Source organism: Desmodus rotundus, chromosome 2 (assembly GCF_022682495.2).
Source record: "Desmodus rotundus isolate HL8 chromosome 2, HLdesRot8A.1, whole genome shotgun sequence".
Classification (NCBI taxonomy): Eukaryota; Metazoa; Chordata; class Mammalia; order Chiroptera; family Phyllostomidae; genus Desmodus; species Desmodus rotundus.
Genome location: NC_071388.1, coordinates 57,771,874 through 57,832,821, shown reverse-complemented (window position 1 = coordinate 57,832,821; position 60,948 = coordinate 57,771,874). Strand labels below are relative to the sequence as shown.

At 40.6% G+C, this 60,948-nt stretch overlaps 1 protein-coding gene and 1 pseudogene across 1 annotated transcript; both read right to left on the bottom strand.

Annotated features, from left to right (window-relative positions):
- Positions 1-1,802: 1,802 nt before the first annotated feature.
- On the bottom strand, positions 1,803-30,243 carry LOC112301024 (transmembrane 4 L6 family member 4). The gene is made up of 5 exons (XM_024556366.4): positions 29,871-30,243; positions 29,039-29,128; positions 13,178-13,314; positions 4,957-5,146; positions 1,803-2,473 (listed from the first exon to the last, which is right to left on the bottom strand). Exons 1-5 carry the CDS (start codon positions 30,042-30,044, stop codon positions 2,456-2,458), a joined length of 609 nt encoding a protein of 202 aa, XP_024412134.2. The 5' UTR covers positions 30,045-30,243; the 3' UTR covers positions 1,803-2,455.
- Positions 30,244-45,897: 15,654 nt separating this feature from the next.
- LOC112300928 (U6 snRNA-associated Sm-like protein LSm5 pseudogene) lies at positions 45,898-46,083 on the bottom strand (annotated as a pseudogene).
- Between the last annotated feature and the right edge of the window lie 14,865 nt (positions 46,084-60,948).

Sequence of the window (60,948 nt, the reverse complement as noted above, 5' to 3'; positions counted from 1 at the left end):
GAGAAATGCAGTTAGTTACCTACGTGGCAGTTCCCATAAGATTGTCAGCTAATTCCTCTAAAGAAACTTTGCTGAGTAGAAAGAATTGGCAAGAAATAGTCCAAGTCATGAAAAGCAGGGACCTACAGCCAAGATTGCTCTACCCAGCAAAGCTCTCTCTTAGAATTGAAGGGCTAATAAAGAGCTACCCAGACCAAAAAAAAAAAAAAAAACCCTAAAAAAAACTAAAGAAGTTCATCATCCCATACCATTATTATATGAAATACTAAGGGGACTTATTAAGAAAAAGAAGATCAAAACTATGAACAATAAAATGGCAATAAATACATACCTATCAACAATTAAATATAAAAGATAAACTAAGCAATCAAGCACAACAGAGACAGAATCATGGTTGTGGAGAGTATTTTGATGGTTGCAAAACCCCATCAGATAGGATGGGGTTTTGAGGAAATGCGTGAATAGGTGAGAGGATTAAGAAGTACAAGTAAGTAGTCACAAAATAGCCATGGGGATGTAAAGTACAGCATAAGAAATGGAATAGCCAAAGAACTTATATGAATGACCCATGGACATGAACAATGGTGTAGGGATTGCCTGAGGGGGTAGAGGTTGCTCATTGGGGGAGGCAATGGGGGAAAAATTGGGACAACTATTACAGCATAATCAATAAAATATAATTTGAAAGGAAAAAATAATATCTGAATCAATGAAAATTCCTAAATAAGGAATTGATTCCTCTTACCCACATTCTTATTTCTTTATCGAAGAACTTAGGTCAGTGAATCAGTCCTAATGGTCTGATGTCTCTGAACTCTGGCACATGATTACCTTTGTTACCCTTTAGGATTTGGCATACACTACTCTATGTTAGTATGAATCATTAGCGTGTGAGTTCCCAGTGGGCTCTGACTCCCTTTCATTCTTGGTGCCTGCCAGTCTGTGGTCTATCAATGGTTGCTCAAAGTGGCTGGTTTTAGCATTCCCTGGTAAGCTTTAAAAGCTAAATAACAGACAAAAGATAGACTTCCATGCCTCATGCCTCAATGTTCAGATGCATTAGGTCTATGCTGGGGCTCAGGAATCAGTTTTAGAACATTTCCCGGGTGATTCTGATGATCAGGCATGTTTGAGAACCAGTGGTCTTCATGTGTACACGACTGCCTTTCTTCCTTCTTCCTGTTAAGTGCCAGATTTGATTTGTGATCTCAGAGTTCTCATGGTAGCGAGGGCAAAATCAAAAGATGTGTAACTCCTCCTGTCTTCAGCAGCAGTCCCCCAGGGGCCAGCACTCGGTGGAGATTGGGAATTGCCTTCTTAATGACTATGAGAAGCCTAGCTGTCAGTGTGTCTAACTTACATAGTGGGGCCCATCAGCTTGGCAGGTGCAGAGGTGAGACTTGCTGGCTTGAAACTCCCTCTGGGGTTCTCCTTATTGTACCTGAGTCATGTGGCCAATCCCACAGGCCTCTTTGTTTCACCCTTGGGGGACGTCAAAATTTCCTGGAAGGCTGATTGCCTATTAGTACTCCTTTTACAGATGGGGAAACAAACGGAGACTGAGAAAGTAACTTCCCAGGTTCCCTAGCTGGTATGCGGTGCAGCTGGGGTTTGAGGTTTGAACTTAATCACAATGGATTTAACTCCCTATTAGTGCCTGACTCATAAAACCAAAGTTAATGTCATAATATGACATTATGACATAGAATTATACTTATTACCTTAATCCACGGCCATAGGCTGACAAGTTATTACCAAAATCAACCATAACAACGTTGGTTTATGTTTGATGAAAGGCAGCATTTGTAGAGAGGTAAAAAGTAGCTTTTATTCATTCAACCTTTTGCCCCTCTTTCACAAAACATACACTACCTTTATTATATTACCACTGAATCATGATTTCAATTTAATATACATAAGGAAATCCTTATTCAAAAGAGTAGCCATAATTAATTCAAACATGTTAGCCAAAAATAAAAAAGTTATTTATGACACACCAGTCATTCTTTTTTCCCATAAACCTTGACAACAAAAATTGGTCTCAGTTTCTGATTTTTCATAGGCATCTTTCCTCTGAATTATAGAAAACTTTCAGAGACATAAACACCCGTTTATACAAAGAAGCAGTGTGGCAGTACATGTGACATCCATTTTTCATTCTTAAAGAAAAATTGTGAGAAACAAGCTTTTTACCTGCTCTTCAATTCTAAAAGGAAGCTAATTTGAAAGATGTATAAATCTAACTTAAGTGGACAACCTGCTTTTTTATTTGAAACTAACATAAAACTCCAAGGTGAGCTAAGCTGGTTGGAGAGGAGAAGGAATAACTGTGCCCTCCCTGAGCTTTGACAGTTGGGACACAGATAGAAACTGACAACCCCAAGCAGAGAAGGTTAAGTTTAATCTTTCCACGTGTCTTTCCATGTGCCATCGAGTTAGAGGTCATTGGAGTGGTTTAAACTGGTCCATCTCCCTAGAAGGTAAAAAATTAATTAATTATGACATATTTTTTTGTTTACTTTTTCCATCCTTCTTCCCTTCCCTTATTGGTTACTTCTGGAATGTTTTTTGTACTATTCAGACTTTTTTTCAGAGCTTTAATCTGTGTCTTAACTACATTTTGGTTGTAGGAATTTAAGCTTCAATTTATTTTGCATTATTTATTATTAAATATAATTTCTGTAAGAGGCGCAGATAGCTCAAGTGATGTCTCCAAAGCCTCAGCTAAGTAGAGGAGCCAGGATTTGAACCTGGGGAGGTTTAACCCAGAGACTGTGTTCTTTTTCTGGAAGTTATGCTGCCTTAGTGCTTTTCATGCTCCTAGTAAACAACAATCAGTACAAAGCACTGAGCCTTCTAACTGTTCAAATGAATGTATGTTAATCACTCTATGTTAGACACTCAGCCGCAACCCTTAGGAAGTTGGTTTAACAATAACATTTTATAAAGAAACAGATGAGGGCAACTGACTTGGCCAAGACCGCACAGCTGACATTCACCCCATAGTTTGAAATTAAAGCACATTTTTGTCTATTACCTCATTCAAGGATTGTGCCAGGCTCAGGAGCCTCTCCATAAATATTTTTCTGCCTGAATGAATGAATGCTGATCTGCCCACTCTGTACAGAAGTTCAGCAAAGGTGGTTGGGGTAACTATGACTCTGAGAAGTTAGGCAGCTTGCTAGGGTAACTCAGCTATTAAAAAACCGCTGAGAGCCCACATCTTTCCACAGTGTCCTCCTGGGTGAGGAATGCTGACCTGCTTTATGAGAGGCAAGCTGTCAACAAAAAAGGAATCATCGCCAGACTGAGTTTTAAAAAATGCAGCTCTAATGTGCACTGAAATATTTAGTAGTGAAGTTTCAGGATATCTGCACATTACTTTCCAATGGTTAAAAAAGAGAGGGTGAGCAAATATGAACAACTTGTATATCTAGGTGAAAACTTACAGGTGTTCATTGTACTGTTCTTTTAAATTTTACACAGATTTGAAGTTTTCCAAATAAAAAATTGAGGAAGGAAGGAAGGAAGGAAGGAAGGGAGGGAGGGAGGGAGGGAGGGAGGAGGGAGGGAGGGAGGGAAGGAAGGAAGAAGGAGGAAAGAAGGAAGGGAATTCCATCAGGGTTCATTCACCATTCACTGTCTTTTGACTATCATGTGATTTATTAATTAAAATTGTTCAAATATGGTATCTGAATATATGACACTCACTGAAAAGAATCAATGTACTAACATTTACAGGTATGTTTTTAAATTTTTAGATAATCCTCAGATTTAGTAAACTACTATTTTATATTCAAAGAGCAGTTTTATTTGCAATAAACCTTGCAATGAAAATTTTCTACCCAACTAAAAAGTGTAACTGTCTTCTGTGAAAGCAAAACAAAGAAATAACATCAGTGTTTGAAATGAATTGGCTGATTTAGAAAGCAAGAATTCGTTTAGGAGGAATCATAATCATCAAATGCTCAACATTCTTACTGCATCCTAAAAATAATTTTGATGAATAATTGGTAATTTTTTTCTCTCTCCAATTGTGTTTATTGACCAAAAAATTTAAATACAATGCAATAGAATTGAAAATATATAGCAATAAAGCCAATAGTCAGTAAAATTTATTTGTAAGACATGCATTTTACAGTGGAATTTTGGAACTTTTTGTTTACTTTTTTTATATTTTATTTTACTCTTTACTTAATTTTTTTTAGAGAAATAGAAGAAGAGAGAGAGAGGGAGAGAGAAATACTGATTTGCCTCTCCACTTAAGCATTCATTGGTTGATTCTTATATGTGCCCTGAGTGGAGATCAAAACTGCAACCTTGATGTATCAGGATGATGCTTTAACCAACTGAGCTACTTGGCCAGGGCTACTTTTTTATATTTTAAAATATATAATTGTTAAACCTTATTTGAATAATATAAAGTGGAAAGAAAGAAAAAATGAAAGTCTTCTTACTCACAAACAACTATCATTTAATATTTTAGTTGGAGAAAATAAATACCCCGAAGTGTGTTTCATGTATTACTTGATAACTTTAACCCACTGTGTAGCTCTAGTCAGGAAATAGTGAGAACATTTTGGGCCAGACAATGATGTGTTACTGTTGACAATATGTGCATATGACAAATGCTCACTCCTTGGGGATTTTCACGTGACATTTTATAAATTTCCATATGTACATGCAGTCCTTTGCCTCCAGGACTATGGACAACTGGGTGAGAGACTAAAACTTTGCTCAACTTCAGCCTGGATTTGTTAACGTGCACAGAGAGAATTTCTGGGTTCCAGGAACACAGTCTCAGTTTCCCTGGGCTGACAGAGGGGGCTGCCTGGACTCTTCAGCCTGGCTCTGGTTTTCTGTAGCTGCCACCTCTGCACCATGTCATTCCACTAGCACTGCAGGCCAGCCTTGTCTTCCTCACCCTGAGAAGCAAGGACCAAGACCTCAGCTTACCCCACAGCAGCCACAACACTGGCAGTCTCCACACAGGGTCCCCAGGAGACCGTTGACCACCTGGATGACGCAGAGAACCATCTGGACCACTGCTATGGCCAGCAGGATGGAGAAGAGGGTCAGATTCCAGGGAATCACATTCTCAGGCCCCTGGCACTTGCTCCATAAGGATTTGTCACTGAGGTAATCCCTGTCAGGAGCACGGGGAGGAAAGGAGACATCTGTAAAACATAGGCGATACTCTAGACTACAAAGTAACCATAATAATTTTTTTGGTAATACTTTCCATCCAAAAATATAAGCTAAATAAGAAAAAATTCCCATAGCAACACTTTTTAAAAACAATACCTAACATTTTTATAGACTATATAATATGTGTTAGACCCTGTTCCAAACATTTTACATATATTCACTCTTTTATGGCTTATAGAAATCTTATGGTTCTTGGCCCTGGACAGGTAGTTCAGTTGATTAGAACGTTGTCTCAATACACCAAGGTTGTGGGTTTGATCCCCATTCAGGACACATAGAAGAATCAACCAATGAATGCGTAAATAAATGGAACAACAAATCTCTCTCTCTCTCTCTCCAGTAAAAAGAAGAAAGAAAGAAACCTTATGGATCGTTTCTTCTCTTTCACAAATAAAGACATGGAGGCACAGAGCCGTTAAGTGTCTTGCCCCTAGGTCACGTAGCTACAAGTTACAGAGTGATTCTTGTGAGCTGACCAGGAGAATGGGTGAATTCAATACCTAATTGGGAGATGGGAAAATGAAGACACAAATGTTACTGGGCTTTATCCTGCCTGTTGTCATATGGGACCACTTGGACTTTTGACAAAATTCTGGCACATCTACTGGTTATCTGAAGCCATGTAAAGTACAATTGTGTCATATGGTTAAAGGGAAGAGCTTGATTTTTTTAAAGACCTAACTCTAGCCAAATTTTTAATTTGACTCAAATATTTTTTTTACATGTGGGAATTCCACATACAAAAATGTTTAATTACTAAGAAGCACTAAATAATCCGCTACCTTAATACATATTTTACAAAAACTTTGAAATAGGAGCATTGCAATATATTCACAAATTCTGGGTAGTAGGAGTCCACTGCATATAAAGGGCATCATGCTGTGAAGGAGAAATGTGCACTGTGCTGTCTTCAACAAAAAGCACAGGAAAGTGGGTCAATTCTTTGGGTTATCATTATTCCTTGTCACATTCTTAGAGCCACATATTGGTCGCCTGTTTCATTATGCCCCCTCTATCCTCTCAAGGCCTCAATGGGAAGATCTCTCTACATGTGGCTACTACATCAACACCCACCTGATTGTTTTTAGATCTTCTTGATGACTCCTGTTTCTGATAAATTCTTTAGTAACCAGTACACACTTATTTAAATATGCTCTGTGTTAAAATTTGGAAAATCTTTGCAATGATGAAAGATGCCCTGGCATTTAACAGAATCAAAGGAACAAAGAAACGAGCATTTGCCCTTGATTTAAAAATAAAAGACTGTTTATAGCATTGATTTACCTTTCCACAAGAGCACAGGTTCCAGCTGCGCACTAGCTGTGTGACTTACCTGTAAAATGGGAATGACATCCTCTATGAAATCCAAGAGTTACCGTGAGGATTAAATGAGTTCACACTAGGAAAGTGGCCAGGACAGTGCCTAGCATACAGTAAGTGCTCAATAGATGCTAGAATTGTTATAATTCCACTTAATCTGAGCTGTCTGGTCTAAAGGACAGAACCTGGTATTTTGGATTCCCATGGGTGTGGATTTGAGTGCAAGCTTTGTTCTTACTAGCTGTGAATGCAAGTTACTTACCCTCCCCATCCCTTTCCCTGGACAGTATTAATTTCTTCATCTATGGAATAGGCTGAAAAGAACCTCTCAATTGTGAGAATTCACTGAGATGATACCCCTTATGAATTGCTGTGCAAGACCTATTTTCAGTAGTTGTTATGTTTTAAACACTCTTCTTTCTGTTCTGCATTTTTCCTTGTAGTCCTATCTATCTATACCGTTTTTAAACTTGACAATGACAAGGAGTTATATAGAGAGACAATATTTTCCAGGCACATCTGGTAAAGAAATGACCCTGAGTGAAGTGATTGGCAGTGCTGAGTTCTTTCCCTCCTCTGAAGAGTGTGCAGTGCTGGGATGACAGCACCTCCTGGTGGTGAGATTAGTAAAATTCTCAGGGGGGGAACTTCGAAGCATGGATTGAGTTTGGAGCCTGGAACAATCCTCAGTCCCACTCCTGCTGCTGCCTCAGCCCTCCTCACAAACCACTATGGATGGCCGTTCCAGGCCCTTCTTCCCTCCCGTAACTCTCAGGTGCTGAACCTCTTTGAGATCCTGGCGATGACTGCTGTGTCCAACCTCCAAGCCCAGGTGAGAGTAGCTCTCATATTTCATGGATGTGGGGACTAATACTTTCCACATTCTGTGAAGTAAGGGGAGCTGAGCAGTTTACAGCCAGTTGACTGAGCCAGAGTTTTAAAGCCTCCTGCTCTTGTGCAGGGCATTTCCACCTGAGCTGCAGTAGTCCCACCAGCATTGGAAGAGAGTGCTGTGCATTTCATGCAACTCACTTCCTGCAGCTGAAGGAAAGATCAGGGGAGCCTGACTGCTCAGCCTGGCCCCTCTGCCTGGCTACTCCAGGTGCCATCTCCTCCTCCAGGACAGACTCCTGATGCTCCTCCTACCCTCAGCTGCCTTTGGTGCCCTTTCTGTGCTTCCCAGCACTCTGTGTCACCATCTGGCTATTTGGGCAGGACCATGTCCCCTGTTTTTGCCCCCAGTTCCAGCACAGGCAGTTTCATTAAATAACAGCAGTTTTCAGGGACCATGACCTGCCCCTGTTCCAGGCAATAGGATAACTGTTTTACATCACCTTCCTCAGCCTAACCAAGAGGTGCTGCTCCCCTTGGACAATACCTGGCAGAGAATCACCTTCAGTAAATAGTTACTGAGTGAATGAACATACACCCATGTGGAGATTAAGAAGTTGAGGCTGGAAATGGAAGTGCCTGGGTTCGACCTTAGGTCTGTCTGAGCCCAAAGCCAATGCTCCTAACTATTTCACAAATCCCTCTATTTAAGTAATTATGTTTGCTTAGCATATTTAAAATATGACTTATTGATGAAATAATATAAATACATCTATACTTGTGTGCCAATCAAGTTTCACTTATACTATGATAAAGAGATTATTCTCTTTGAGTCTTCATGTGAGTGCTTGACAATATTCAAATTAAACCACAAAATTATTATAGGAGCACACATTTTAGAAAGCTCTAATATATAACAAGAAATTCCATTTGTAGCAATGGGTGTATTCACAAAAAATGGATAATAACGCTGAAAGTTTAGCAAGCACTACATGGCAGTAATTGTGCTGAGTGCTTTACATACCTCCTATTATTTCATTCTCGCCTGAAGCTGTGAAGTAGATCTTTCTGTTACCCCCTTCACAGAGAAAGAGCTGAGACATGAATTCATGGCCCAGAGTCACATCGTTGGCATGTGCTGAGGTATAACAGGAGCCTAAGTCTAGTCAGGCCAAGGGCAAAGACAGTTCTTAACATCTGTATGTTTTTCCTGCTTCATGCAAGCTGGAAACAGGTGATGTAGTCCCATCTCACCTTTCTGATGTGGGTGTGTCTTTTGGCTCTAGGGCATGTGTTCATGAGCAGCTTATGAGGTTCCTTGCTCATAAGTAATCTTTGAAGTGCAAATGCAAATGGTGTTGCCTGAAAATCTAGGACAACCATTTAATTGAATTCAGTTCTGTGATTTGGTGGGAGAAAGCTCTCCTCCCCACTTCCTCGGGGAGCAAGGAGGGCTGCAGTCTGACCAGGGAGTGCTGTGCTTGACCATGTCCCTTCTCCTCCCCCTACTGCTGAATTTCCTTGGCCTTTCCTCCAGTTTTCCCTCCCACAGCTGTCCCCATGCCCAGTGCAAGCTGCTTCCTTTTCAGCAGCTCAGGGTCAAGGTAGAGGTGGCCAATTGTCTCAGAAAGAAAGATCTTGGATGGGAGCAGATCTTACTTCAAAGGAAGCCCAGAGGACATATATCAAAATATCTGTTTCTTTTTCCTTCTTTAGGATGCCTTTTTGGTATGGTTCTCATGACAGAAAATGTTAACTGTCTTTGCTCCTTTAACATGGTCGCCAATAAATGCTTCTGAGAAATACAGGGTGAAATTCTGCCTCACTGAAGAGTGGTGTTCCTGAGCCCCAAGCTGGAAATCTGAGCCACCTTGATCCCCTCCCCCTCACACCAAATCCTGATGGTTCCATCTCAGAGTCTCTGGAATCTGAGCCCCAGTTCCACTGTCTTGCAGATGCTCACGATCTCATCTGGATTGTCGGTCCAACGGCCAGTGACGGAGTCCTTCTGTTCATTCTCCAGTCGCCACCAGCGTAGTCATCCTGAAACCCCCAAGTGCTATGTCCTGCCTGAAGTCCTCTGATGTTCCCTGATGTCCTGAAGGTCCAGCCTGCCTCTTGGTCACCCCCTTCTTGGGGTGCTTCCTTCTCTTCGTCTCCCCCACATTCGCCCTGAAGTTCCAGCCATTCTCTGAGCACGTGGGGACTTTTCTCAGTTGCTTCAGGGCTTGTTCTTGTCTCTGAAATGCACGTCTCCTCCCTCCTGGATGGCACACTTCTCTTCTTCTGAAAACCAGCCCAGGTTGCTGCCTTAAGGAGTTTTTCTTGCACTCTTCCATTCCATCCCTTTCTGCATTGGGAAGCTTTGGCCTGTGTTGTCGCCTCGTACTCGTCGAGGTAGGGAGCATGTCTGTCTTCCTTTGCTCTATATTGGGACAAGGTTCAGACCAAAGTAGGGTATTGCCAACTGTTTTTATTTTGTTTGTTTATTAATTCCCCTTCTACTAATTACTAGCTGGGGAGCCCTCAGCAAATTAACCTCTTGAACTTTATTTTTCTACTTCAGGGATAAGAATTATTCTCAGATTCATATTTATTAGGAAGATTAATTGAGATAATTCATGTAAAATACTTAGCCCTGAATCATTAACAGGAAGAGGAGGAGGAGGAGGAAGAGGAAGAGGAGGGAGAAGCAGCTGCCATTGCTGCTATTTGGTGATGAGGAAAGAGTGGCAACTGTTTTGAGTCCCTTTATTTGGGCTCGTACAGTAACTACTCTTTTCTACTTCCAAAGCAGCTAGGTATGTGTGTTAGGGTTGCAGCTCTGGTGACAACTGCTGTGATGCTCATATACTGGGATCCGATGGATAAGGAAATTCCATGGTCTAGTAAAACAGACTGGAGCTTTGCTGGTGGAATCTATATAAAAAAACAGATTGTGGTCAAGATAACGCACTGTGCCTTGACTGGCTCAGTTGGCTGGGCGTCATCCTGCAAAGCTAAAGGTCACTGGTTTGATTTCCCATCAGGGCACATGCCTAGGTTGCGGGTTTGGTCTCCAATTGGGGCACATACAAGAGGCAACTGATATATGTTTCTTTCACACATCGATGTTTCTGTCCCTCTGTTCTCCTTCCCTTCCCCTCTCTCTAAAAATAAATAAATAAGTAAGTAAATAGGTAAATAAATAATTTAAAAAAATAGATAAAGCATTGTGACTTGGAGTCAGAAAACTTCGATTCAAGCTCCAGTCATTATGAACCAGTATTGTTTTGGGTGAATCACTTGTCAACTCTCTGGGCCTCAGCTATCCCCTCTGAAGGACAGTTAAAATCTCACAAGCTTTTTTGAGAGGATCAAATGAAACCTTGTGGGTGAAAGCCCTTCGCTTACTGAAATGCAAATGGGCCTCTACAGTCCAAGGGGAGGTTTGGAGCTGGCAGTGAGAGATTCAGTCAAAAAGGAATGTGAGCTCTTGTCTCAGATAGACATAGAAGACATCGGAACACTGAGAAAGTATTTTAGGTGGCAGAGGATGCGGTGAGAAGCAATCTGCCTGGACCCGCCCTCCTGAAAGACTTTCTTTACCAATCGGTCCATGTCTCTCTCCTTGAGCAGAGAGTGGACTTGCACCTTATGTGAGATTAAATTCTAAAGTCAGGGCACAAGGGAAAAAGACCATGAATAGTCAGAACCACTCTTACCCTATAAATCACCTGGCAAGTATAGTGTATATGGTTTTGTAATACAACCCTATATAGCAATTTTTGATCATATGATAGTTTGAAGCCACCGTGTGGATGTTTAGGTATTTGAACATCCCTCAGAGCCTTATCAGAGCCATACAATGAACAGAGATGGTAGAGAATTCTCAAAATTCTTGCTTGTAAAATTTACTTCATTTTTTAAAAATTATTAAAAGTCTCTAATCTGATACCTATTAATGAATGGGTTGGTTCCCATGGGGAGTAGATAAAATAACACATATGGTAGTGCCTATCACAGAATAATGTGCAATATATAGTTGTGATGAGACTGAAAACTTGCTTTGCCAGAAAGACAAACACAAAGTACTTTGAAAGTTGGTTTCCTGTCCTTCCTCCAAGCTGGCACTTGCTGGGCTGGCCCACAGATCAGCTGTCACTCTCACGAGCTAGGCCATCGGTTCCATCACATCACAAGCAGGTGTGAGTGTGTCAGGGGACATGTGTGGCCCTGTGTCAGACGCAGGAGAATGTTGTACTGCCTGGTGTGTAGCTCGGCATCTGTTCTGTTTCCTTTCTTCCTCCTTTATTTTGGACACATATTTACTCTAATTGATTTTAAGTTCTTAAAGGATAGTATTATTCATGTAACCAATAAATAAAAATTTATATTTAATGCTGCATTGATGCCTATCACCGGTACCCTATTCTATAATTAAATGAAAGTACAAGGCTTCCTGTGGCAGTGGGGCCCCAACAGTCCTCTGTGAAATGAGAAGGCTCTTCATAGTAAATTTAGGTAGCCCTGCCTGTGTTATGAAGATAGTGAAGGACTTGTATTCCTGTTTAACTGTAGAGAAGGGTGGGGATGCTATTTTATGTGGAACTTGTGAACACATCAAGACCTCAGATCATAACAGAACCACTACCACCACATCCCCCATCAGAATCCCATCCTCAGGTTCTTTAGCCTCTCACTGTAAGTTAATAATATGGATTCCAGTTAATAAATGGATGTTCTATAGATTTTCTAGAAATGAACCCATCTTCCACGTGCAGGAGGACCGACCCACTGTCTTTCCTGACCCTCCATGTGCGTCAGTGACCTGCTGGAGGGGCTGCCACTGTGAACAGAGCAGGAAGGCCCCGCCCTCGTGGAGGTCAGAGGCCACCCAGCAGCATCCGACAGACTGTCTGTGTCGATGGAGCTGACCTATGTCTGTGATATTCAGTGCAGTCACTGCCAGCCCTGTGCGGCCACTGAGGACTGGGAAGATATTAATGTGATTGAAGATTTAAAAACTTTGTTTTGTTGAAATGAATTTAAGTGTAAATAGCTACATAAGGCTGCTGGCGACTATACTGGACAGTGCAGTGAAGAGGCAGAGAACGTGTAACCTCAAATGGCTAAGCCTGGACGTCCTGCCTCTGCCTCCAACTAGTGGACTGACTCTGAGCAAGTCAAACTTATTAGCCTGTCTTGGCAGGAAGTAAATTACCTTTTGGGGTTGTTACAGATATTAAATTATAAATTTGTTTTAAAAAGAAAACAAGAAAGTTCTGTATAAACTATAAAGTACCTCGAAAATATGAAGTTATTTTAATGAGTTCTATTAACATAAAATCTCATTGAGAATCTATAATGTTTCCAATGTCATTTGCTCTATATTTCCACTTAAAAATTGTTTTATAGACTATTTGGGATATTAGTGAAAGCTTTGAGCCCTGTTAGTGAGTAGACATTCTTGATTTCTATTATAAAATTTGCAATGGAACCCAATACTCTGTTTATCAGTATTATTAGTTGTCTCGTGTGTCTGCTAATAAATTTTGGATGTCAGTGAGGACACCACAAATCCCCTTCCCTCAGACCAGCTGAGGGGCCCTCTTTCATCATCACTCCTGGTCTCTGTCAGGACAGCACTTAAAGGTGAGATTAGAGGTGAGGTCTTGTGCAACTTCACTCTAGTCCACCAATCCAGCTCTGCCTGAAAGAGCAACATGCCTGAGACTTGTAAACTAAGATGACAGGATATATGCAGTCTCTGTCCTTAGGCCATTTATCTGACTGTGCCCCTTGTGGTGACAAGTGGGCATTGCAGTGCATACGTTACCCGTTCTGGAAGGGGTAGTCCCATGAGGCACTGCCCAGGTGACACTTAGGGCCCTTGTTGATGGAGATAGCTGAGACGACAAATGAGTACCCAGCACCCAAGAATCCAATCACAGCAAATATTGTGGAGGTGAACATCTGAAAGAGGAGAGAAACAGCCAGGTTCTTAAGGTGGTCCATATGTTGGTCTCAATACACGTAACCAGCCTGTTTGGGGGCATGGCCATTACAGGCAGAAGGCAGTGTTTACAGGAAATGGGAACTCTGGGGTCTCCTAGAATGAAATTTGGTATCTCCTGTACCCTTCTTTAGCTCATGCCCATATCTTTTTCATTTATTGATTGATGACTGAAGTGCTAATTATGATTTGATGCCTCTGAACTGAGGTTTTCAATCTTGTTAAGAATAGAATCTCCTTTACAGGTAATATTGAAGACCAGTCTATTATAGAATCAAAGAATTTTACAGCTGAAAGTAATTGTAAAAGTTTTCTGTTCTATCATCTGACTGAGTCTAAGTTACTCTATCATCTTATGTAGCAAGCAAGTTATGTTTATGAGAAAGAGTAGAAGTCTCAAAATTCTCCTCATTGGTTGTAGTTACATTCCCTGAGGTCAAAAAGATTGAGTTCCACCTCTCATCCATGTGATAGCAGCCTTTAAAATATTTGGACACTTTATATCTTAAATAAGGATAGTTTATATTTTATATCTGTCTACTTCTTCTGTCCTCTGAAAGTTTTCTCTTTGTTGGATTAAACAAGCCCAACAATTTCAGTTCTTTTAAATGTTTTTTTATGACAGAGATTACTTAGTAAAAAAAAAGATTGTACTAGCAGCTTTTTTAAAAAAATAATAAAATAAAATAATTATGCAATAAAGCAGAAAAATAAAATCCTGGAGCCTATCCAAGTGAGCTGTCTCTAACAGATGAAAAAAAAATTAGGCTCAAGGAAACTCATCCTGAACTTCCAGTCAAGATGGTGGCGGAGGCAGACATGGCTTGCCTCCTCACACAACCATATCAAAATTACAACTAAACTATAGAAAAACCAACACTCAGAACCATCAGAAATTGAGTTAAATGGAAGTCTAACAACTATGGAATTAAAGAAACTACACCCATCAGACTGGTAAGAGGGGAGGAGATGCGGAACAATCTGGTACCATACCCATATGTGGTGGATAAAAATTCAGAAGGGATATCTCAAGAGTGAGGAGTCCCAGCCCCAACCCAGGCCCCTCAGTCCAGGGTTGCAGTGTCAGGAAGATAAGTCCTCATAACTTCTGGCTGCAAAACTGGCAGGGTTTGAGTCGGTGGAAGAACTTCTGGAGTCCTAGGCAGTGCCCCTTAAAGAACCCACAATGGACTTACTAGACTCACTCCCCTGGAGCTACAGCACTGGGGTAGCAACATGAAAGTCACCAGTGGCATACAGGGAGGAACCAAAGTGTATGACATCAAGGCAGAGCTGAGGGACAGCTTTCTCCCAGACAGAAAGGTGGGAAGAGGCCATTATCCTTTTTCTGAATGAGCCCTCCCTCCTGAAAGCCACAGAGCCAGCAGGCAGGCACTGTATCTGAGACTCCATTAACCTGGCTAACACTGTTTGCCCCACCCTGGAGAGCTCTGGAGGCTTTGTCCCACCCAAATTATGGGCCTATCCAAACTGTTAACAGTGGCTTTTCTGAATGAATGAATGATTGGTCTTGGCTCAGGTTTTGCAAGTGTCTAATTCCTCCCAAACAAGCAACAGCTGACCTCAGTGAGCCCCCAGTCCCTGTACCTCTTGCTAAGTGGCCCCAGATCTGGTACTAGCAGCAGTCAGCCGACATTGACAGCTTGGTTTCCCTTGAGAATCTCCAAACCCAGTACGAGTAGCAGCCATCCCAGATTGCTTTTAGCTCATACATGGTAGCTCTGGGCAGAACACAGGTGGGAGCTGAATTTGGCCTGCACCGCCCAGGCAACCCCAGACTCTGCACACCCAGTAAACAGCTACAGACCACGTTGGAGTGCTAACACCTGCCCCTGCACAGCTGATCCTCCACAGAGGTGGGGGTTGGTGGTCAGTGGTCACAGACAGTGCTTGCAGCTGACTGACCTAAGTAAATCTCTCCCATTGACCTGCCAACAGTAGTTCAACCAAGGTGAACTACAAGAGGAGGGTGTATTCACAGCCCATACAAAGGGCTCACCTCAGGTATCCAGATTGGCTGTTAAGGGATGCTGTGCCAGTGGACCTTACAGGAGACCTGCTACATTAGGCCATGCTACCAAGACAGGGAATCATAGCAGCTCTACCTAATACATAGAAACAAATGCAGCCAAAATATATAGACAAAGAAACTTGGCTCAAATGAAAGAACAAATCACAACTCCAGAAAAAAAACTAAACAAAATGGAGATAAGCAATCTATCAGATGCAGACTTCAAAACACTGGTTATAAGGATGCTCGAGGAACTTAGTGAGCACCTCAATGGCATAAAAAAGAGCTAGTCAGAAACTAAGGATACACTAATTGAGATAAAGAACAATTTACAGGGAAACCAGAGTAGAGTGGATGAAGCCAAGAATCAAATCAATGATTTGGAACATAAGGAACCAGAAACAACCAATCAGAACAATAAGAAAAAAAAAGAATAAAAAAATGAGGATAGTATAAGCAGCCTCTGGGACAACTTCAAGTGGTCCAACATTCACAGCATAAGTGTGTCAGAAGAGAAAGAACAAGAAATTGGAAATCTAATTGAAAAAACAATGAAAGAAAACTTCCCTAATTTAGTGAAGTTAATAAGCATGCAAGTAGGAAGCACAGAGAGTCCCAAACAAGATGGATGCAAAGAGGCCCACTTTAAGACACATCGTAATTACTCAGGCCTCCTATGACTGGGGAGAGGCTGTGGCCTGGTGAGGACTCATTCTCTCCCTCACTGGAAAAAAGAAAGGTCATTTGGGGGAACTTCTGGCTAAGTTGAAGGCATAGGTAAATATACTTTGCTTCCTTGCACAACCAGAAGAAGGACAAAAACAAATTAAAAAAAAAAACAAAAACAGAACTGCCAGAAAATAGAACTGTGTGGAAGTCTGACAACCAAGGGGTTAAAGAAGAAAATTTCATCCACACTGGTAGGAGGGGTAGAGATGGGCAGCTGGGGTGGAGAGGACACATGGCAAGGAGATGGACTGGGCAGGCAAGGCGATGGCTGGTGGACTGGGTGGTCCCACATTCACATGTGGATAAGTCAGGAGGAACAATTAGGGAGTGAGACAGACCACACAACCCAGGGTTTCTTCGTGGGAAACTGAAGCCTCAAAACCATTGTCTGTAAAAACCTGTGGGGGTTGTGGCAGCAAGAGAAACTCCCAGCCTCACAGGAGAGTTTGTTGGGGAGACTCATGGAGTCCTAGAACATACACAAACCCATTCACCTGGGAATCAGCACCAGAAAGGTCCAATAGCTTGTGGGTAGCAGGGGAAGTGACTAAAAGTGGGATGAGAGCCGAGCAAGCAGCGTTGTTCCCTCTCTGACCCCTCCCCCACAGACAGTGCCAGTATGAAGCAAAGTGGGTTGCCCCACTCTGACAAATAACTAAGGCTCCACCCCTTACAATGTAACAGGTGCACCAAGACAAAAAAAATATATGGCCCAAATGAAAGCACAGATCAAAACTCCAGGAAAAGAACTAAGGGAGGAGGAGATACCCAACCTATCAGATGCAAAGTTCAAAAAACTGGTAATTAGGATGTTCACAGAAATGATTGAGTACAGCCGTAAAATAAAGGAAGATATGAAGTCTATGCAAAGTGAAATAAAGAAAAATATACAGGGAACCAACAGTGAAGGGAAGGAAACTGGGACTCAAATCAATGATTTGGAACAGAAGGAAGACATAAACATTCAACCAGAAAAGAATGAAGAAACAAGAATTCAAAAAAATGAGAAGAGGCTTAGGTACATCCGGGACAACTTTAAACATATCAACATCTGAATCATAGGGGTGCCAGAAGGAGAAGAGGAAGAACAAGAAATGGAAAACTTATTTGAACAAATAATGAAAGAGAACTTCCCTAATCTTGCAAAGGAAATAGACTTCCAGGAAGTCCAGGAAGCTCAGAGAGCCCCAAAGAAACTGGACCAAAGGAGGAACACACCAAGACACATCATAATTAAATTACCCAAGATTAAAGATAAGGAGAGAATCTTAAAAGCAGAAAGAGAAAAGGAGAGAGTTACCTACAAAGGAGTTCCCATAAGACTGTCAGCTGATTTCTCAAAAGAAACCTTGCAGTCAAGAAGGGACTGGAAAGAAGTATTCCAAGTCATGAAAGGCAAGGACCTACAACCTAGATTACTCTATCCAGCAAAGCTATCATTTAGAATGGAAGGGCAGACAAAGTGCTTCCTAGATAAGGTCAAGTTAAAGGAGTTCATCATCACCAACCATTATTATATGAAATGTTAAAGGGACTTACTTAAGAAAAAGAAGATCAAAGCTACAAACAACAAAATAGCAAAAATACATATCTATCAACAATTGAATCTAAAAGTAGAAACTAAGCGAACAAGAAGAACAGAGATAGAATCATGGATACAGAGAGCATTTTGATGGTTTGCTGATGGGAGGGGTCTGTGAGGGAACGGGTACAGAGGTGAGCAGATTAAGAAGAACAAATAGGTAGTTACAGAATAGCCATTGGTATGTAAAGTATAGGAGATGGAATAGCTAAAGAACTTATACGCATGAGCCATGGTCATGAACAATGATGTGGGGATAGTCTGAGGGAGTGGGAGGTCCTGGGTGGAGGGGGGCAAAGGGAGAAAATTGGGACAACTGTAATGGCAAAATCCATATAGTATATTTTAAAAAAAGAAAAAAATTAGGCCCATGGACGCAATGTCTATTCTAAACAGCAATAGGAGAATAGCATGGAAAAATAATAATTTTGGAAATAAAGGTGGAAAATGATCACTTCTTTTACTTTGGTGACATGAAGGTAGTTCAAAGTGAAAAAGTTTATTTTTCTTAAAACTAATATTAATTTTTGATTTACAGTTGTACTATATTATATTAGTTTCAGGTGTACAACATAATGATTGATCATTTATATAAGTACTGAGTGATCACCCCAATAAATATTGTACCCATCTAACAACATACATAGTTGTTACAATATTATGATTATATTCTCTATGTTGTACTTTACAAGCCCATGACTATTCTGTAACTACCAATTTGTACCTCTTAATCCCTTCCCCCTTTTCACTCACAGCTTCAACTACTCTCCCATCTGGCAACCATCAGCTTGTTTTCTGTATCTGAGTTTGTTTCTGTTTTCTTTTGCTCATTTATTTTGTTTTTTAGATTCCACATATAAGTGAAATCATAGGTATGTGTCTTTCTCTAACTGACTTACTTAGCGTAATACCCTCTAGGTCCATCCATGCTGTCACAAATGGTAAGATTTCATTCTATTTATGGCCATGAAATATTCCATTGTATATATAGTACCACTTCTTCCTTATTCATTTGTCTATTGGTGGACACTTTTAGGTTGTCTCCATATCTTAGTTATTATAAACAACACTACAATAAACATAGGGGCACATATATATTTTTGAGTTAGTGTTTTGGGTTTCTTTGAATAAATATCCAGAAGTGGAATTGCTGGCTCCTTCTTTGCCTTTTGTTACAGCCTTTGTTTTAAGTCTGTTTTGTCTGGTACAAGTATTGCTACCCCAGCTTTTTTTGGTTTCCACTTTTATGAATATTTTTTCCATCCCTCTTCTTTCCCTCAGTCTGTGTGTGTGTTTTGATCTGAGAGAATATCTTGTTGGAGACATATGCATTGGCCTTATTTTCCTATCCATTTAGCCACCTTATGTCATTTGATTGGAGTATTTATTCCATTTGCACTTAAAATAATTGTTGATAGATATGTAGTTATTGCCATCTTATTATACATATTTTTGATCTTTCTTTTATTCTTTTAAAAGTAGTTCCTTTAAGATTCCTTGTAATATGGTTTGTGGAGATGAACTCCTTTAGCTGTTTCTTGTCTGCAAAGCTCTTTATCTGTCATTTGATTCTAAATGATAGCTTTACTGGGTAAAGTAATCTTGGTTGTAGATTATTGCTTCTAATTACTTTAATTTTTTTCTGCCAATCCCTCTCGCCTGCAAAGTTTCTATTGAGAAATCAGCTGACTGTCTTATGGAGCTCCCTTGTAGATAACTAACTGCTTTTCTTTTGCTGCTATTAAGATTCTCTTTTGGCTTTTTAATTATGATGTGTCTTGGTATAGGCCTCTTTGAGTTCATCTTTTCTGAGACTCTGCACTTCCTGGGATTATATGTCTATTTTCTCTCCAGGTTAAGGCAGTTTTTTGTTATTATTTCTTCAAATAGGTTTTCAATTTGTTATTTTTTTCCTTTTCCTTGTTACCTGTATGATACTGATGTTGGTATGCTTCATGTTGTCCCAAAGGTCCCTTAACTATCCTCATATTTTTGCATTTCTTCTCTTTTTGCTGCTGTTTTCTGCTTCCTTATTTTTCGATTGCAGATTTTATCTTGTGCTTCATCTAACTTGTTGATTTTTTCTAGTGTATTCTTAATTTCAATTATTTTTATTCATTATTTCTGACTGGTTCTTTTTTATTAATCTTTTTAAAAAAGATTTTATTTACTTATTTTTAGAGAGAGGGGAAGGGAGAGAAAAAGAGAGGGAGAGAAACATCAATGTGTAGTTGCCTCTCGAACGCCTCCCACTGGGGACCTGGCCTGCAACCCAGGCATGTGTCCTGACTGGAAATCGAACTGGCGACCCTTTGCTTCACTGGCTGGCACTCATACACTGAGCCACACCAACCAGGGCTTTTTATTATTATTATTAATCTTTTTTCATTTTTAAATATATTTATTGATTATGCTATTACAGTTGTTCCATTTCCCCCCCTTCACTCCACTCCATCCTGCCCACCACCTCCCTCCCCACCTATAGTTCATGTCCATGGGTCATACTTATAAGTTCTTTGGCTTCTACATTTCCTATACTATTCTTACCCTCCCCCTGTCTATTTTCTACCTACCATTTATGCTACTTATTCTCTGTACCTTTCCCCCCTCTCTCTCCCTCCCACTCCCATATTGATAACCCTTCATGTGATCTCCATTTATGTGGTTCTGTTCCTGTTCTAGTTGTTATTATTAATCTTTAAGATAAATTTTATAAATAGAATTCTTAATAATAAATCATCCTTACATTTCTGAAATAAACTCCATTTGGTAATGATGCATCACTCTTTTAATATTCTGCTGGGTTTAGTTTACTAATATTTTACATTCATGTGCTGTAAATGATGTCTTGGTCAACAACAGGCCTGCATATATGGTGATGATTCCATAGGATTATAATAGAGCTGAAAATTTTCTGTCACCCAGTGATGCCATAGCCTCACAACCTCTAGTGCAACACGTTCCTCATGTGTTTGTGCGGATGCTGGTGTAAACAAACATTCTGCATTGCCAATGGTATAAAAGTGTACCCTACATACAGTTATGTAGGGTACGTAATACCTGATAATAAATAACTATGTTACTAGTTTATGTATTTACTGCACTGTAATTCTTATCCTTATTTTTGGCTCTATTTTATGTTTTCTGTCTCCATTTTCAGGTTTCCTATCCGTTTGTTGAAGTTCTTGCTGAGATCATTGAACATTCTTATAACCAGTGTTTTAAATTCTGCATCTGGTAGATTGCTTGTCTCCATTTTGTTTAGCTCCTTTCCTGGAGTTTTGTTCGGCTCTTTCATTTGAGACATTTTTGTTTTTTCCTCACTTTGGCTGCCTCCCTGTGTATGTTTCTATGTATTAGGTAGAGCTTCTACTTTTGCCATTCTTGGTGGAATGGCTGGCCTTATGTAGTAGATGTCCTAGGAGGTCCAGCGTCTTTCTCCTCATCTGAGCTGTGTGCTTCAGGGTTGTCCCTTGTGTGGTTTGTGTGTACCCTCTTACTGCAGTTGAGCATTGATTGCTGTTGGAATACCGTTAGGAGGGATTGAGCCTCAGGAAGATAGGTTGTGAGGACTGGCTGTGACTACAGGGAAGGAGCCATATGCAGGTGCTGACCCGAAAGCAAGATTTGCTTTGGCTGGGTTCTGGTGCCTGCTCATTTTGCCCATTGTGTCTCTTGTAGAAGTGGTTGGGTGCTACTTTGCTGTGGTCATGAAGCTGGCCACCATGTGTGTTGGTGACTCTCAGGAGGGGCTCTTGTTCAAGCCAAGCGCTTGTTCACGTGTTGCCTGTGCCCTGCCACTTGGTATGAGCTACAAAGGGATCTGTACATGGTTTCCACTTGCAAAGCACAAAGGTTTTAAAGTCAGCATATCCAGACTCAAATCTCAGGATTGTCACTTTTTTCTGTGTGATAACTGCATAATGTATGTTTCCTCAGAATCTTAGTTTTTCTATCTATGAAATGGGCATGATAAAGCTTACCTAAAGGGATGTTGAGAAAATTAGATGTGATAACCTAAGTTAAATGTCAGGTACTGGTACTTCCCTTTCCCCTACCTGTATTACTAACAATCTTATTGCAATGTATATTTGGGAAATAGGGTTTGGGAGAGAGGACCAGATTGTGCCTGGGCAATTGAAATCTATGTGACAATGGAGTTTCACTTTTGCTCCTATTTGAAATAAAATGAGGGAAAACTTCTTTTTGCTTACTTGATTTGATTTCTAATTATTAGTCAGGAATTATTAAACTACTGATTGAAAGTGTTAGTGTATCTAAAATTGCTGTAATGAAAAAGAAAGATTGCATTTAAAGGAAAGCACTTGGAAGTCCAAGGAGACCTGGTTTCCACCCCTCCCAGCATCACCCAGGCTCCAACCTTTCTGGCTTCAGTTTCCTGTGTTAAACTTAAGAACGTGGTGGAAAGTTCCAGAAGGTCCTTTCAGTTAAAGCAACCCAAGATTTCAACATCTATTGTTAGTAGTAAGAGGAAAAATTGACTAGCGCCATTACTGCTATGTGAACTGAGTGAGGCTTTAGATATCCCTCTTGGAACATTTTAGCCAGCAAATGTTTACAGACACTAAAACTTAGTGCAAATGCCAACATTCTATATTTTAGGCAAGTCTAAATAAATGGAAAACCAGGTTAACATAAAATATGAATGAGATGATTTTTCTCTTTACCAAAAAGTTTCCACTGTAAATACCGTCAAATGCAATTATGTTATTTGTATATACAGGATCGGGCAAAAGTAGGTGCGTACTTGTTTGTATGGAAAATAATGCAATAATTAATAAGTAATAATATAAGAATAAACTCTGTGTTTTGTGTACTCATAACTATAAACCTATTTTTCCCACCCTGTATATATATACATAATTTAAAATTATCTAGTAACCACCATTAAAATTTTTTTTAAGTATGTATATTTTCTTTAACTCAACATATCTAAAATATTATTATTTTATCATATAATCAATATAAAAATTACCAAGGATATATTTTACATTCTTCTTTTTGTACTATTTCTTTGAAATCTGGTGTGTATTTTATACTTATGGTACACCTCAGTTCAGACTAACCACATTCCATGTGCTCCACAGCCACACATGGATAGTGGCTGCTATACCGGACAGCATAGTTTAGAACAATTGAAAATGGGTTTTTTGTACTAAAAGTTTAAATAAATGCATAAGTATGGTCTGCATTGAATTTATGGTGTGGATTAAAATGGGGCTCTATAACAAATCTAACTAAAAGTAACCTCATGTGGTGATCTGATCATGAATTGTAAACTGGGCAGATCATGGTGGGTGTTCATGCCTCAGGCCTAAAAAGGCTTATCTTCCCCTTAACCAAGGCTGGTCCATCTTCTTGTGCATCTAGGTTAACCCCTTTGGAAATGCCTCTGTTTCAGACCCTCAGAGGTGGAACCTCCCTCAAGGAATCACCAAATCCTGTTAACTACCTGGTGATCCAATCACAGAGATTTCTTTCTCCCAATCTTCATTTAATCTTCCTTATATTCCTTCCTTAATTCCGAATGAATAAGAAAGATTGCAAATGGTCCTTTTCCGATGCACTGGAGATCTTGCTTCCTGGCAAGTCCTCAGAGTGACTTCAATAAACTCTTATAAAATTTCTGTGTAGGTTTGGATGTCTGCACATTGACAGTGGTACAGGTTTTCTCAGGAGGGAGGGAGGGACATGTAATAGAGGACAGGAACAAAGTGACTCTCAATTGAACCAATAATTTTGATTTCATTATAAAGTGATCTGAAGAAAAATATGGCATCAAGCATAACTTCATAAAACTACAGGTGGTATGTTCTGTTTTGACATTCCACTTTGAAATAATAGCTCACCTTAAGATAAATAAAATGACCACCCTCAAATTTATTTTTCATAATGTTTCCAGATGAAACACACAAGGTACACTTTGTGTCACTTTGTTTTAAGTAATTTTAGGTTCAGAAGTCTCTCAAAATTGCCAAATTCACTAATCAGAGATATTGTCAGTCTTAAAACTAGTATGGGATAACTTTAATTTATCATGGATTTCAAGATACAAAATTTTTTATGTTAAAAGTTACTGGGATCAAGTTGTATATGTTAGAGAATAGACCCTCTAAATTGGTGGGGGGTTTTACAGTGAGCAGACAACAGGTTTGGAATATCTCTGGAGGAAGACTCAATAATTGGGAACAGCGGTAACCCATGGGGTTTAGGGGAGGAGAAGAGAAGAAGCCAGAGACTGGAGTCAGGACTGGGAAGCTTCCTTTGTAGTCTTTGCGCTGTGAAAATGTTTTGCCTCAGCTAAATGGATAAAGGCGAAAGAGGGACACTACAGTGCAATGGGCATGGGCATGAATTACAGGCAGACCGTTGTGCGTCTGAGTCCTTGTTACTCCCTTTTGACCTTGGGAAGTTTATCTTTCTCAGACCTCCATTTCCATTCTGTAAAATAAGGCTCAATAAGAAGTACCTGCCTGAGGGAGACCATAATGTAAAAGGTTGTCTAATCAATAGTGAATAGGGCATCAAAGGTACATACTCTAGAAAATCAGATAACCCCAGATAGGTGGGTTATTACAGTAGATAATGCCCAGTACTTCACTCATGAGATACCCAGAAATCTCTTTTGCTTATTTCCAGGTTTCAGATAATTTCCCATGTCATTAGCTAGCACTGTAATGTTACTATTATATTGTAATATTTTTATTATCATATCCTGACACATTTATTTCTACAAATACAATATGGAAAGCATAACCCTGAGCAGGAAAACAAAAGTAAAAGGGCTAACTCTCTTATGGTTGTTCAGCACACCTGTTCTGTCCACATTGATAAAGATATTTGTTTATGTACATGCTGTAAACCTTTCCCTTGAAATGGAAGATAAAAATATCTTCTAATCAGATGCACTCTAGTTCGCCCCTTGTCAGCTTTAAGACCCCCCTTTGTGTTGGGCTGTGGCGGCAGACCACTTCGGTTAGGACCCTAGCTCTGTCCCCATCCACAGTGGGTCCTTGGTCAGGTGTGTACTAACGTCAGCTGAACCAGAGGAAAGAAGCACTAGGGGCTGGGAAGGGAGTAAAAATGGGTGGTTTGGGACATGGTGTTGAGAGACTTGGGTAGTAGCAACATGTTGCAGAAACATCTCTGGTGGACAAGGAGGTTCCTCCTCACCAATTATGCTAAAAGATATATAGAGATTACCTGCTTCCCTCACCCCCCCTTAAAGTGGCAATGTCGTGTATTTTCCACCCCAGCAATGCTAGGGAAGTAGGGGCAGATGGCAGAGACAAGTGTTGCAGTCAGAAAGATAATGTCATACACCTCAGATTCCCTATTTGTAAAATGGGGTGTTCGATGCCTAACTGAAAGATTTATGAGAACTGAAACTGTAAGTTTGGAGATCACCTGGAATCCCTCCTGAGTGTTCATGTACTTCATTCATCCAATAAGCATTTATCAAGAACATTTGTCCTCAATACCTAAGGCACTTGGTACTACCTTCCCTTTCCTGGTGCACTAATACCTACATCTTCCCCCAAACCTTGTGATGTCCCTATAAATGGTAGCGAGTGCTATGATTCATTTTATAGCATAAACAAAAAATTTCATGATGAAGGAGTTTCCATACTATATTTCTACTTTCAAGATTATTATTTCAAAAGAACTGTCTTCTTAAATACCCCTCAAACTAGCTGAAATGCTCACCTCAGAAATGCTCACACAAGGGGTATCCCTAGGGGCCCTGCTGAGGACGCTACAATGAAACACTCCTTTAGGACCTGACTGAAATCTTCATGCCAGCAGGGCTATCAGCCCTCTGGCCCTGCCTATGGGCAGGATGGACCCTTATCTACGTAAAAAGGATGCTGAAATGTGTGTTTGCCCCTAACATATTTCCTTAACAGTCTACCTTCATTCCTGTTATTAAAGATGCTCTTTGAGTCAAGGTCTTCAAAGGGCTCTTATTGAAGTACATACTTAACATGGATGAGCTGATGAAATTAATTAACAGTCCCATTGAACCTGGAGAGATCAATTTTTAAAAAGGACCAGAGGGCAGAAGAACCTCCAGTATGGGAGGAAGAGGTTGAGACCCGAAAATAAGCCCACGTCTGGGTTTTTACACCCCACCTTGGAAGTGCCCCCTCTCTCTTCTCAGCTCTCACTTAGTCCAGCTTATTGAAGAGAGCAGACCCCTGGGGCTGGGCTCCCATCTTGCTCTTCCTTGGAGGAGAGCGTATCTCCATCTTCTGGTTTCACCATGAACTATCGATTACGTGATCTCACGATTTTTTTCAGGTTTACACTCACCACATCCTGCTTCTACTGACAATTCCTGTTCCTGGTTTTACTACCCAAGGAAAGGAAAGGAAATGATGTAGCTGACTTCTGGAGAACATTCCAGAAGAACATAGCAAAGGAGAGGAGAGAGAGGGGCCAGGGAAGGATAGAGAGCAAGGCCTTCAGACCGCAGCACGCCTTAGCCCCCTGCGCATGGCCAAGTGTGTTTGTGTTCAGGGGCCTTTCTGCCCAGCAGGGTTTGAACAATGTTCCACAGAAGCCCAGTGTTCCTTAAACACCTGGAGAGGAATGCTGTGAGCTTCTGGAAAATAATTCAAATCTTTCCGTGTTAGAGCACCAATCAAATCATGCTGTAGCTTCCTTCTTTTTGTCTGACAAATGTTTGTAAATATCTTTCTTCATTAAATGGTTATTGCTTTGCTCCAGACCCTCAGAACAATAAGGAAACAGGGCTCCAGGGCAGGGACCTGGGTCCATGGCTCTTAGGGGCGGGACAGGGATGCTAAACAAAGGCTCACTCAGACTTGCCTAGTGCAGGCCATTGTGCAAAAATGCAGGCAGGCCCTGGACTGCCATGGTCATGTTTTAATTTTTGATAAAGATGTAAGGTATGTACATACTTTTAGTGAATGCTATTTTTAGAAGTTGTCAGGGGGACTACAAACAAACAAAACAAAAACAAGAAATGGTTCTGCGGGCCACCTAGAGCATGGTGGTCCCGGTTCCAGTGCAACGGTGGCTGGTGCCTTATTTTCAGACTGGCTTGTCTGGTCCTTTCTGGGCGCTTCCCTGTGGACAATCAGCCAGTCGTTTGGAAGCGTCACCTTCAACTCACACCAAGGGCAGATCCCATCGGGTATTCGGGGATGAGTGGGTAGTTTAGGGAACTCAGAGGGACAACTTGAATTGGACCCACCAAATGCTTCAGATCATATTGACTCAACTGTTCTTGTAAAAACATGACTTTTCAGCCCTGGCTCATGTGGCTCAGTTGGTTGGAGCATCATCCCATAAATCGAAAGATCATGAATTCAGTTCCTGGTCAGGGCACATGCCTAGGTTTCGGGTTTGGTCCCTGGTCGAGGCACATAGGAGATGCAACCAATCAATGTTTCTCTCTTGCATTGATGTTTCTCTCCCTTTTCCTCTTCCCCCAACCCCCTGCTAAAATCAATAAGCATGTCCTCAGGTGAAGATAAAAAATAATAATAAAATTTAAAAGCATGACTTTTCAGCCTTTGTCTTGGACTTCACATAAATCTAATTAGAAAACAAGTTTTGCACAATACTTTGAATGTTATTTCACTTCTTGCTCTGGTTGTATGTAAAACAAAACATAAAAATAAACAAACAAAACCCCTTGTTTTAATGGGCTAATCTTCATCTCTATTCAACATCAGGGAATGAGCTAGTAGATCTGTAAGAAGTGAGTCTTGTTTCTTTTCACCCAATTCCCTTAATTGCTGTTCTTTTACAAATTCTCATCTTCAACTTACTCCTTCAAGTCTCCCAAGTAGAACAGAATTACATTGCAAAGGTAAAATTAGTTTTATATTTTTTCCTATTTAATTATTTTAAAATATCACATTCGATACACATAGTATACTCATATCAAATTGTGGATATTTTACAACTCTTTTTAAGTGATGATTTAAAGGTGATTATAATAACATACTTACTTGGGACTCAAGATGATGTGAAGAGGGTGAGAATGTTTTCTTTGCATGATCTTTGATCTCACATGGAAATCCATGTGGTATATACAATGTACCAGCCTCAGCCCTTCGTACATGCTCAATAAATATTTTTGATGGCATAAATGAGCAAATACGGTTACAAGGAATGATGACATGATTTTGTTTCAGAAGAGGAGCTCTCCCTTTAAGAAGTTCAGGTGAGTGTGTACCGTTCACCACTGGGGTGCGTGAGTCTCTTAGGTGGACAACTGAACCTCAGGAAAGTGGGGCAGAAGCCGGCCTTACTCATCATCACGCTGTCATTCCAGTTCTACTTTGTCTTTGCCATATCAATGTACTTGAACTCTTAATACTTTTCTTTAATTTATCTGAATAGAAAACTAGAATCTGTAGCAAACACAACACAATATCATTGAATTCTTCATTAATATTGCTTGCATTCTTTCAGCTGAATACATATTGTTTTGTTAGAAAGGGAGATTATAATGGTTTAGAAAAAGTCAAGAGTTCTTTCCATCAAAATAAGACTTTTTTGTGATAAAATCAAAAGGTTGAAAGAGAAAAAAAGGAATAACTTTCCATGTTATTGAAAAATATAGCACAACTGTTTACCAACCAGCAGTGTGTCCCAAACTTGGGAAATTCTGACCTCGTCCAATTTCCTCCTATCACAGGTGAGCAAAGAAAGGCAGAGAGCAGCACAGTAACCTGCCCAGTTGTAGAAATGAGGCCCGACCCTGCATATCAGAATTCTTCCCACCGCATCATAGAATGGTGATGCCTAATCTCTCTGCCCACTGCAAAAAGATGGGTGGCTGCATGAAGGAAAAAGTCCTGAGGCAAAATCCAGGAAGAAGTGGGAAGAGCTGGGCACTGAGGCAGAGACCTGGCAGTGATGTGGATGGGGAATTTAAGGAGCTACTGGGAGGGGAGGTTCCCCTTTACTCATGGACCAGAGAAGGAAATGACTTGTCTAAGGTCTCAGGGCCTCTCATGGCCGAGGGAGAGGTCCAGTCCCCATTTCTGCCTCTCAGCTTGCATTCTTTATATGACACCATGCAGTTCCCCAGCTCGGACATCCCTGCTTGTTTTTAAAATCTAAAATGGTACTCATTCCCTATAAGTAAGAGGGTGCTTGTATGTTAAAATTTACTTTTATTGTTAATTTCCATCCACAGGAAGAATTTCATCTCTACTCCTTTACCCGCTGTCCCCAGAGTCCTGCTTGGGGCCGGTTACTTATCTTCAGCGTGAAATGCCTAACACAAGGGACAGTGTACCCTGGAATAATTCTGGTGTCTTCCCCTCTGGTTACTCACCGCAAATCTTTTCCCACAGCTCTCGTTGCCACAGCACCCACAGCAGTCATTGTTCTTTAGGCCCAGGAACACCAGTGCAGGGAAGAGCATCTATGAACAAGAGAAACACCTCAGAATGGCTCTGGGATGTGAAAGGAAGGCCCATACCTGCCTGAGGAGCCACAGCTGTGACCTGGGACTTGGTGGCCAAAGGGACTAATGGGGCATGGCTGATAGGGTGGGCAAGTGTTACTGAGCATTTAGATGCCATTTGGCCATATTGCAGTTTCAATGGATCAAGATTTCAATTTCTGACACTTTGAATTTCCATTTAGATGGTAGATTAAGAAAAGAAAAAAAAAATGTTTCCTCAATTATCATGAAAAGTGCCTCTCTCTAAAGCAGAAGTTCCCAATCTCTATTGGGAAAAAAGGTAAATCGGTGCGTGCATGGGAGAAGATTCCACTGACACCTGCCTCTCTGGATGGGTTTTAGTCAATCAGTTGGCTAGAAAGTGTATTTCTACACACAACCCCCCCACCCCAGTACTGCTCTCACCCCAGCACCATGTCTTGTCAGAATAAAGAAATTCTGTGGCCTTTAGGTCATTCCTGAAACTTAATTGACCCACAGAACTACCAGCCCAAGTTTAAATTAAGTAGTAAATGTGGGGGACACGGTCTCCTTGTCAGGTACTAAAGGAGAAGGGAAAAATTGAGGCACTGACTTCATTCATCATGCAATGTTTAAGTTGTTGTTAGCAATCAAATATCTTGATGGTCAGTAAGTGCTCAATTTTAGAAGAACGGGGTGAAAATCTCCTCCAGGAGGACTTGAAGGTTTTCCTACTCACCAAGACCCCGCTTCCTAATACTCCTCCGAAAAACCAGACCTCTTCCGAAAGATGTTTGTTGTCGTCTATCACTTTTCCTCCAGGGAAAAATAACAGGATGTTAGCCAGACAGCCCAAAACAGAGAGGGGAATCAGCGTGCCCCCCAGGCACTTGGCACAGCCCCCAGTACACATGCTGGGAGAGCACAGGGACCAGTCTAGGAGAAGATCTCTTCGCTGCCTCCTTCACAGTGTCTCTTCAAAGTTATCGGCCAGAAGGTTCTAGTAAATGTCCCCAATTCAATCCGTATTTTGGAGCTGAGAAGCAAATCAGCCTGTGAACTGTGTCCTTGGAGTTGCTTCAGCTTCTCAAACACAGCAGAACCTCGATGGCGATGGATATTTATACATTCTCTCTGACCTGGAGCCCGTTTTTTTTTTTTTTTTTTACTCCCACAAATGAAATTATGTTCAGCGCAATCACTTTGCCATGGAGACCAATAACCTCTGTTAATAATCCACCTGTGCAGACAAGACACTGACATTGTTGCAATCAAGCACAGGGCTGGAACAAACAGCATTCGGAACTACTGTACCTTTAATCTGGCAGAGCCCCTGCCCAAATAAAAAAATATTTTCCCCAGGCTCTTTATAAATCACTGTATAATTCAACTACATCCTAGCTAAACTGATGTCTCTGGAGTACTTCGTGGCGGACAGTGTATGTCTTTGTTTTTTCCACTGCAAGCCTGAAATATAAGGATTATTCAAAAGAGCTTCTGTTTTCTTCAATACAAAAGTAAGAATTTGATGGTCTAGTTGGTTAACACTGAGCTCAGGCCTAATTTTTTAAACAATAAAATCTGTGTAACTATTCATTCTATTGCCTGACTGCTATATTTCTATACTTGTTACTGCGTCAAGTTCTATCTCCTTTCCTACATGATGTGGTGGAATGAGAAAACAGTTTCCCAATCATCTTGTTCAGCTACATCTTCCAAGCAGGAATAGAAACCTCTACCTTCTCAGGGGAAAGGAATGTTGGTGTTGGGTAGAAGAGCAGAAGGACACTGGTGAGTAGACTGGAGGCTGAGCAGGCCAAGTTGGAAGAGCAGCTAGAGAATGAAGGAGGCAGTAAGATGGACCCCTACTGGAAACTTTGCAATGGCCAGGGGCAAGATTCAGTTACTAATTTGTGATACTTTGTGTCACTGAAGAAGGGCTCTGTCGTGCCTAGACCAAGCTGTACATTAGGCAATGGCCTGCTTGGTACTGGTGTTACAAAGGTCTAAGGGGTGGAACAGGGAGCCTGCTAATTCTTTGATGAGAGTCTAGAGGTTAGAATTAACAACAATAGGTAGAATTTTACAGGGAGTCAAGTTTTAGCTAAATAAAAAGAATTATTATCATGATGGTGGTGATTCCTGTCAGGCAATGGGGTTTTCTGCCCCTCCCAGAGAAGCAGTGAGGGGCATTCTGCCAAGGGTCAGGGACTTTTGGCCAAGGAAGTTGTGGATCAGATTCCAGAGAAGTCAGTGCGGATGGATGATGAGGCTCCTTCTAAAGATTCTAAGAAATGTGTACTGCTTGCTCCGTAAAGATACTTTTGGAGATCTCAGGTTTGGGGTGAGAAGAGTTTTATTGAGTGTGCAGAATATACTGAGCACAAAGAAGCACTTTAACTGCTCCTCACTCTTCATGAAGAAGGTACGCCTCTTCTGTAGGTTAAGACACTCAAGCTCAGAGAGGCTAAGTATGTTATGCCAGGTCATTCCAGCGTTATAACGGGGAGCTAAAATTTTAAATCAAGACTGTCACCAACACCCAGGCTATGGCCTTTCTAATAGATTTCCTCTTTTAGAAATTAAAAAAAAAATTTTTTCGGTAGAATGGTACTATGTGTACAGTATCTGAATATGGTGAGAAATACTTCTTTCTGAACTACAAACAATTGCGATATTTTTCTTATTACAAGATCATATTTTTTTCTTTTTGCAGAAAAGTCAGCTATATAGAAAAGCAGATGGGAGGAAAGAAAAGCCAGCTGTGTCCCTACCAGCAGCAGATAAGAACTGTTATCACTTCACTAGGGGTTGTTTCCCAGCACTCCAAGCAGTTGCTAATGAGCTGTATTTACAACCCTCCAGCTTTGCTGGAGAGTCTGGGGAGCAATCCTTTGGAGAAAGACAAAGCTTTCAGGGATGTAAGGGCCGAGTTAACCACTGGAGATGCCACCTTGGGACAAGGCAGCGCCCCTTCTTTCTGCCTCTAGAAGTTACCACCGTGGCATTCGAGTACGACTGGTCAACCCACGGTCCCGATGTCTTAGATATTTTACTAAAAGGGATTTTTTTCCCACAGCTGGAGTTGACAATCTATACTATCTGAGTGAACGGTTGAAACTAAAGGACACAATGGGCCACAATCAGTTTTCTCCCAGGGTTTTTTAAGAAGATGGGGGATGTGAGTACTGTGAGACCAAGTCCGAGGTCATTTATTTTCTGTGCGGAGAAGGAGAGACACTGAAAGACAGTCACCCTTCTGAGACTTCAAACACTTGGAGGGTGACTGACTCCTTTATTGTTCAATGATGAATTGCATCTTCAGACCTTCAAGCAGGAAGTGGGACACCTTATCTGGACAAAGTCGATGATGGGGGCAGGGAGGCTTGGTGAAATTCACCCTCAGGAAGGAGTGGGGGTCACCAACGACTACTCTAGGCACTAGAGAACACTTTGTGCGATTCTGGGATTCTTTCTGTGATGCCCACACTTGATGGTTTCTGGCTGGCTCTCTATTTAGCAGTGAAGCCTTTCAACTAAAAAGGCCAGAACCCTCATTTTCAGAGGCAGCAAGGGGGCGGTGGTGAGATTGAGCCTGACTTTGGATCCAGTCCTGTAGGAAGAAGGTCTCAGAAGTGAGAGCAGACGGCAGCTCGGGAAAGGACAGAAACACAGTAGAGAACCGTGTGGGAAGAAAAGGAGAAGAGTGCAAACATGGTGGCTGTTTTCCTGGACCTCACCCTCTGGGAGGCTTGACTGCAGAGGATTAAGCAGCAAGAAGCCCAGGAGTACCTCCCTGTAATGTAGGCACTTCATTCCTGAGCCAACAGACCACAGGAACAGATGTTTTCCAGGTGACTCAACACCAGCAGAAGCAAGCTCAATAGTTAGGTGAAGCTTGCTACTGTTTTCTCAGCCTGCTAAATTTCTTTGCCCCGCGGTGGATGAAAAATCATCAGTTCGGCTCAATGCAATGTAATCGATGAGTGTGTTTGAAGCACCCATGATGTATCTGCCAATGTGCCCAGTGCCATCCTAGGGAGCAAAATAAATCTGACTTACTTTGTCCTCAACAGTATTATAACGTCTTACTTGTGACAAGAGACAAGGGCAATCGTGACAGAGGTTAAATGTGATAAATGCTTCACAATGAATGGGAAATACCGGGCTTGAGGGAAGGCAGTAGCTGTTCTTAGGTGAAACAATGAACTCTAATGCTTTATTGTTAGAAGCATTATTAATGCTTCCTGCCTGGGTCATTTTAACATGAGCCTTCCATAAAGGGACCACATTCCTGAGAGATGCCGGACCAAATTGCTTAGAGAATTAGAGGACATGGAACCCATTCTCAGACTTCCCCATTTCAGAATCCAGCCAGAGTTGTTATTCAAGCCTAACAGGAGCCCACATTTGCAGAGTACTTGCTGTATGCCCAGTATCCACGTAAGGGCTTTGTATTACCAACTCATTTAATCTTCAGAGCAATCCAATAAATATTGTCCCTATTTTAGAGATGAAGAAGCCAAAACAACTGTGAGTGTCATTCTGGTTATCTATTGCTGTGTCATAAACCAACTTAAAACTTTGTATTTAAAGCAGCAACTATTTGATTACCTATTATGATTTTATGGTTTAGAAATGTGGGTAGATATACCCTGGGTGATTCTTCTGACCCAGCCAGCATGGATTTTGATGATTCACTCTTGTTCAGCTAGTGGCCACAGTGCGATTCACTCACACGCTTTGATGAGAAGTCTGTAAGACTGGGCTCAGCTGGTCCGCTCTCTCCCCACTATCAGTCTCCAGGCTCTCCATGTGGTCTCTACGGCAGTGTAGTTGAATTTTACATGATGGCTGAAGGCTCTGAGACACAAGAAGTGGAAGCTGTCAGTTTCCAAAGCCTGGGCCAGAAACTGAGACAGGATCACTTTTATATTCCTTGATGAGAGTTGTCACATAGTCATCTCAGATTCAGAGGAAGGGGCATAGTCCTCATCTCTCCATGAGAAGAGTGTCAAAAAAGTTGTGGCCATCTTTAACCTGCTACAATGGTAAAGGTAGGATTTGAACCCAGATTCTGGTTCCCGAGACTGCACTCTTAATTACCACAGTGTAAATTCCTTGATAATCCGAAACTGGTATCTTTGATCTTTGACCAACACAGGGAGGGCTGCCTGCATGCAGTTAGCTTCAAATCAAGGGCTTTTCTCATCCATGGGCTGAATAATATGGGTAATTCCCTCTATTTTATATGGGTAGACACAACCTAAATTAAGATTTGGCTTTTGGGACCTTGTAGGCACCACCAAAACCTAAAAGTCAGTATCTCCAGTTGTTTTAAAAATCTGAATGAGCAAAAGCAAGCATGTCCTACCTCGTGACTCAGACGGGTGATACGTGGCTATCTCCAACACAGGGCTTAGTATCAAAGGGCACAACTTGCCCTCTCATGGAAGCGTGAGCCCTGGCTGATAAATCTGTCCCAGGAGATCTGCCTAAATATTGATTAGTTTTAGCATTCTTTCATGTTGCCATGGTTATAGGTGAAAAGTTAACTTTTGACCGAAACTCAGCCCCCACCCACTCTCCATAAAACAGAACACCACAAACTGAGTTTCCTCATCCTTTTTATTTTTTATTTCTCTTAAAATTTTTAATTGAATTTATTGGGCTGACATTGGTTCATAAAATTCTATAGGTTTCAAGTGTACAATTCCACAATACATCATCTGTATATCGTATTGTGTGTTCACCACCCCAAGTCAAATCTCCTTCCATCACCAATCACCATTTATCACCCCTTTACTCACTGTACCTGCCCCCACCTCCCTTTCCCTCTGGTAATCACTATACTGTTGTCTGTGTCTATGAGTGTTTTTTTTTCTTAATTCTTTTACCTTTATCACCTGGACCCCCAACCCCCCTCCCTCTGACAGCTGTCAGTCTGTTCTCTGTGTCCATGAGTCTGTTTCTATATTGTCTATTTTGTTCATTAGCTTCCACATACAAGTGAAATCATGTGGTATTTGTCTTTCTCTGACTGGTTTATTTCACTTAACAGAATGCTCTCCAGAGTTATCCACACTGTTGCAAAAGGCAACATTTTCTCCTTTTTTACATCCTTGTCCTCTTTTTAAAATTAAGTATACTCAAGACTAAGTGTAGAAATTCGTTACAGTTTTACAAGGCAGAGAAATTTAACATCATGTTTGTTTTTTATATTTATATATCTGACATAATTAAATTATGTATTATTCTTTTGTTCTATGTCTTTGCATAGGTATTTCCCAATTATTTAAAAAATTATTTTCCCTAGTTATTTTTGCTTTTAAAAAATTCATAAACATTTGAAAACAATAACAAAAATGAAAAGAGAACAAGCAAAATTTGAAAACTAACAATAAAAGCAATTAGCTTAAAGCACTTATGTCAATTAACTTTTGTGGGGGTCAATTTTAGCTTTCATACATTTCTTCTTTTAACATAGTTATTGAGTCATTCTGTATCAGGATTGGGCTAGGCACTGAGATATGTCAAATGGACAGAACTTACAATAAAAGGAAGATAGATATTACTAATATTACTAATAATAGAAAACACATTGAGTATTTATTCAATGCCAGTAATATATTTTAATTCTCATATCAGCTCTATGATACGCAAATTGTATTTTACAGCTGAAGAAACTCAGGCGCAGGGAGGTTAAGTAACTGACCCAAGATCTCACAATTAGTAGCAAGAGCTGGGGTTAATCCCCCAGTGCCTGGTTCTAAAAGAAGAAAAGGCCTGTGCGCTTAACCACTATCCTATGTTATCTCTTGTTCATCTGATGGTCTCAGAAACGTATAGTAACAACGTGTGTTTTGTACCATGGAGTAGAGGAAGCCATGAAGGTGTACATGGCAATGGCATATGAAAGTGGGGATAGAGACAGCTGCTCCGAGAAGGTGTGCTCCTTGGAAACTCTGCTCAGTGTCAAGAATAATGTTCTAATAGAATTACATTACATGGTATTTACTATAAGCTTGTTACAGGCTAGCCATGGTTTTAATGCTTTTCATCATTAAATTATTTAATCTTGACAATGTCCCTCTGAAGTAGGTACAATAACTCCTTTCCTATAGGGGAGGAGGCTGAGGCTCACAGGAGTGAGGAGCTTACCCAAGACCATGTAGCTAGCAAGTACCAAGGCATACTTCATTTATTTATTCATTTTTAAAATTTTTATTTATTTATTTTTACAGAGAGGGGAAGGGAGGGAGAAAGAGAGGGAGAGAAACATCAGTGTGTGGTTGCCTCTCACATGACCCCCTCTGGGGACCTGGCCCACAGCCCACACATGTGCCCTGACTGGGAATCGAACTGGTGACCCTTTGGTTCGCAGCCTGCGCTCAATCCACTGAGCTACAAGAGCCAGGGCTATTTTTTTTTCTTTTTAATTTAAATGTTTTATTGTTTGTGCTATTACAGTCATCCCAGTTTTTCCCCCTTGCCTCCCTCCACCTAGAGCCCACCACCCACTCCCACAGTGAATCCCCACACTGTTTTCCATGTCAATTTGTACTTTTTTACATTAAGTATTTTATTGATTATGCTATTACACTTGCCCCATTTTTCCCTTTTGCCTCCCTCTGACTGGTACCCCTATTCTGTCTGCAATACCCCCTTAGGTCATGTCCATGGGTCATACATATAAGTTCCTTGGCTTCTCCATTTCCTATACTATTCTTAACCTCCCTCTGGCTATTTTGTACCTACCATTTATGCTTCTTATTCCCTGTACCTTTTCCCTCCATTCTCCCCCCTTCCGCTCCCAGCTGATAACCCTCCATGTGATCTCTATTTCTGTGATTCTGTTCCTGTTCTAGTTGTTTGCTTAGTTTGGTTTTGTTTGTTTAGATTTAATTTTTCATAGTTGTGAGTTTGTTGTAATTTTGCTGTTCATATTTTTTATCTTCTTCTTTCTTAGAAAAGTCCCTTTAACACTTCATATAATGAGGGCTTGGTGATGATGAACTCCTTTAACTTGACCTTATCTGGGAAGCACTTTATCTGCCCTTCCATTCTAAATGATAGCTTTGCTGGATAGGCTAATCTAGATTGTAGGTCCTTGCCTTTCATGACTTGGAATACTTCCTTCCAGTCCCTTCTTGCCTGTAAGGTTTCCTTTTGAGAGATCAGCTGACAGTCTTATGGGAACTCCTTTTTAACTTTTCTCTTGCTGCTTTTAAAATTCTCTCTGTGTCCTTAATCTTTAGTATTTTAATTATGTGTCTGGGTGTGGCCCTCTTTGGGTCCAACCTGTTTGGGTCTGTATGTGCTGCCTGGACTTGTATGTCTATTTCCTTTGCCAAATTGGGGAAGTTTTCTTTCATTGTCTTTTCTTTTTTCTTTTTTTTTATTTTAAATATTTTATTTATTTATTTTTAGAGGGAGGGGAAGGGAAAGGAAAAGAGAAACAGAGGGAGAGAAACATCAATGTGTGTTTGCCTCTCACACACCCCCAACTGGGAACCTAGCCCACAACCTTGGCATGTGCCCTGATGGGGAATCAAACCAACAACCTTTTGGTTTACAGGCCGGCACTCAATCCACTGAGCTACACCAGTCAGGGCTCTTTGATTATCATTTCAAATAAGTTTTCAATTCCTTGCTCTTCCTTTTCTCCTTCTGGTACCCCTATGATTTGGATGTTGATATGTTTAAAGTTGTCCCAGAGGTTCCTAAGCCTATCCTCATTTTTTTTTAATTGCTGTTTCTTCTTTCTGTTCTGAGTGAATGTTTATTTCTTCCTTTTATTCCAAAACGTTGAGTTGAATCCCGGATTCCTTCCCTTCACTTTTGGTTCCCTGTATATTTTTCTTTATTTCAGTTTGGATAGCCTTCATTTCTTTCTTTATTTTGTGGCTATACTCAATCATTTCTCTGAGCATCCTGATCACCAATGTTTTGAACTCTACATCTGATAGGTTGGCTATCTCAGTTTCATTTAGTTCTTTTTCTGGAGTTTTGATCTGTTCTTTCAATTTGGCCATATTTCTTTGTCTCCTTAATTTGGCAACTTCCCTGTGTTTCTGTGTATTAGGGAGAGTTGTTTTGACTCCCCATGTGGCACACCTGCTATGTTGTAATGGGAGGAGCCATAGGTATTCGCCAGGGTGGGGCAACCCACTTTGCTGCTTTGTGGCACTGTATGTGGAGGAGGGTCGGAGAGGGAACAATGCCACTTGCTCAGCTGTGGCTGTTTCCACTCACTTCTCCCACTTCCTGCAAGCGACTAGTGGTCTTCTAGCTGCTTGGTGCTGATTCCCTGAGTGAGTGGGTTTGTGTATCCTCTAGGACCCTGTGGGCCCTTTAAATGGAGTCTTCTAAGACTATGGCAGTTTCTTCTGCCTCCCTAGCCCCACTGGTTTTTACAGCCAGAGGTTATGAAGTTTTATTTTCCTGGCACTAGAACCCTGGGCTGTGTGGTCAGGCCTGGGATGGGATTGCTCACTCTCCAGTTGTCCCTCCTGGTTTGGGGGCACTGTGTGTGAATGTGGGGCTGCCCATTGCACCAGCTGCTGCCGCCGCTGATTTGTCACTACCTCGCCATGCCATGCCAAAGCACATCCTCTCCACCCTGGCTGCCCGTCTCCATCCCTCCTACCTGTCTGGATGAATGTTTCTTCTTTAAATCCTTGGTTTTGGGACATCCTTACAGCTCAGTTTTCTGGTAGTTCTGGTTGTTTTTGGTTTTAGATTGGTTCTTATCTTTTTATGTTTGTGAAAGGAGGTGAATCATGTCTACCTATGCCTCCCCCTTGGTCAGAAGTTCTCTCAAGGCATAATTTGAACTGAAGTCCACATACTTCTTGTCTTAATAAAAGGAAAAGGCAGTGCTGGAGGAGAAGGGAGGGCTTATGTCATCCCACTGCCCAAAGATGCTCACATTGACTTTAAGGACTGATTTTAAGTTGCAAAACGACTGAAGAAAGAGAGCAAAAATCATGGGTGAGACCAGATTCTGAGGCCATAAAAAAATTAAACCAAAAGAAAAAAAAAGCAGACCTTGGTGTAGGCAGCTGGTGTGATATGTGCTTACTCTGCGTCAGACTTGGGTGGCCTTCCACTGCAGGTGGTCAGGAGTCCAGAAGCCCAAGGTGAATGATGAATATCATTGGCTTGAAATTAAATGACCAGCTCTGAATCACAGGAAGTTAAAGTTAAAGCAAACTGTTTCCTTTTAATAGACTGGAGACTGAACTACAATTACAAAAAACAATCTTCTCAGCAATAACCTGAAGGGTAGAGAATGCCTCCTGGAGGTCCTTCGTGTTCTTTATAGCACCCAGGGCAGCATGAGGAACATTGCAGACACCCAATATTTTTCTATCGAGATTAGCATTATGGTGTTTTCCTAAGTGTATACCAAAGTTTCTGGCAAGGTCAGACCAGGCCTTCTGAAACTTTAATGTGCAAATAAATCATCTGCAATCTTGTTAAAAATAAGATTTTGATTTGAAGGTCTGGGTTGGAACTTCAAATTTTGCATTTCTAACAAGCTTCCAAATGATGCTGGCAGTCATGTCATAGGACATACATATGGTCCTAGGATCATACACTGAGGTGTACACATTTATTAGCATATTTATTTTGGGCCAAATAGATAACCTCCCTTCAACTTCTCACTGGATCTTCCCTTCGTGGGGTGTTCAGACAGTTGCTGCTTGCTCTAGCAAACTTCTGTTCTGAGATAGTCACAGCCAACTTGGGGATTTCAGAAGGTTCTGAAATTGGAAGAGAACTCTCATCATTCTAGCTCACTGTTTCATGCATGCTTTAAGGCAGTAGTTCTGAAAGTGTGATCCCATTAAAACTTCATGCTGACATCCACCAGAAAGGCCCTACTGCTGGGCAGTGTGTCTCCCCTCTCTTCCTCCCTCATGCCCTATTGCATTCCACAACTGTTATTCCAAACCCTTCCCACATTCCTCAGGCCCTCCCTCCTTTTGCCCCACTCCTTTGCATCTTATAATCTTTCCTCCTACTTTGTGGCAATAGAGACCCAAGTTCCTCCACCCATCTTCCTTTTACCTTTAAGACTTTAATACCAACAATTCTTCTTCAACTTAAATGTTATCCTTATTTTCACCTACTCTTAGTACTTTCTTGTCAGAAGATTAGTTCCCTCACCTGTGCTCTTATTTCCATTTCAACACACTTCTGAGTGTGCCCCCCAATCACTGTTACTGTCTTATACATTTAGTATCCTTCCTTTGCCCTCTTCTCAGATGCTCAGTTCTCACTATTCTTTTCCAAATATTTATTAAGGAACTTAAAAAATATCTGCCAAGTTGAAAGAAGTATGTAATGAACTCCCATTTACCCATCAACTAACTTCAATAATTATTGAAATTCACTAGTTGGAAACACCTTCCCTCGGCCCTGTGCCTACCTCTTGTCCCAGTCTAGCTACAGAAAGTTCATTGGAGACACTTTTCATGACTAAATGGCCTTCAAGTGGCCATTTCTTAGGCCTCACTCTTCTCTGACTTCTCTATAGCAGTTCACTCTTCTTGAGGTTCTTCCCACTGAGCAGCTGGAGTCATACTGGTTATCAGTGGAAGGACTTTGGAAGTCAACACTGGAACCTTCAGGGCTACATCTATTTTCCAAACTTATCACCATGTCAAAACTCATTTTACCTCTGCCCTAGAAATGGAGATGGGACACTCCTTAAAGATAGTGAACAGTCACTACCCTCTAGAAAGTTCCTTCCTACTGTACCTAATACAATGACTTTACTTAATTGAGGAACCATAAAATATTAGCTGATAATGACGATACTGATGATAATGCTTCCACTCCCATAGAACTATGAAACCAGATTGTGGAAAACACAAGATAGGATCATTTATTTACTTCTTGAATCCATAGTCTTGATCTCCTTTTTTATTAACCATACTGCTAATTACTACCTGAGCTTCCAAGGCTGGAATTTTCATCATTTTATGCTTCCTATGTAATTTTGAATGCATTTTTAAATTAAACTTAACACTTAAAAATATACATTCATCAACTGTTCACTATTCAGTTGAGAACTTCTCTACTGTACAAGTGTAGCTGGAAGATGGGGTTACTGGTGTGGCTTAGGGGTAGGGCAGAGATGGGGAGGAGAGGTCAACCTACCTGATTTAAGCATGGTATTTTCTCTCTCAAAATACAAAGTAAACACCTGAAAAATGACATCATATTGAACATTTTCTGGCAAACAGTTTGAACAAGTATGTTTGAAACAGAGGCGTCACACACAGGAACCATTCCTTCCACTTTCTTTCTCCCATGTGCACACGCTGGCTAAGGGTCCACACGTGGGCCACAGTCTCACGGCCACCAGGATTTGCATAGGCCTCCCTCTGTTTACATTCAGAATACCTTAGTGTTCTCATTCCTGTGAGTCCAGCTCCTGGTGCCTTCAAATGCTGCCTACAAGCCTCATGGTTCACCCACTACCTAGAGAGCAAGCCAAAACCAAAACCAAAGCCAAAAAGCCTACGACAATCCTCCAGGTCTCTATGGCTGAAGGGATCTGCTCTCTGAAATGTATGCTTTTTTTTTTTTTTTCTGTGAACATGCCTGAGTGTCATCCCAAATGAAGCTACCTTCTCAGACTAACTGAGGTGTATGTGACTTCGAGGTTAGCCTCCCTTCAATTCTTTTGAGAAATCTGTCTGGGGTGTAATGAAAAGAGTCCCCAAGTACAAGTTCTGGCTCTACCACTAATAATTGTGGCCCTTGAGAAATCACTTAACCTCGCAGAAGTTTAGTCACTTCATCTGTGAAGTGAGATAATTGTCTATCAAAAGGTAAAGGAGAAGACGTAGGCAAAGGACACAGCATACAGTAGATGCTCAGCCATCTGTCCATGCGCACCATAGATACTATGGTCAGGCATTATTTTAGGTGCTAGGGATTCGAAGGTGAACATCCCTGTTCTCAAGGAGATTGCTGTCTAGTGGGCATTGATCATATATCAGCTCCCTTTCCTGTTTTTCCCCCTTTCTTTTTCTAATTAAAAATAAGAACATCTATAATTATGCCAGGTATACAATATTGTAGAGAAACTGATGCCCATGGTGTTCCAGCCAAGCCTAGATCTGCCTCTGTTTGACAGAGTCAAGGTAAATAATGATTTTTATCTAGAGGAGTAGGAAGTAATCCTTTTCCTTGACTTACTACCTTTATTTTGGCAGAAAGAGACTAGGAAACCTGTGCCACAGGGTAAATCATGTTACTTGCATTCATCCCCTAGGCCTGGGATCTTCACCCCTCATTAGGTGTCAACTCCTGGTGGTCTGACACCACAGGGTAGGCCCAAGGCTATTAGAATGCTAGCTCCTCAGGGGGCACTAAGACAAACAGGGGAGATGAGCATGGGCAGCTAAGAAGGCCCTGGCTGTGTCTACCAGATGCTTAATATCTGTGGCTGGTGGTGGGGCAGGTGGGGGAGGGGCAGGGATCAAAGCATGCATTGCTTTATAATCTGAACAAAACTTGCATTTATTTATTTTACAAAACAAAGCCCAGGTATTTGGCATCATATAGACCAAGTACTGATTTTTTTTAAATTAACTGAATTTCTTAAGTTTTCCCAGACATTTTGAATAGGCCAGACCAAACCAGGGTGTGATCCATTGAGGATTCAGCTCATATCATCACGTTATCTCATGCATCTCATGCATATGTGTGCGTATGACTCTCTTTTATCTTCAAGGTGTGTTCATATCGGCTCACTCAATCCTGCCAGTGAGATGGCCAGTCAGATACTATTGCAGACATTTTTCTTTTTAGTGGATGAGCTACTGAGAGGTCAGAGAGGTCAAAAGAGTTGCCACAGTTCACACAGCCAGCAGCGGCAGAACCAGTAAACATCCTCTGACCCCAGGCGAGGGCTCCAGCTGCTGCAGTGCAGGGAGAAACAGCACGGCCATGCCAGCCAGCACCGAATGCCACTACCTGCTCCAAACACACAGGGCTACTTACCTAAGGACATTTCTTTTTCATTGCTTTTAGAGAGAGAAGAAGGGAGAGGGAGAGAGAGAGAGAGAAAGAGGTCAATGTAAGAGAAACATCTATTCGTCATCTCCCATACATGCCTGGACCAGAATCATACGCAAGCTGACCAGGAATCATGCCCGCAACCCAGACATGTGCCCAGACTGAGAATCAAAGCCATAACCCTTGAGTGTATGAAATTATGCTCCAACCAACCGTGCCACACCAGCAAGGGCAGAGACTTGCTGATATATATTAAATGTTGGTTTTGTTGGAAGAATTTTACGATTAGCAATTACGCATTTTCTTTGTATTGGTGATTGTTGTGTAACAAACCACCCCAAAACTCAATGTTTTAAAGCAATAAATTCTTTTAATTGTTTATAATCTACAGTTCTTCTGCTTTTATTTGGGTCCTCTTGTGTGCCTTTGTCAGCTGGCAGGTTGGCTAGGAGCAGGCTGGTCTAGGGTGGCCCAGGCTGGGGCAAGTAGACTCTGCTCCAGATCGTCTCTCATCCTCCTTCAGGTATGTAGGGGTATTTAGTTGACATGGCCTCGTTTCGAGAGAGAGACTGGATGTATGCAAGGTCTCATTTTGCTGGATTTTATCGATCAAAGCCATCATAAGACCTGCCCAAATTCAAGGAGTGGCTAAATAGATTTCTGTAAATGCGGGGTCCGCAGAGTCACATTGCTAAGGGAGGCCGTCAGTGGGAGTCATCACTTCAATTAGTCTGACAATTTCAACCTGGAGTTACCAGGAGGAAATGTGGGGCCAAGGCCATAACACTGCCAGATCTCTCAAAAGAATTTGGAAATCATATAAAATATTCTGAGTTGAGAGTGATAGGAACCTAAATTAAAATTTTCAAAGCCGCTGGGCAGGCAAACAGAGCCTGTGTATGACCCTTGCAGTTAGAAATCACAGTTCTATTGATGACATACGCTGCATTGTCCTGGTAGCTGTGGGTGTTGGGCTTATTTTGACCAAGTGTGGAAAGACCAAGTGTTAAAATCAATATTCATCCAAAATTGAGGCCAAAGCCAAATATCAGCTTCCTAGCATGGACGTGAAAGATATTAGAAATGTATCCAAACCTGAAATGTTTCCAACAAATATAATTATCATTACAGTTTTATTATGTGAACTTTAAATAGACTGAACTTAGAAGTCTGAGTAGCATCAGATCAGTAACTACCATATTTTTCAGACTATAAGACACACCTTCCCGCCCTCAAATTTGGGAGGAAAATGGGGGTGCATCTTATAGGCTGAATGTAGCTTACCTGGCTCACTGAGGGGGTGGGGTGGAGCGGTGGAGCAGGGTCACAGGAGGCAGGAGCAGGACCACATTTTTGGCTTCAAAATTTTTTTTCCTATTTTCCTCCTCTAAAACCCAGGTGCATCTTATGGTCTGGTGCGTCTCATAGTCTGAAAAATACGGTACTCAGTGTTGTCTACTGCTAGGTTGCTATTGCAGCAGCCAGTATTCTGCATGTTCATAAACTGAATAGATAGATGCTCGTTTTAACTGAAGCTGGTGGAGGAAAAAGATACTTGGAGTTACTTCACTGTTATTTAATACTTACTTTTTGCGTTATAGCATTTCTTTTTTGAAGTAAAAATTGCATATATTTAACTTGTGCAACATGATAGTTTTATATACATATACATAGTGAAATTACTACAATCAAGCTAAGTAACATATTACTCCTCACATAATACCATTTACTTTTGTCATGAGAGCACCTGAAATCCATACGTGTAGCAAGTGTCCTGTCTACAGTACAGTATGATTAGCTGTAGTCATCATGTTGTACATCAGATCTCTGGATTTACACCCACATAATTGCAACTTTGTGTCCTTTGACTGACATCTCTCCATTTCCCTGCCCTCCCCCACTCCCCAGCCCTAGTAACCATAATTCTACTCTCTGCTCTTATGATTCAAGTTTTTTAGATTTCACGTATAAGTGAGATCGTGCAGTTGTATTCTTTCTGCATCTGGCTTATTTCACTTATCAATCTTCTCCAGGTTCATCCATGTTGTTACAAACGGCAGAATCTTTCTTTTTTAAGGCTAATATTTTATTGTATATATATTCTCAAGATATGGAATCATAGCACTATCTTGTCTAGATCAAAGATGATTTCATAGATGTCATTGTATGATTTTGGAGTTTCTCCCAAGCATTATATTTTGAAGTGGTTTAAAGTTTTCTTTATGATTTGAATTCATCTTTCCAATATGCAAAGTATGTCCAATTAGGGCTTTCCCTTGAAAGATGCATCTGACTGTTTGCCTGTATTTGAAAGGAAATATTCAGATACAAGCTGTCTGGATGACATACCATGCTGTAGCAAATTGTATTTCCTAATTGTGACTTATTTCACATGGCATAATACATTCTAGGTCCATCCATGCTGTCACAAATGGTAAGATTTCATTCTTTTCTATGGCCAAGTCATGTTCAATTGCATATATGTAACTCTTATTTTTTAACCAAAACTCCTTTATTTTAGTCTTCAAAGAACAAACTGTTCTCTTTTTTTCTGAGATAAACATGATTAACTCACAAAAATGGCATTTACAATGTCTCTTTAAAGCATTTTCCTTTAACAGGAAACTTAGTTTCACAGAATCCAGACATTGAAAGGTTTTTAAAAAATTATATTTTATTGTCACTATAAGACAAAACAGAATCTAGCATATGTCAAGAGAACCCATTCATATTTTAGGTCCTTCTCCAGGAACTAGCATTATTATACTATTTCGATTTAGCAAAATCTGTTCTAATTTAGTAATCCTCCTTCCTACTGGTGTGATTTCAAACTCAGTGACATCTTCCAGTAATGTATTGACAAAGTCGTCAAATCCCAGAAGCTTGCCAATAATTTCCTTATCACTCTCCATCACGATGTGAAGTCTTGATCTTATACACTTGTGCACAAGCTGTAGAGGCAGCAAGCAGCTGCAACAGGTTAGTAGTAGCATTTGCTACTGGAAGTACACCATTTCTTCTTCATCCATTTGTCTATTGATGGACACTTAGGTGGCTTCCATATCTTGGCTACTGTAAATAATGCTACAATGAATATATAAATGCATATGTCTTTTCAAATTAGTGCTTTGGGTTTCTTTGGGTAGAGACCCAGAAGTGGAATTTCTGGGTCTTTCTTGGTCTCTTGTTATATAGACTTTGTTTTAAAGTCTATTTTGCCTGGAACAGGTATTTCCACCCCAGCTTTTTTGTTTGTTTTTATTTTAATCAAATATCTTTTTCCATCCCTTTACTTTCAGTCTGTGTGTGTCTTTCAATCCAAAGTGAAACTCTTCTAGGCAGCATATGTATGGGTCTCATATTCCTATCCACTCAGCCACCCTAAATCATTTGATTGGAGTATTTATTTCATTTGTATTGAAAGTAATTATTGATAAATATGTAGTTATTGCTATTTTATTATACGTATTTTTAAACTTTTTTTCTTCTTCTTAAAAAGCACCCTTTAGCATTTTTTGTAATACTAGTTTGATGGTGGTAAAAACTTTTAACTTTTCTTAACTTCTTGAACTTTTTCTTTTCATGGAAGCTCTTTATCTCTCCTTTAATTCTAAATGATAGCTTTGCTGGGTAGAGTAATCTTGTTTGTAGGTCTTTGTTTTTCATTACTTTGAATATTTCATGCCCATCCATTCTGTTGAGTAATCAGCTGAAAGTTTTATAGGAGCTTCCGTGGAGGTCACTAACTGCTTTTCTTTTGCTGCTTTTAAGATTCTCTCTTCATCTTTACCCTTTGGCATTTTAATTATGATGCATCTTGGTGTAGACCTCTTTGGGTTCATCATTTTTGGGGCTCTCTGTGCTTCTATGCTTGTGTGTTATTTCTGTGGCCAGGTTAGGGAAGTTTGCCATCATTATTTCTTCAAATAGTCTTTCAATTACTTGCTCTCTCTCTTCTTTGGTACCTCGGTGCTGTGAATGTTGTTATGCTTGTTGTTGTCCCACAGGCCCCTTAAATTATCATCGTATTTTTACATTCTTTTTTCCTTTTTGCTATTCTGAGTGGGTGTTTTCTGCTTCCTTATCTTCCAAATTGCTGTTTTAATCCTCTGTTCCATCTACTTTACTGTTGATTTCCTGTAATGTATTCTTCATTTCTCATTGGTTCTTTTTTTATGTTTTCTCTCTCCATTTTTATCTTTTTGTTGAAGTTCTTGCTACATCATTGAGCATCCTTATAACCAGTGTTTTGAACTCTGAATCTGATAGGTTGCTTGTTTCCATTTTGTTTAGATTTTTTCTCTGGAGATTTCTCCTGTTTTTCATTTAGGACATGTTTCTTTGTCTCCTTATTTTGTCTGCCTCCCTGTGTTTGATTCTATGTATTAGGTAGAGATGCTACATCTCCTGGTCTTGGTACCTCGGTGCATCTCGGTACCTTGGTGCCTCGGTACCATGGCCTTATGTAGTAGGTGTCCAATAGGATTCAGTGGCACAGTATTTCTGGTCACTTGAGCTGGTCACTCTAGGTGCATCCCTTGTATGGGTTGTGTGTGCCCTCTTGCTATAGTTGAACCTCGATTGTTTTCGGCATGTCAGTGGGAGGGATGAACCCTCAGGCTGATTGGTTGTGAGAACTGTTTGTGACTATAGTGGAGGATCTATTGTGCAAGGCCTGACCCTGTGGAGCATGATTTACCTTAGTGGGGCTCTTGTGCCTGCCAAATTTGCCCTTTGGGTGTATCATTTATGAAATGGTTGGGTTGGGCTTTGGTGTGGTCTGAAGCTGGCCTCTGGGTGTGTTGGTTCTGGAACCTTTGGGAGGGGCTCTGGTGCATGCCCAAACCAGTCGTTGCCTGTGCCCTGCACATGGCTACTTGGCATGAGCTACAAAGCAATCTGCAGATGGCTGCTGCTTGTGCTGGGCTTGTAGGTGCCTGGGAGAGGCTAAGCTGAAAACCAAGGCTGGCTACTGCTAGTTCTTGGCTTGGGGCTGCTTAGCAAGAGGTACAGGGTACTCTTGAAGCAAGATGATGCTTGTTTGTAGTTTGTGAACCTTTGAGAGATTTAAAAAAATTTCAAAGCATGAACCAAGTCAAGCCATTTATATGGAAAAGCTACTGAAAGTGGCTAGGATGGGCTGGTAATTTGGGTTGGGTGAGGTCTCATGGGATCACCAGGGCAAAGTGAACAGTGTTACCTGGTTTGGTGGAGACTCAGATATGGTGCCTTCAGGGGGAGGGCTCAGCAAAGGAACAATGCCTTCTGCCAGCATTTCTGTCTGGGAGAAAGCTGCCCACCCCCAAGCTGCCCCAGCTTTCACCCCAATGCCAGTGAATTCACTTCCTCCCTATATACCCCTGGTGCCCTTTAAGTGGCTGCTTCAGTGCTGGAGCTCAGAGTGAATCTATCTGTGAGTAAGTCCATGTGGGCCCTTTGAAAGGAATGCCTGTGACTCCTATGGCCCTCTGCCTCACTTAGCCACTACCTTTCTTGGTTTTCACAGCTAAAAGTTATGGGGACTCCACTTCCTGGTACTGGAACCCTGGGCTGGAGGCCTGGTATAAGGTTGGGACCCCTGGTTCCTCAGGGTTACCTCTGCAGCAAAGGTATCCTTCTTGATTTTAATCACCACCTGTGGGTTTGGACTAGACTGTTCTTAGTCTCCACCCCTCCTATCAGTCTTAATGCAGCTGCCTCTTTATATCCTTGGTTATAGGTCATTTGTTCAGCTCAGCTTCAGGCAGTTCTGAATGATGGTTGTCCTGCAGTTTAGTTGTAATTTTGATGTGGTAATGAAAGGAGGCAAGCACAGAGATTACCTATTCCACCATCGTGACCAAAAGCCTCCCCATTTTAGCCATTTTAAAATGTGCAGTTCAGAGGCACTAAATACATTCTTATTGTTGTGCAACTATCATCACAACAATTTCAGACCAGTTTTCATCTTTTCCAGCTGAAACTTTGTATCCATTAAACACTAACTCCTAATTTCCTCCTTCTCCTTCCCCCCAGCAATCACCATTTTCCTTTCTGTCTATGCTTTTGACTGCTATATGTACCTCAAATAACTGCAGTCATACAGTATTTGCCCTTTTGTGTCAGGCTAATTTCACTCAGCATGATGTCTTCAAATATTCATCCACGTTGTAGCATGTGTCAGAATTTCCTTCCTTTTTAAGGTGCTCATGATTTTTATAGCAGCTAAAACAACTGACCTTAGTAAGAATGTTTAGTTAAAATTGAAGTGCTTTCTTCAAGTGAATGACAGTGGGCAGTTGAGGGTATTTGCTCAATAACCTGCCCCTGTGAGGACAGTGCTCATCTTGACAGGGCCAGGCAGTCCCCTGATGCTTGCCCCACTCTTGCCAAGATGTTCTCTCTGCTCAGGTCCTCCCCCACTGCCTCCTGGCACAGCTCCACTAAACTTCAGTAGTAATGGCCCCTCCTTTGTTAATCTCCATCTCCCCACCCCCTACCCCAGGCTGTCCATCCTGAAGTGATCAGCCTGTTCCTGGACTCTGTTCTTCTTTGGTCTCTAATCTGTTGTTGATGAATAAATGCCATGGTCTCTTTGGCTCTTGATATCCAAAGTCAACTTTATGTCTGCTTTTGATGATGACTTTAAACTCTCTCCATTCAGAATCTCATTTCCTGTCTAGGTAACTTTGTGTCCTTTTATCTTTATGGCAACTGAAAGAGCCAGGGAGTAATAAAGAATGATACTGACAGTAATGAAGGTGGAAATGGGAAGTCAGCAAGAAAAGACCCAGGTTTAATACATACCTCCAAATGTTATCCTCTACAGTCATTTCCCCCAGCTGAGCTTTCGGTAAGGTGGAAGGGAGGTAATTCTTCTTCATGAATATGAAATGCAGTTCTTCTGTATGGATAATTAAGGACTGGAATTGGTTTACAATCCAGTTGTATGAATTCTGATGGAGAATGGGAGAACAGTCCCAACCCAGGTTATCTCTGCATGGGGATAGCCAAAAAAGTAGTAGGAGGCAGAGCCAAGATTTCTCTCCACAAATAATTTGTCAAGTTGTATGCCACTCAATATGATTGGCATCATTGTAGACAGGAAAGATTTTTAAATGGTTGCTACGAAACACTTACCATGGTTAAAAACAACAACAGCAACGCCAATTCAATGAAGTATTCATAGATAATTTATTTTGTGCAAAGTCACTTCTAGTGTCAAGTCAGTTTTTCAAACTGCAAATTGAACTCTGTTAGGAAGTCATGAAATCAGTTTAGGAAGTCAATATTTAATTTTTTAAATGAAATAAAATAGAAAATATTGGAGTATATCACTCCAATTACTAAGAGTAAGTATTGTTTTTTAGAAACTTGAGTTTGTAAGGTGTACGTGAGGTATGTATTTTATGGTGCGCTTTTCGCTGAGTACAATGTACTTCTTAGGGTCCCTGTGAGGGAGAAAAATTTTTGAGAAAATTGTCCTAGTTAACTGAGTGAATTGATTGCAATATAGGCCTGGTTTCTGCCCTGTACAAGCGTAATGTTGCATGTCTATCTAAAATGAGTTTGATTTTGGAGTGGTTGACAACAAATGAATAGCAGGATTTGTTTTACATTTTCACACATTCATTTGAATAGGAATTTCTTTTTCTTTTTTTCTATTTGAATTGGTTTTATTAGAAGATTTGACTCAGGTTGTGATTATTTGTTTGGTCAATATACTCCTTTTAGAAATTGTATAGAGTTATTTCTCTAATGAACAATAGGCACAGTCTGGTCATTGTATATTCAATTTTTAAATTTACTTATAATTTAAATAGAAGATAAATATATGTACGATCAACACCTAATATTGTCTGGTGTCCACAACAATATACATACACATATGCATATCTATAAATTGTGTTTCTTATTTTGAAAGATTCGTAAGTACAGAAATGTATCTTTCTATACTTCAGAGAGTGCATATGTGTGTTCATTTGTGGAGAGGGGAGGGCAATAGTAGAAAACTTCATAATTTATAGAGGTTTACTGTCAATATCTTTCAGGCTGAAAATTAGTAGTTACTAACTGTTGAATTCCCAGAGCATTTTTAATTGTGATAATGTATTTTGTTTTTTTTAAAGTACTTGTCATTTGGAGAGAGATATTGAAATCCATCCAGAGAAGAGGGGAGTGTGGATGGAAAAAGACCAGTCATGAGTTGATAATAATTAAACCTGGGTTATGAGAATATCAGTTTATTATAGAATTTTCTTTACCTTTAAATTTTTTTCATAGCAAAAAGTAGGATTACAAAGATTCCTGGAATCCAATAGCTTATCTATGTTTCCAGTTTGGGTTGTGTCTAAATATGTTGGGAATCAGGGTACTGGAATTCAGTGGAGGATTTCAGAGGTATGTGTGGGTGTGGAGGTGAGGCAACACAGATCGCTGAAAGATGTCCAGGAGGTCAGAGAGTTCAGCGAGATTTTAGACACAATAACTCTACAACTGTAACATATGCCAGATAAAGTTCGGGGATAACCAGGTATGAATCAACTAGGGAGGAATTTGTGATTTGGGAACACAGCATGAGGGTCTGGAATGTTAAGTAGGAGTTAAAACCTAGAAATATTTCTTTAGCAGAGGTCAGGTAATGGCATGTGGCCTGAGGTCACATCTGCTGCTATGGAGGGGTTCTTAAAGGTTACTTTGTGGTACTGCTTGAGCCACAGAATCCAGTTATTTCACTTTTCTTAAGTTGGGTGTCGAGATTTCTAAGGTCTGACAAAAATCAAACAATGTTTTGGAAGATAAATTTCTAAAATTTCTTTTCATCTTAATGGGGTTGACTTTCTTTCATCCTTAAATAGTCCTTATTTCATCCTTAAATAGAAAAGACGAAACTATTCATTTATTCAAATACTATTGAGCACCTAGTATATACTAGGCACAGACCTGTTCTCTAGATAAAGGGTGTTTGACTATGTAGAGCTTAGGGCCTAGTAAGAAAGATAGAAATTAATACAACAATCTCATAAATATAAAGTTAAAACTTAATGTGAGTGGGCTTTGAAGTACAAGGATCTATTAAAGCATGTGACTTATTTTAGTTGGAAAACTTAATTAACTAGAGCTCAGTGGAAGCCACATTTATTAGGAAAATGGGATATACGATAGCATCAGGAGATGGAAGTTAGAGCAGATTGTTGGTTTGACTGATCAGAAGCCTTGGCTTTTACTCTGAAGATAAACAGTGAATTGCAAAGTGACATGCTCCCATGGAGGATGAAATTTGTGGGTAAAAGAGTTCCAAGGTGATGAAGCCACCTTAGCCAACAGGACAATGTCATGATCTGATGCATTCACTGAAGTTGCTCTTTATTGTGGAATTATTTTCAGTGGTAAGAACTCAGAAGCCTGAGACATGTGGTACATGGTGCTTACTACATAATTGGATGAAAAACTATCAGCTCAGAAAAAATCACACGAGTTAATGTCTTGTGTTTATATGTACGCAGAAGTTATTTACCGTGTCCATTGTAGCAGTTTGTTTCCCAGGATGTCTACCATCAACAATTTCTTCCCTTTGTGTGCATATTGCTTACTCCACCATTGCTAGGTAGAGTCCCTCTTCTTCCTTGCATCTGGCATGGTCTGCAGTTGGTTTGTCATTGGAATAAGGCACAAGACACTCTAGGCTATTCTAGATTCAGGCTTTAAGCTCACTGGTAGGTCTTGCTTCCTTTATCTCAGAGCTGTAGGACACCATGTTAAGAAATGGATACTGCTCTACTGGAGATAAATGGCATGCCGAGGAGCGCTGAGACACCAGATATGTCAGCAAAGAAGCCGTCTGAGATGCCTAGCTCAGACAAGCCTTGAGATGACTCCATTGCTAACTTATTGCCATCACCTGAGAACAAGCCAGCTAGGCTAATACGTTTACAATACATTGTGACTTTAAGACACCATGTTTTGGGTGATTTGGGCAATAGGTAACCAGAAGTCATATTTGACTCTCAGTATTTCAATTATGCTCCACAAATGATTCTGGAGCTAAATTTGAGTTGAACTGTATTTTAAAAAATATTTTATTTATTTTTTTATTTATTGGTTTTTAGAGAGAGGAAGAGAGAGAGAGAGAGAAACGTTGATTTGTTGTTCCACTTATTTATGCATTCATTGATTGCTTCTTGTATGTGCCCTGATGGGAGAGCAAACCCACAACTTTGGTGTATTGGGATGAGCTACCTGGACAGGGCTTTGCACTGTCTTTTTTAGAACATGCCAGACCTTTCCAAAATTCCCTGTGTCTTTTAGCAGGATGGGATGAGTTGTCTTGCATGTTCCTATTGGACATGTGTGTGAAATGACAGTGATCAAGGGAAGACTAATGTTTACTGAAGTTCTATTGTGAGCCAGGGACAGTATGATGCACTTGACATATGCTATCTCCCTTCATTCTCAAAACATTCAAAGGAGGTGATATAATTGTTCCCATTTTAGAGATGAGAAAGATGAGGCCACAAAGTTGCTGAATGGCAGAGCCCAGTTGATACATCTTTTTCATTTCAATGTCAGTCAACTTGCCTGGAATATGCACCTTTATCTGGAGGAAATTCCACAGAGGTCAGCTATGGGAGTTACTGAAATATTCTCATGACACAATGGCAGAGTTTTAGGAATTGTCCCTCTGAGCCTGACTTGACTCTCTGATGTTCACTTTCCTTTGTGTGAGTGTGGGGAACAAGATATTTAAGGATGGGGGGTTATGATAATAGCTATATTAGAATATTAGAAATCACTCATGCTTATTGGGATAACAGCCAAGTACTGGCTCCTCCTTGCTATTCACAGACATGTTCCTTGGTATACTGTATCAACTAGATAACAGCTGTAGGAGACTCCAGCAACTGTCAGAAAGCTAGAACATTCCCAGATCTTGGAAGAGGCCAAGAGAAACAGTCTTGTGGAATAGAGAGGGGAGGAGGCCCTCAGAGAAGTGACTGACCACATTCCTTCAGACCTCTAACCTGTCAGGATGCTACACTCCCTGAACACCACTCCCAGATCTCTTAGACAGTGGTTACCACCCTCTGCTTCCCTTAGGGTTTGGGGTGGGGTGAAGGAATACCAGGTGAAAAGTTCTGGTTCCATCAATCTGCCCCTTAGTTTTAGATACTAAGGGCCCAGACTTGCAATGCTGTGGCTTGACTTCTGAGACCTCAGCATTCTTTAATACAGCATTGGCTGTATGATGCTACTCTGGGGCTTGTAGAAGGTAGGTGTATTGAATAGATTTAGGACATTCCTCAGATACCTTATCTTGTTTCTCCCTGGCAAGTTTTTCCTTTCTGAGAGCCTAGCCTCCTGCTTCTTGCATTTAGATGTCTTTTTTCTCTCTCTTTCCACAATTAGGTTCAGGGGTAAAACACACACACACACACACACACACACACACAGAAAGACTGTCCCATCCTATGGAGTTGGGAATCTCCTTGGGGAAACGTATTGAAAGGAGGAATTCAATATTTATTGACTGAATTAAGTAATATTATGTTGCCCATCTGGAAAGAGAAATAAAATTATCATCGAAAGTGCTTAAAACAGCACTGTAGACAGAGAAGCTAGTACTGAACATCGAGTGTGTCCCAAGCATTATACCAAGCATGTTTGTTCAACCCTCACAAAAATTCTGTGAGGTAAGTGTGTCTTAATTTCCATTTTACAAATTAAGAAACTGAGGATCAAAACATTAAATAATTGCTAAAGTAGTCTTTGGTAGTTCTTTAATTTTTTAAATCTATTCTATGATTGCTGTATATTTTGGTTTTCCATTTCTTCTTGGGCCAGTTTTGGTTACTTATATTTGCTGGGAACCCGTTCATTTCCAGATTTTTAAAATTTGGTGCCATAAACTTATACCTTGTTCTTGCTTTGGGATTTATCATTTTAATTTTTCAAATCAATTTAACTGAGGTATAATTTGTATATGGTAAAATATGCTTATATAACTATTTTATGTGTATAGTTCAATGAGTTATGACAAAGGTATACACCATGGTCTATATTGGTTCAATCATGACCTTTCCATCACCGCAGAACTTTTCTTTGCTCCTTTTTCAGTCAACTCCCACTTCCTGGTCTTGGGCAACTACTGATCTGCTGTCTGTCACTACAAAAATATGTTATCTTTTCTAGACTCATCTAAATGGAATCATACTGGATGTTTCCTTTGTTTGTAATTTGTTTTGATGAGTTTACTTGCTTTGAAAATTTTTAAAGGACAAAGTCACCATCCTCAAGGCTGGAAGACTTTTCCAGGCTATTAACCTGGTTAGCAGGCTTTTTCTGTGGCCTAGCTATATAGTCCTGAGGGCAGCTTTCTGAACCACTAGAGTAGGAAGCAGAAGGTCTCAGTCTAAAACAAGCTGGAGGTTGCCTTTGGGCTGTAAATCCAGCCAGAGGTCAATTCTTCCAGGCCTTTCACTGACTCTACTGCTCACACACGGGCTTCTATCAAGTGAGTCACTTCTGTGTCACAGTTTACCCCACTGTAAAATAGCAGTATCAGGCCTGAGGGTCTGAGGTTTGATTAAATTACTGTGTCTGGAATCATCAGTTTTGAGATTGAGCAAGTGAGTACACATAGAGATTAAAAGATAGTTATGTTTTGTTGACTTGATTTTTATTTCTTGTTTAGTCATCAGTAGACCACAGGGCATTTTGATGTTTTACAAAATGATTTTACATGTCTTAGTCATCTTAGTCACAAAAACATCATTGGAAAAAAAAATATGGAAGGGAAAGAAAAGGGGAAAGGGAGAAGAAAGAAGGGGTCTCTAAGGAGCCACAAGAGTTTCATGAGTCATAGAATAAGTCAGAGCTGAATGGGAGTTTAGGGAACCTATCTGCATGGAATGGCAAATGTAGCCCAGCCCTATTGGAAAGCCCATAGATGCATGTCAGCATGTAGGACGCCAAACCCACAGATCAGTTTTCCCGTGGGAAATCAGACCTGCATTATACCTACGCATCTTTGAGACCTGCTCTTGCTAAAACTCACTCATCCTGAGTTGAAGCAGCAAATGCTTACTGCATATCTTTAAAGTAACTTCCTGAAGTCTGTGCTAATTCTCCCAAGGAAAGAGTGTAACCAGACCAATTACTATTATCGTTCCCTTGCATTTGCAACATTTTTTCCTTGTTAATATGTAAGAAGTAATCAGTAACATCCTTTCCTTTGTCATCTGTAAAAAGTAATCACCTAAAGCAAACCTGAGCATAATGAATGAGAACCCTCTTTTGATATATGCTATTAGAAAGTCAATAAAAGCCTGTCAAGGCAAGGGTCAAAGTGCTCTCCACTGAGAGAGTAGCCAAGGTGCTCTCCCCTTGAGAGAGTGGCTGCACCGTCCCTTTTCTCCACAGGACTTTGGTGGTCCATGTGAATTTGTTTGTCGCATCCACAACATACAGACCCCGCTGGACGGAGTCCGCATCAGGGGAGGGTAGACTGTGACCTGGAAGTTTAGTCTCCTCAGCAGGAATAATACTGCACTTGTCTTCCTGAAGCCTGATAGCACCACCACAGAGTAGCTGACTGAGAAATTCACCTATTCAAGTCAGGTGCTTCTTTTAATTGAAGAGGTAGGGAGGTCTGGAAGCCCTTCATTTTCTATGTCCCATTTCTGAAGCTTGGCACCAGTGGTTGTATTGCTTTAAGCCAGAGGTTTCAACTGGTGTGCTGCAAGAATTTTTAAATATGCAATATCTGACTATTTAGTCAGGGGCACTGACTTCTTTTCCCTTAGATTGTCAAATAAAAAAAAATGACCAACAGTCAACACAACAACAGCCATCTGGTGTAAATGAATCAAAATTATACCTATTTTTTTTATCAGGTCGGCAAAAAATATATTTTTTGGTGCGCTGCAGAATTTTAGTGATTAGTTTACGTGTGCCATGAGATGAAAAAGGTTGAAAATCACTGCTTTGAGCAACCATTGAATCAACTACTAGTTTTAGCCTCCATTTTTTTTGGAAACCTAAGTGTCTCTGCCTGTTCTACCTTTTAGAGTCCTCCACCCATCCCTGGGCCTCCTCCAACAGCTCCCTGCTGTGGCTTCTGCCCCCTTAATAATACCTGGTTAATATCTATGGTATGGCACTTAGCCTTTCAGGTGGCAGAGTTATTTATACATTTCAAATAGTTATTTAAATAAATAGTATCACAACTCTCTGTCATTCCAAATAATATTAATCAGGATTTATTTGGTTCTTAATAAGTCTCAATTATTGTTCTAAGTGCTTATTATAAATTAATCACTTAGTTACCATAACAACACTATGAAGTAGATACTATTATTCCCTTTGTACAGATAGGGAAACACGGGCATAGAAACTTGCCAAACAAAAGACCTGAATAGACACTTCTCAAAAGAGGACATAGAGATGACCAATAGACATATGAAAAGATGCTCAATGTCACTTGAGAAATGTAAATTAAAACCACAACGAGAGATCACCTCACATCTGTCATAATGGGTCATAATGGCTATCATTAATAAATCAACAAACAGCCCTGGCTGGGGTAGCTTAGTGGATTGAGCGTGGGTCTGCGAACCAAAGGGTCGCTGATTCGATTCTTAGTCTAGGACACATGCCTGGGTTGCAGGCCAGGTCCCCAGAAGGGGGCATGTGAGAAGGAACCACACATTGATGATTCTCTCCCTCTCTTTCTGCTTCTCTTCCCCTCTCTGTAAAAATAAATAAAATCTTTTAAAAAAACAAATCAATCAATAAACAACAAGTCCTGGCAAAGATGTGAAGAAAAGGCAACCCTTTTGCACTGTTGGTGGGAATGCAGACTGGTGCATCCACTGTGAAAGCAATATGGAGATGACTCAAAAAATTAAAAATGGATCTACCTTTTGACCCAGCAATCTCACTTCTGGGAATATATCCAAAGGAACCTAAAACACTAATTTGAAAAAACATAAGCATCCCTATGTTCATTGCAGCATAATTTACAATCACCAAGATATGGAAGCAGCCGAAGTGTTCATCAGTTGATGAGTGGATAAAACAACTATGAGACATTTACACTATGGAATGTTACTTGGCTATAAAAAAGAAGAAAATTTTACCCTTTGCAATAGCATGTATGGGCCTGGAGAACATGCTAAGTGAAATAAGCCAGTCAGAGAAAGACAAATACCATATTATTTCACTCATATGTGGAATCTAATGATCAAACTGAATTAACAAGCAAAATAGAGACAGGCTCATAGATAGAGAGCAGGATGACAACTATTGTAGGGGGAAAGTTTTGGGGGAGGAAGCTAGTGGGTGGAGGAATTGAGCAAAAAGGAAAAAGGACTCATGGACATGGCCAACAGTGTGGTGATTGCAGGGAGGAAGGAAGTATAAGGGGATTAAATAGTAATGGAAAATACAATAATGATGCAGATCCTGGCCAGCGGAATCCGTGTGTTGTGGCTGCAATGGACAAATTCACACGGACTACTGAGTCCTGTGGAGGAAAAGGGACAGTGTGGCCATTCTCTCAAGAGGAGAGCACACTGACCCTTGCCTTGACAGGCTTTTATTGCTTTTCTGGGCACATTACATTGAGGAGGGTCCTCATTTACTATGCACAGGTTCGCCTTAGGCGGTTACAGAAAATAAAGGAGAGGGTGTTGCTAATTACATAAAAGAGGAAGGATATTTGCAAATGCAAAGGGAAAAGTGGTTAAGCTGGTTACACTCGTCCTTGGAAGGTTTAGCATAGATTTTAGGAAGTTACTTTAAAGATATGCAGTAAACATTCGCTGCCTCAATTCAGGGTGAGGGAGTTTTAACAAAAAGCAAGTCTCAAAATGGCCTAGGTACAATGCAGGCCTGATTCCCCACGGAGAACCTATCTGTGGGTGTGGGTCTTGCGTGCTGGACCTCACTCCCAACTGGCCTGAGTGGGAGCTGGGCCTACTCCACCCAGAACAGTCTCCTATACAATAAAAAAAAATTTTTAAGCTAGAAACTTGCCCAAGGTTACATTTTTAGGAGGTGGTAGGCTAGGGTTCCAGCCCAGGCAGTCTGATTCCAAAATCTTCAGTCTACTGTAATATCTTGCCTTCCCAATACAAAGTGAGCCCCTTGTCATGACCTTTGAATTAAATATCTGTGGAATGGAATTAAACAAAAATTTGTGGGAAAGAATGCAAGCCACTGATAGCCACTGTGTATGCATCTGATAGTGATTGGGGCATGATTTCAGAAAAATATCTGCAAATGAGACCTGTGGGCAGATGACTAAAGATGAGAAGAACCACGTATAGGGGAAAGAACTCTGACTTTAGAGTCTAAAATTGGCTTGAAGTCCCACCCATGATGTTTAGCAACTTAGAATCCTCAGATGAGGAATTTAGCTGCTTGAGCCTCAATTTTGGGGGAATAATATTTATACCTGCTTCAAAAGGTTGTTGTGAAGATTACTAAGGTAATATAAGAGTGTGTGTTTTATAGACTATAAATCATTATAAATATTTGCTTTTGTTTAAAATAAAGTTATACCATATGTATACTATATATATAATATAGTATATCTAAAGTGTGTGTGTATGTGTGTGCATATGTGTATGGCATTTACTAGAAAAAAATGCAATTGGAAAAACACATTGTCCTCCTATTTGAAAATATAATTTCAATTCCAAGGATAGTAACTTTGTGAGTCTTCAGCAGGTTTTACATTTTATACATCAGATCTCTGGCACAGTTTCCAAATTAGGCACAGTGGGGCCATCTGAAGAAAATGAGGTGAAAGTATTTTGTTTACTCCTCTTTGAGACTTGATATTTTAGTTTTGATTTATTTAATTACCATCATGTCTAAGCAAAACTATGCTTATCTATTGTAGAAAAGACCCACTGTCTGCTTGCCCTACAACTATGAGAAAGGCACCTTGAAAATACTTCATTTGGCCATGGGCTCAAGTAGGACAGTTTCCCTTCTTAGTGAGGAATGATGAGTAGAAAAGCCATACTTTTAAACAGTGACTTCATCTCCATCCAAAAAATTAGAACCAAAATGGTATTCTCTCTACAATAAACAAAATGTTTTATTTGTTTTCTCCACCAGGAAAGTGATCATTTCAGGAATGGTGAGGTGTTCAAGGAAAATATTTTAGAACTGTCATGAAGCAGAAATACTTATTCGTGGTCTGAGATGGGCAATCCCTACATGCCTGAGGAAGTTAAGAGCATAAGCAGTCCCACAGTCAGGAAGAACATAGAGTATAATAACAGGTTAATAAGGAAGGTTATGAGATTAACAAAATGTAACCTGTGTACAGCAGAGTATCTCTCTATTCTAGCATAGGGTAGTGATATTCCCTAACTTATGAAGGTGGGAAGCAATCTGCAGTTTTGGTCTGATCATCTCTCATGCTTGAAGGTTTACACTGGCCACTCCCAGGATTCATATTCTCTCTCTCTCTCTCCCTCCCCCTATCCTCTTGCTAATGACCAAATGTGATTCCATACAAAAGACCAAATACACACTAGAGTATTTGAAGTTTTTCTCCATCAAGGCTTAATGATGAGGGTCACACAAGTCTTCTGATCATCCTCCAGCAGGGCACACACGTTAGAATGTACACACAGTGAAGTCTCAGCACTTACTGAAGGGAATTCTCCTACCTGTGGTGGACCGGAAGCCCTTAAATTGATGTTTGCCTCAATTGTAGTGATCAGCCAAAGGATGCAGTCAAGCCCAATACAGTCCCTGTCACCTGAGAAAGGTCCATGAAG

What these genes read in the sequence shown, in the direction of transcription:
- LOC112301024 (XM_024556366.4), bottom strand. Translation starts at nt 30,044, where the DNA reads ATGTGTACTGGGGGCTGTGCCAAGTGCCTGGGGGGCACGCTGATTCCC. An exon ending in TATTAGGAAGCGGGGTCTTG is followed by an intron (nt 29,129 to 29,870) that starts GTGAGTAGGAAA and finishes TCTTGTTCATAG; the next exon opens with ATGCTCTTCCCTGCACTGGT. An exon ending in GCTGTGGGAAAAGATTTGCG is followed by an intron (nt 13,315 to 29,038) that starts GTGAGTAACCAG and finishes CTCCTCTTTCAG; the next exon opens with ATGTTCACCTCCACAATATT.